The sequence below is a fragment of the Vigna angularis genome, chromosome 8, assembly GCF_016808095.1.
Source record: "Vigna angularis cultivar LongXiaoDou No.4 chromosome 8, ASM1680809v1, whole genome shotgun sequence".
NCBI classification, from domain to species: Eukaryota; Viridiplantae; Streptophyta; class Magnoliopsida; order Fabales; family Fabaceae; genus Vigna; species Vigna angularis.
Window position 1 is genome coordinate 34,841,555 of NC_068977.1, and position 72,089 is coordinate 34,913,643.

Genomic DNA, 72,089 nt, shown 5'->3' on the forward strand with positions numbered 1-72,089 from the left:
GTTGGTGACGCTGTGGGGCCACGATGCAAACGACACCGGAACGATCCTTCGTGTGTCGTCGGTGAGCACAAACACTGTCCTTTCGGCAGTGATCCCGCCGCACCGCCGCCGCAACCGCCGCTGCCGCTGTCACTCTTTGGCGATGTGGAAACAGTGAGCTTGTTGCCCTGACCTTGAGATGCCATGGATGAAGATGATGATGATGGTGGTGATGAAAATGGGGTTTCTTTGCATACAATAAAAACACACCAAGGCAAAGATAGACCCTATTTATATACTTATTATAATGATGATGATGGTTTTGCATATCTATAAGATCTATCTATCTTTATAGATAAGAGAAAAACTAAAATAACAAGGAATCCTAAGATTAATGATGAAAAATAATAAATAAATAAACATTATATCGACAAGCAAATAATTAATGTTTTTTGGGATCGAAGTTAAGTCTTTTTACACGGCTTATCTTCTAGTTTTAAATTTATGTTTTAGTTTTGTTCTTAACTTTTTTTTTCACGTTTCGACATTATTTCTACAAGATACTCAAACTGCTCAACTTAATATTTATTTAGTCAATTTTAACAAATTTTAACAATAAATGTATAGTAGAAACGTAATTAGTTATTTAAATATCGAATTTGTATTTATAGATTATTGTAAATAGATTTCTGATGATCTATAATTTGGATTTAGGTTAACCAAATTACCCTTTATAGTTATTTTGGCTTGATTAGTTTATTTAATTTTTAAAGGGTTTTCTACGACCACAATATTTATTTATAAGGGGACAAAACGTCGAATAATTAATTCTAATCCAATCCACACGAAATATACGGCAATATGAATTGCATGAATTACAATATTCGTGAAATACAAATTATTTATTAATGAAATGTTGTATGTGTACCCTATGTGTTAGTGATTTTGTGTGAAGGATATTCATTTTGTATTTGTTATTTAAATGTTTATCTCTAAACCAAAACCTTATCTCCTTTGAATATATTTCCATGATTCGAGCTAGTTGATGTTTGATCTCATTTTGTTGATATTGACGGAAAATAATATATAATATCGAGTTTCAAAACTTCTCGTGTAATTTAAAATTGATTATGATATGCATTAGTAGCTCTCGTTTTTATTATTAAATTGAATTATGGATTTATAACTAAAAAATAGAAAAAAAAATAGAGGATTAATAGAGGGATAAAGTAATAATTATTGTGTTGGGGACCCAATTCCACCATAAGGAATAAAATGGAGGGAACATGAGAATGAATGAGAGAGAGGATAAGCACGTGGGAAGTTCGTGCTTTCATATGGCAGGTTGCACACGTGGCACTTTTTTAGTCAAATTAAAATAGTAATAGGAATATTGAGAATAACCACTTGTTTCTTAGCCGCAGTAGCAAAATATAACCCTTAAAATAAAAGAGAAAATAATTTGGCGGACCTATACATACGTGAGTGTATATAAGTTTATTTTTTGTTTTAAATTATTACGTATTTGAAATTTGTTTATTTTATTTTTTAAATTTCATATGTTTCATTGACTTATGTGTAATTAAGAGTGTATAAATATACTTCTTAAATTATTTTCACTGACTTAGGATTTTAGATTCGTTACTTGTAATTACAAAATTGTCAATTAAACGACATAATATTGGTATATGGACTTTTTATTAATAAATTGTTTTCATTACACAGATATCATTTACATTTAACCTCTATTTTATTTTATTTCTAAAATTATTTTGATAGATTTAATTAATTTTTGTTTGACAAAAGATTCACCAAAAAAACATATAATCATCATAAATTTAACTTATATTATAGATTGATACAACTTCTAAATCAAAATCTTAATATAATAAATTTATAGATTTCTTTCTCATTCAACTTTCGTATATGTATCTGTAACCTAAACTTGCGTTTAAATTCTCAAACAATATTTTCTTCAAAAATAAATCTCTTTTACATTGATATATCTTTTTCAAACATGACATTTTTATACTATTTTTTATCATGGCAACCAGATCTGAAACTTCATCAGAAAGACTTTCAATATAAATAATTTTCACATCTAAAATTTGTTGAGAAAATCTCACTGTATATATACTTTGAAATTTTCTTAAAATTAAGTTTATTGTTCATTAATAATTGAAACACTAAAAATAAAATATCAATTATCTTAAAAATAAAATCTGTTTAATCATAAAATAATATTATACCTAGATAAACATAAAATCATAACTACCTACTCTTATTTTATCTATATCAAATCAAACTAAATATTATTAAACCCAAAACTAATAAAATAATATTTAAACAAAATTATTAATAAAATCTTAAAATTTAAATTTATTTCAACAAAATTTTCCATCTATTTGATTGAACTGATCACCAAAATAAATAACTGTCATCAATATCACGAATAAATTTATAAATAAGACACAAAACTAATAAAATTTAATTTTAACTCAGTAAAAATTAATAGTATTTCTAACTAAAAGTAGAATCTTCTCCGTATCTTATTCTATTAAAATCCATGGTGTTGAATGTAGAAGGCGCAAGAAGTTGAGAAAGTGGGTTGGTTAATGAATAATAGAAAAGATATATATTATTGGTCCTATGGAATAATTTGATCCAATAATTGTCCCTGATGGTAGAGATTTTCTTGTGGGCACTTGTCACTTTATGAGCATTTTTGTCTTCCAAATCATGGTTCATTGGCCAAGTCTTGTTCCAATGTATATGGGTCTTTTAAGGGACAAAGAAAATAAATATATAATTGATTCTTATATGATGTGAAAGGACTAATTTCATGCTCCAATATGTTGAAAAACACACACACACACACACATATATATATATATATATATATATATATATATATATATATATATATATATATATATATATATATATATATATATATATATATATATATATATTTTATTAAATCACTTTTAATATCTGTATATCAGCTTTCCGACGTTTAAGCCCCAATTTAATCTTATTATATCGCGTAAACTTTATTCTGATAATTAATTAACGCAAACAAAATATCGTTATTAGGATTTTCTAAATATATTTCAAACGTTATTTTAAGAAAGCTACCTTTTTAAAAAGAAAAAACAAAAAATGAGAATATCAAACTTTTATTTTTTTATTCTTAGTAATTCAACCATTTAAAAAATACTTGTGTGTGTGTATATTTTCATCCCAAAACTTCAACTTATTGTTTCTATAACATCTTTATTTTTTCTAATAGTTTAAAACCATATTGTTTAAGAAAACCATATTATTTTTTAACATGCGTCAAAAAAATATAACTGAATAAAAACTTTTCAAAATGGGATTCATTGAAATAGTTAAAATATAGCGTCTAACGGTCGTATTATTTCACTTATAGAAAAGTAAAACTTTTAACCAAAATAGTTAAATATTCTTAGAGAAAATTAATTAACATTTAATATGATTAAATCAAAATATTCAACATAATGCGTTCATCCTTATTATTAAAGGAATGAAAGGAAAACAAGAGCGGGGAGAAGTACGGGGAAGAGACGAAGGAGTCTGGAACACAAGAGAAATAAGAAAGACTGCAAGAGGTATGTCATAAACTTTATGAAATAGTTTGAATGTGTTCAATGGTTAGTATTATGTAATGTGTTGTTAATATGTTGATGTTATTATTGGCTGTGATATTACATCTCTGTCATCACCTCGAGAATCTCCACACCTGCATAAACCACGAGAATCGCGTCTCTGAACCAGCAACCCAGCACTAACGTCGCTAATCACCAAGCTCACCGTCGCCGGCGCGCTGTTGTAAGTCGCGTGATCACTGCTACCCTCTCACACTTTAATCGGACGTCGCCGCCGCTCCAGATCCGCGTTCGTCCTCCAGCCGCCGAAGCCTCCGCGCCTCTCGGAGGAGGGACCATGGTTGCCCTTCTCTTTCTGTTTGAAGAAGAGAAGCCATTCTCTCGCCGTGGAAGAAGAAACCGAAAACAGAGAAGAGGCTCACTGCTCCCTCTGTTTCTGCTGAAGAATGAAAAACCCTAACGAAGGGTTTGGGCTTTGGCCCATTTTGGTTTCTGAAACTCTAAAAGGAGTTTGGGCTTTGGCCCTTTGTTTCTTTTTCGAAAAAAATAAAAATCTAAAAAGAGATAAGTGAGTTACTCCCTACACCACTGTCACGAACTACTCCTTGCATTTTCCATTCCTCTTTTGCCTTTTATAATATTTAATTTCTTATGGTTAAAACATCTTAACTTTCACCAACATCCACCCCTTCATTCATATTTCATTAATAATCCCTATGCATCTCCACACCCCACCACTTTCCCAGAAATCAGATTTCTCTTACCCCACCACTTTTCCGGAAATCAGATTTCTCTTGTTTTCCTTCTCCCTCTAACTGTTTTATTGTGATTATTGTTTGTTGTGAGTGTGGTGGTGTAATGTGGTGTGCTTGGTTGGAGGTGGCAAAGCTTAGTGGTGGTGCAAGAAGGTGGTCCAGTGGTGGCAGAGTTTGGTCTTGGTGGTGGTGTTTGAAGGTGGTCCATGGTGGTGGCACGCACCAGGAGCTAGCTTCACAGGTGTGAATACATAATTCATGTCTTGAAACTGATATGGATATCCGTTCCAGGGCTTTTTAATTATTTTCTTATTTTGAATGTTTTATTTTACTTATTTATTATATATAAATGTTAATTATATATAGTTTTAGTTTATAATGTTTGTATATTACTTAAATGTTATTAATTATAGTTAATTTATTAGTTTAATAATTTAATTATTATGTAGATATTTATTAATGTTTTTCTGTTTTCTATGTTTAATTATTTAATAATTATATAGATAAATTTGAATGTGTAATTATATAGTTTAATTATATGAATTATATAGTTTAATTTAATAAATTTTTGTACATTAGTTTAATTAAGTATGAATTATGTTAATGAGAGTGATTATTATTTATGGTTTAAAATGGATGAATATCTTCATGATATAAAATCTTAAATTAATTCTGATTTTATATCAGATTTATCTTCTTTCATCAAAGAAGTTGGACAGAGAGATTTGACCAATAATTTTACTACAAATGAAATCTTTGTATCTTGTGGCCACTTAATTGAATGGGTAAGAGGGAAGACTTATGATCTAATATTTGTCGTCTTAACAGTAAGATATGACATAGTTACTGGTGTACGAGGAAGAAAAACGTTTGTCATACTTGGATGTGAAAGACGTAGGAAATATCGAAAATACAAAGCCGATGCGATGGCTAGTGTATACGACACTCGTAAATGTGAGTGTTCATTTAGGTTAAAGGGTAAACCATGTTCAGATGGTAGTTGAAGGTGATGTGTGGACATCACAACCATGAGTTGATTGAAACTTTATTTGGTCACCCTTATGTTGGCAAGTTAAATATGAGTGAGCAATCATTACTCGTTGATATGGCAACGAGTAAAGTTACACCTGCAAATATTTTATTAACCATCAAAGAAAATGATGATCAAATTGTCACAACGATTAAACAAATCTACAGCGCAAGGAAAGCGTATAAATGATTATTGAAAGGGTCCAAAACTGAACTACAACAGCTTATGATGTTGTTGGACCGGGATAAGTACATTCACTGGAGCATGTGTGCTGACGATTCATAGGTTGTTAGTGACCTCTTTTAGACACATCTTGATGCGATGAAATTGTTAAACACATTTAATATTATATTCTTGATTGATTCGACATATAAAACAAACAAATATAGACTTCCGTTGCTTGAGATTGTCGGCATGACGTCTACAGCGTTAACCTTCTTCGTCACGTTTTCTTTCTTGTCTAGTGAAAGGCAAAGTAATTTCACTTGGGCTTTAGAAAGACTGAAATGTTTATTTTTGACATCTGAGGGTGATCCTAAATTCATTGTGAGTGACTGAGAGTTGACTTTGATGAATGTCTTTGCAAATGTATTCCCTGAGTCATATAAGATGTTATGTCGGTTCCACATCCTGAAAAATGATAAACCTAAATGCAAAATGTTATTGTATTCTACTGAGGCTTGGGATGTGTTGATGGAGGCATGGAAAAACGTGATGGATTGTGTTGACCAGAGTTTGTTTGCTGATTATGTGAATGATCTTCAATACGCCTCCAATTCATACCCTCTGTTATTTGAATATGTGAATCAGAGTTGGATTATTCTATTTTTAGTATGTACTGCATGGAATAATCCAAGTCTGATTCACATATTCAAAGAACAGAGGCCATGAACTGGAGGCGTATTGAAGACCATTCACATAGTAAGCAAACAAGCTCTGATCAGTACAATCCATCTTGTTTTTCCATGCCTTTATCAACACATCCCAAGCTTCAGTAGAATCAACTAACATTTTACATTTAGCTTTAACATTTTTAAGGATGTGGCACTGACATAACATCTGATATGACTCAGGGAATACATTTGCCATGGCGTTCATCAAAGCCAAGTTTCGGTCACTCACAATAACTTTAGGACCATCTTCAGATGTCAAAAATAAACCTTTCAGCCTTTTCAAAGCTCAAGTGAAATTACTTTGCCTTTCACTAGACAAGAAAACAAATGCAACTGTGAAGGTTAACCCCGTAGGCGTCATGCCAACAATCTCAAGCAACAGAAGTCTATATTTGTTTGTTTTATATGTCGAATCCATCAAGAATACAATATTAAAAGCGTTTAATGATTTCACCGCATCAGGATGTGTCTAAAAGAGGTCACTAACAACCTCTGAATCGTTGGTATACCTGCTCCAATGAAGGTACTTATCCCGGTCCAACAAAATCATAAGTTGTTGTAGTTCAGTTCTGGACCCTCTCAATGATTGTTTATACGCTTGCCTTGCGTTGTAGATTTGTTTAATCGTTGTGACATTTCGATCATTATTTTCTTTGAGGGTTAATAAAATATTTACAGGGGTAACTTTACTCTTTGTCATATCAACGAGTAATAACTGCTCACTCATATTTAACCTGCCAGCATAAAAGTGACTAACTAAAGTTTCAGCCAACTCATGGTTTTGATGTCCACACATCACCTTCAACACCCATCCGTCCCCATCTGAACATGGTTTACCCTTTAACCTAAACGGACACTCATATTTACTAGTACCGTGTACACTAGCCACCGCATCCAAGTATGACGAACGTTTTTTTTTTCGTACACCAGTAACTAGGTCAGATCTTACTATTACCACGACAAATCCTAATCATAAGTCTTCCCTCTTACCCATTCAATTAAGTTATATCGAGATACAAAGATTTCATTTATGATAAAATTATTTGTCAAATCTTCCTCTCTAACTTTTTTGATGAAAGAAAATAAATCTGATATAAAGGTACTACTTTTTAGTAGTGTCGCAAGATTTTTTTACATCTAATTGAATCCAAACTCCAAATTCTTATTTTATGATTTTTTTCGTAATTTTCCAGAATAAATTAGGGTGATGTTTTGATTTTCAAACCATTTATTATTTTTTTTACGATTCGCCAGTGATTCTTGCTACTCTTAAGATTCAATTTCCTCAATTCTAAAAAGTACTTAAAATTCTAGGCTTTTAAAAATTCAAATCGATTGATATTTTTCAATTTCTCTGTCCTTGCTATTTCTTTTGTTATTTTGACGCTGGTTTTCTTTGTGGCGTTGATTGATCGGATGCAGGATCACATGGCTCTCATAATGATGCGAACCATCAACCAAACTTGTTGTCTTATATAATAACTAAATGATTAATTTGAGGTGAGGTATAGTATATTTATTTTAATTATAATTATTTTTTATTTAATCCAAATTATTCTTAAAGTTACATCTCAAAAACAATTGGAATTTTTCTTTGTTTCTGAGAATAAACTATTTTTTTTACTGAAATAAATTTCTATGGCTGATGAATGTTGGACTAACGTGTGTGTATATATATATATATACATATATATATATATATACACACATATATATACATATATATACACATATATATACATATATATACACACATATATATATACACATATATATATATATACACGTATATATATATATACATATATATATATATATATATATATATATATATATATATATATATCTATATATATCTATATATATATACATATATAGAGAGAGAGAAATGCAAAATAAGTAGAGAGAACGTGTCCCCTTGATTACCTGACAGCAAATTCGTGCCACGTCTAACTTTATATATCTTCCTTTTCATTCATTCATAAGCCAAACGCGCCGCAACTGTGAGGTTTAATCTATTTCAGGTAATATAATCCTCTACACTATTTTTTTTGTTCTCTCTTATGATTTCATTTCACTGCTATGTTTTCTTTTCTTATCAGAATTATTATTAAAATTTAAAACCTAGCAAAATAGTATGATCGTGTATGTATATGTGTGTTAATATGTCTCAATTGCAACTTTACATGATTTTTCTTCCCGTAAGGTGTTTGTGAAAATGCTGCAATGAGGGAAATGGTTGGATTGGGTTTTATATTACTATTGTGGCTTGTTGAATACTGTATGAGTACTGTACGACCCTGTTTTGCACTTACGTGATGCCATAGGAATGGTGGATCTGTGTTGGAAGAGTGATTTGGAATTTTTTTATTAAGGTGGCGTACCTTTGGGGTGCGCTAGGGTTTTGGTCTAGTCCAGGGGAAAGAAAGGAATCTGCAAAGCATGTTTCCATATATGTGGAAATTGTTTGAGAGGTTCCTATATATGCTCCTTGATAATAAAGCAGGCCATGAGTAAGTGAAGGGAATGTTTAAGAGGCAAAATGTTTAGCTATGACCTTCTGTTCTTGAAATTCATAAGAATGAACATTGCAGATGTTCATGAATAGGTGTCTGGGAACATTGTTGATCTGTGTTACCCCTTTGACCAATGAAATCCAAGAAATATGATTAATACTTTTTTTTTGGATATAAATTGTGCTGAAATGTTATGAATAACGAGATAATATTCTTCCCTTATATTAGGGGTGGGATAGTCTGCCATAATTTCAGTCTTGAATGTCTGTGTCGCACTAACATTAATAATTCCTGTTTGCTCTATTTTCAGTGTTTTTTCTTTTCCTTCTGGTACAAGTTTCTTGTCTCTTATCATCTGCCTAAATCATTAGCAAGCAACAATGGCCAGTTCTTTCCCTCGCTCACTGACCAGTATAGCCAACACTGCTCTTCACCACACCAGATCCGAGCAGCTGAATGGCATAGTTTCCAACTCAGTGACACGGCTCCTCTGCACATCTTCAACTCAGCTGCAACAAGAAAACCCTGTCAAGAAACAAGCACAATCACCTCAAGAATCACTCCATGATGAGATCAAACAAATCCATGAGCAGGAAGAAGATAACGAAGATGGTGACAGTATCAACAAAGAAACTGGTGAGATCGGTGGACCCAAAGGACCTGAGCCTACTAGGTATGGTGATTGGGAACGCAATGGTCGCTGCTCTGATTTTTAAGTTTTTACTTTGCTTGTATATCTTAGATAATGGTTGAGCTTGGATCACTTTATGCACACCCACCTCAAACTAAAATCATGTCACATTGAAGGAAAGAGATGGTGCCTTTCACTTTGAGGCGCGTCCAATTCCTATAAGGTCAAATAATCCTAAACATGCATATAATTTAATTTCAATAATATTATACGATTTTTCTATTTTGAGTTCTGATTTTATGCAAGTGATGATTATGTAATTGTGTTGCCTTTGATTTATTACTCTCATGCCGTTGTAATTGTGTGCATTGGAATAATTTACTTGTTGCGGACATAATTCTCAACAACGGATTGATGATTTGTGCTGGTTTTAGCAGATGCGGATTAATGCTGCTTGTGCATTCTTTTGTTGGGTACTCAACTGTATGAAACATAGGAAAGGGGAAGAGGATTTCTGAAAACTTGCAAATTATAACTTTAAAGAATGTAGCTTTATTCATACAGTGATGGTGTTTTAGGTTTTTTTTCTTCTTTTTATGGTTTGAGATGAATTTTGTTACATATGAATGTCTGCAATTTAAAACGGGACAATAAAGAAGTTTGATTTTTAAGAATAAAAAAAATTAATTACAATTAAATTATTTTTGAAGTTTTAAAAATAAAAAACAGATAAAATGCTACAAAGAATATATATTTTACAAAATGAACAAAATTTAAACATAATTTGAAATAGTGTGTGACGTATTTAAAATTAAATCAGAAAGAAACTACTCTTGGAAGATGGAATTGCGAATAAGAAAAGACTTGGATTGCTTTTGCATGTCGTCATTTGTTTGTTTTTTTGTCTTCAATGAACCCTAAATTGGAATCGTAGCTGGACGGACCAGGCCCCAAAAAACTTAAATGAAAAGAACAAGAGTGATACTCCCTCCACCACTCCATCTTCTCCCTACACTTCCCCAATTTTTTTTAAATTCTAAATTTATTCTTTTTATTTTTTACTTTTACTAATTTTACTTTTTATTTTTTAAAACCCTAATCTCAATCCCCTCTCACTTTTCCTTTTACTTTCAGCAGCAAGCTCTCATTCCTACTGTCACTTTCTCTCTTTCTCTTAATTTCCACTTCGGTTAACACAAAATTTGACAGAAAGAAGAAGATAAATTGAACTAACTATTTTTTCTTTTATTCACTTTTTATTTTGTACTCAACAAACATACTTCTTTTTCATTGCACCATTGTAAGCACGAATATAATTTTAAGCATAGATTTTCAAGTTTAATTATTTAAAGACAAGGAAGTGGGGAAATTTTTTTTAGCATACTATATTATAGAATCATGATACTTCATCATTAATCATAAGTTATAAATGTTTTAAATTTGTACCATACAAAATTTGTTTTTTCTGTCAAATTTTTTGTTAACGGAAATAAAAATTAAGAGAAAGAGAGAAAGTGACCATGGGAAGTGGGGATTTAGTGCTGAGAGTGAAAGAGAAAGTGAAAATGAGAAAGAATTGAGATTTGGATTTTAAAAAATAAAAGATAAATTGATAAAAATAAAAAAGATAAATTTAGAATTTTAAAAATTTGGGGAGGTGAAGAAGAAGACAAGGATGACGGAGGGAGCATCACTCAAAGAAAAAGCACATTCTTTTAATGTAATTTCTCCAAAATTCACGTGCACAATCTCGCAATCCCAAAACCTATAAGTAAATAAAATGGGAAAATCAAGAAGCTGTTACCAGGAACAGCAGCACCTTTCCATAAAAACCAAGCAAAAGAAAATACACTAAACATGGAAAAAATAACGATTTGTATATTATTTTCATATACAATATAATAATATTAAACATCCTAATTAACCAATCAATATTTTTACAATTTATTACATAAATAACCGTATAGCTAATGTTAATCACTGTGACATTATTTCTCTGCCCTTGTAATCATTATGCATTTCCCTAACTAAAAGAATGTTCATAAATGAAAAATATATCCCAACACAAATTTTCTTACAATATTTTAGCACAATATATAAAATTATATTTAACAAATAAATAATGAACCAATAAAAAAATAATACGTGTAAATATAAAAATATTGTTTAAAAAATGTGTCTTAATTTTTTTTTCTTCGTAAATATTTATAATAGGTAAAGTTTGCACGATAATGATGAATGGTACGTTATTAGAGTTTTGCATCTTCGTGTGTCTTTACAAAACTACATCCACGATAATTTAATTATATTTTATTATACTAAATATTAGGTTTAAACTCTCGGATCATTCTCGTATTTATAGGAAAATCTCAAGTGGGTCCTTATTTTTTGAACTGTCAAAATTTGGTTCATATACTTGTAAAATTGAGCCAATTTTGTCCTTTCCGTTAAGTTTTGACAGACGGCGTTAAACAGTGATGATGTGTGTATGCTGATTGCATTGTTTGATTATATGGAATTTTTATTTAAATTAAAGGATTATGACATGACAAAATTGAAATGGTTTATATTAAAATAATAGATTAGGGATTGAAAATCATTAACCACCGCGCATTCTTCATCCAGTCAGGCCATGGGCCTCCTCGGCGGCAATCACTCCTCGACTCTTCGTGTTCTTCATCGCGGGTTTATTATGATTATGGATTTATTGATGAGAAGCCAAGGATTTGCGAAACTGATATATCTCTTGAAATGATCCTTTTGCTCGATTTATTTTGTACTTTATTTTTTTAAGTAAAAATTGAAGATATATATGATTTGAGATTCTCTTCAAATAACCATCATATGGATACATCAGGGAGGACGTAACTAACATGTATTTGGGGCATGGTTGTTTGTTCTTCTCTGCAGCTTAGCCTTTTGAAATTCTTTTTGTCATATAGTAGTTTTTAGAGCAAAAGAAAAAAAATCACTCCATAGGAAGATATGGAAAATCAATCTTTTATTTCATACTTTCTACAACTTCTACATCTATCCTTTGTCCTGAGTATTGTGCTCGAATAACTAGCAGTTAGAATCGTTCTTCAAACATCATGATTCTTGAATTTAAATCTAAAAAAAGAAAAAAAAACCTCTCCCAATGGAAGTCATAGACCAATCCTGCACTTTAGAGCAAATTGCTTTTAATTTGAGTCTCAAATCAACAAAGTTTGATGTCATTAGATGGAAGTTGAGACATTGAAGGACTCGTAGAAGCACCTTTAGACAATACTTGAATCATATAAATCATGGAAACAGAAGAATGAGCACAAAGAAATCTATTTGTTGTAAATGAATTGCGTTAAAGATAATGTTATCTACATAAATCTAGGACATTCAGAAGGTATTGTTGTTGGAGATATGTATGCATTAAGTATTATTTGAAATAAGTGTGTGAAATAACTTTTTTAACTTCTTGTTAATAAGATTATTCTAGCCTTTGGGGAATAAATTCTTTATTTAAAAAATAATGTTATTATATCATTAAAAAAATTATGTTTTGAACTACTTTAAGGCTGTGTTTACTTGGAAGTGATTCCCTGTTCACGCATAACAGCGAGTGATGATTACAAGAAAAACTCGTGTTCGCTTGGAAACAATTGCGCGGAAGGAATTAAAGTGAATTGCGGGATTCACCGCTTTTTGGTCACCCGCTGGTCAGACGCGATTTGGAGGGATTGCAATGCAAAAGTCAGATGTACCCTCTGTATTTTTATAACCAGTGATGAAATTTATTAATTGTATAACCAGAAATATGTATTGTTCAATCACGGAAGCATTGAACTATATATATTTCAATAGTGCATATATTTCAATAGTACCTAGCATTGTATAACCAGTGATGATGAAATTTATTAAATTAATATATATAAATCAATTAGTAAATAAAGTAATTTTTTTAAATTTAGTATAATTTATATTTTTAACATTTTCATAATAAAAAATGGACATTGCAAAGCATTTTGGCATCGTCCAGTGAAATCTATAAGGCATTTTTCCAGAACATGTTTTATATAATATTGATAGCATGTGTTAGATCACTATTTGTATTAATATTATATTAAAAAAAATTAATTTCAATCAAGTATAATTTAATTATATGTTTTAAATTATTTTTAATAATTATTCCAAATTTTTAACTTTTAATAAACATTTTTACAATTAAATATAACATTAACAAATATAATTTTATATTACTTTAATACCTAGGGACATTTTGGTAATCTTTAATTTCTACCAATTAAATTAATTTTTTAAAATCGTCCCATCAATCAAATCCTACACTAATTCTCACAAATTTCAACTCAAAATTCACTTTCAATTACCTTCAAATCCACTCAAATAAACACACAAAAATCACCCTCAAATTCCCTCAAATCCACTCAATCACTCTCCCCCAATCACTCTCCCCCAATTACCTCCAACTAAACACACCCTAAAAGTCACCACTAAACACATATTACTATTTTTAGTCACAGATCTGTAACGTCATTGCTTTTCTTCTAACTATTAATACAAGCTCATAAATGAGCACGTGAATTCTTTTGTTGACAATCAATTAGCTGTTTTCCATTTTGAGAGAAATTGTTTGACTAACTAATGTAAAAAATCAAACAATACTTGGAAGATAAAAAGTAATACTGAGTTAGATGATAAATAAATTCTTGATGGCAATCAGATTCCTCCAACTACAAGTGTAATAAATTTTCTCGAGTTAACGAATTCGGCGTTAGTTCGGGGAGGTTTCTACTATTTTCAAATTTCAAAATGTTGTCTCGATCCTTCTAACAGATCCGAGCCCAAAATTGTTTTCAAGATTACTGAGCACAATCATGGTGTTTCTTCGTGGATGAATTTAAATTCTTATTTTCTTTCAAAAGCAGGGAGAATAGGGAGCATAGAGCTATACAAGTGTGTGACTAATTTATCTCTTTGCTAGATATTACTGTAGATGTTTTACAGATTCAGACTCTGAAAGAACCCACTTGATTGAATACAATCTGAAAGTCAATTTGCTCTTGATCACGGTGTTTATTAGTTGATCACTTTGGGATCAATTTCATTCTTCATAGAACATGTAGAACGAGATGAGAGGTCTGCCAACTTTCAGGCTTTGACCCTGTATCCACCGGAGCTTTACAGTGTCTGATGTATATTGCCAATTAATCATATACCAGAAATTGTTTTCTGAAAAGCATATATAGAAGCCGAAGCTAGAAATCTTGCCTATGCCAAAGATACATATGCGCGGTGTTGGAACTGATTGCCCACTTGAGACATAGCTTTTCACAAAATTGCATATCTCTCTCATCCTCAATGGCCCCATAGTAATGACAAAAATAACAGGACCGAATAAGTTAATTTCTCAAGTAATAGGCAAATATACCATAATAGATCAACCTTATATCCTTAAGTTTAACATTACAAGCACTCATTTGTTAATCCTTGGCTTATCATCAATAAATGCAGAATCATATTAAATCCAATCATGACAACGAAGAACACGAAGAGTCTAAGAGTGATTGTCGGCGAAGCTTCGATCGGAACCGCCAGCAAGGCCTATGACCTAACTGGATGAAGAACGAGCGGTAGTTAATAGTCTATCTTTAATTTTCTTTTCAATTCACTCACCCTTTTCAATTCCTAATATATTATTTTAATATAAATCATTTCAATTTTGCCATATGTGATAATTCTTTAATTTAAATAAAAATTCTAAATAATCAAACAATAAACAATTAACATGAGCATGTTATCACTATTTAACTTCGTCTCTCAAAACAAACTTAACATAAAAAAAACTTAACATGATCAACTCAATTTTACATAGCTCAATTTTACAAATTTTGACCACGAGAACCCACCTAAGATTTCCCTAAGGTTTAAACCTAAATATTATTATGATTTTATTATTAAAATAAACTGTAAAGTAAATATATATATATATATATATATATATATATATATATATATATATATATATATATATATATATATATATATATATATATATATATGGTATCAAAACACACAAAAGAAGACAAGAAAAAGATGACAAAAAGAGAACACAAAATTTATCATAACATGTCTTTATGTTTTCGTAATAGTATCATGTGAGAACTAACTGAATCAACAGACATATGGTTCTAGAAAAAAATGTCACATGATTCCCACTCCATAGCTTGATCAAGTTCTAAGTGATATACAATGAGTTCTGTCAGAAGTTTCTCATCGACTTGAAAACTCTGTTATGTCTGAAGACTGAATAGATAACAGTTCTGGTTGGAACAATACCACATGATAATCACCACGAAGGAGAAGTAGAAGGGGTATCCCAGGAAGAAGAAGAAGGTCCATTGATGCTTTGAGTATCACTGCCTGAAGTACCTAAGGAGGTGGCATCTCTAAGAGAAACAGAAGACCCTTCTGCGGGGAGTTTCTTCATAGGGGTGAGAGGAGGTGTAAGTGAAGGTGGTGAACGAGAACAGCCACAAGCACCACCACCGTTACGATCGTCATCTTCCCCGGAAGAGCCACTTCTTTCTAAACGAGAGGGCGAAGTGTTCGGTGTCTCAAACGGGGTGTTCACTCTACTTGCTTTGACCTCTAACTCGTTCTCGTAAATGGGGTTGGAAATGTACACAAGGTGCTCCACTCCACCGCCACAAGGCTTCTCATCGGCGCCGGGTTGAAGAGACTGAGGTGGAGGAGCTCTTGCCAAGAATGATGCCAGTGGAGATGGTGAAGAGATAGAAACAAGGCCAATGCCACGCGGGGTTGGGTTTTGTTCATCTTTGCATGGGAAAAGGAAGCTTCTGGGGGCTTGGAGAACCCCTTGTGAGTAAGCACTGGCGAAGGGAGGAGGAGGAGGAGGAGGAGGAGAGTGTGGTGTGAGTAAAGGTGGAGCCTTTGATGTTGTTGTGGTGGCTGGAGTGGCGGAGATGGGGATGGTGGTGTTGGAGTTGTTTTTTTTTCTGAGCTGGCGGCGGTGGAGTAAGAGGGAACAGTAGAGTTCCGCCAGAAGCACTAGAATGAGACCTAGAACAATGGCAAGGGTTACCACCATAACCAAGGTTGCTGCCATGATGAATTTGGATGTGGCCTTCATCTTGTTTTGGAGTTTGGTACTGTAAGGTTTTGTGTTTAGCATTGTCTTTTTCTGTTGTTGTTGTGGAAGATATATGTGGCGGGAAAAAGAGGAAGAGAAAGAGAGAGGATGAAGAAAGGCGTTTGTGGCGGGAAATGGTACTTTTTGTGTAGCAGAGGTTTTGGCAATGGAGTGCTGCTGAAGGGAATCTTGAAAATGGGTGACAATTATTGGGAAGAGCAAAGTTAATTTGTTAAAGGAAAACGTTTCTTCAACAACAGATTTTTGACAACAATTTGACAACAACACGTGTTTCACTGTCATTGGTTGTTTTTATTAAATTTTGTTTAAAGATTCATTTTGTTTTGGAGGGCATTTTTGGAATAATTTTCAGAAACTTTTTGGCGCTTTTCAGAAACCCTGCGAAAGTCTCTTTCCTTCTTTTCGAAACTCTCTTTCCCCCTTTTCGAAACTCTCTCTCCCCCTTTTCGAAACTTTCTCTCCCCCTTCACCGAAAGATCCTTCAAAACTCTATCTCCGTCATTGAAGTTCCTTCCTTTGAAACTCTCTCCGTCATTGAAGTGGTGTCTCTGTCCACCGTTGTTCGTCCGTCGCTTGGGTCCACCAGTGTCTTTGGAGGAAGTCGTCTCTCTCTCTCTCTCTACGCCATTGAAGTGCTTTCTGTGCGCCATTTCTCCAAAGCTCTCGTTTTTCCGCTGGCACCGTTGTTCCTTCGTCGCTTAGGTGCATTGTTCCTTCCTCTTTGGTTAGCGAGTGGTTTTGTTGGCATCATTTCTCCAAAGGTATTGTTTTTTCGTATAAACAACCTATAAACAATGGTGCAGAACGTCACTTCTCAACCTATAAACAACCTTCGTGGGTCTCCCATCCACATAGGACTCACCAAACTCGAAATTGCTTGTTATGGACACCTTAAACCATGGCCAACAGGGGGATCAATCCATAAAAACTTGAAAACACAGTCGTCAGGATTGTTGGGGAGTGCTTCAGCCATGTCTGGGTACCACTCCTTAACTTTTGGTACAAAAGGGGATTTTTCCACTGGTAATCGATTACAGGGTCCTTGTAATCGATTACAAGTGCATCATTCCTTTGTCAATGGTGCAGAACCTTACCTCTCAACCTATAAACACCCTTCGTGGGTCTTCCATCTACATAGGACTCACCAAAGTTGAAATTGCTTGTTGTGAACGCCTTAAACCATCACCAACAGGGGGGGATCAATCCACAAAACCTTGAAAACACAGTCGTCAGGACTGTTGGGGAGTGCTTCGGCCATGTCTCGGTAGCACTCCTCAAGTTTTGGTACAAAAGGGGATTTTTCCACTAGTAATCGATTACCAGCTCCCTGTAATCGATTACAACAACATCAGTCCTGTGTCAATGATGACGAATAAACAATGATCATGCACCTCACCTCAGTTGGAGAAAACCACCTAAATGGACATTTTTTTTGAAGAAATCAATGACTTAACCTCTGTTACGTGCCTGACCACGTAACTAGCCTCTCACGGTGAAACAAACGTACTTAACTGAGTAGAACTCTTTATTGCTGTAACTTTGGTAATCGCAAAACACAACCAATGACTGGGAGCAGGGTCTCCTTCAGTCACACGAGAGCATAACCTCTCTTACAGTACTCCTAATAATCAAAAACATACCCTAAGCTCTAGGTGCCTCCTTTATTAATACTAATCATTCCTTCCCGAAAAGGTAGGGAATAATAGTAATTGCCTATTTATTATCATTATCTGGAAAGAATCATTCTATCCTTATTTACTATATTTATTGTAATACTCTGCTGACGTTCCTTGAGTCCCGCCTGTCCTTCCGCTTGCCACTTCGACGTTCGTTGTCGTCTCCCTTTGTTCAAGACGCTCGTCCTTATTTAGGACGCTCGTCCTCGCTCAGGACGCTCGTCCTCACTTAGGACGCTCGTCCTCGCCCCTCGTTGCCTCCACTTGCTCAGGACGTTCGTCCATGCACTGCTCGTTCATGACGCTCGTCCTTTCTCTTCGTTGCCCCGTTTGCTCCGAACGTACGTCCTTTCATCTCTGCTCGCCCGGGGCGCTCGTCCTCACTACTTGTTGCCCCGCTCGCTCGGCCTCCCCTCGCTGAGGACGCTCGTCCTCGCCCCTCGTCATCTCCAGTTCGGCACGCTCGTCCGCTACCGTGCGGTTACCTCCTTGCTCTGGACGTTCGTCCTCTCCCCTCTCCCTCCTATATCTTCTTCTCTCGTACACTCGCCAGGCCCTAACAACCTCATTATTGGTGCAGGGAGCACACCCAATAACATTTAACTCACTCACCCATCTCAAAAAATGAAAAATTCAACAAAAATAGAGAATGGGGTGTAGTGTTCATCTAGCTAGGGAGTACAGTTGAATTTTCTGTACAAAATACCCATTTTCTTTTGGTAATCGATTACAGGGGTCTTGTAATCGATTAGCAGAGGAAAAAGGGTAATTTGTACAGAAACTTCAACTGTACTCCCGAGCTAGATGAACATTGCTCCCCAACTCTACTTTTCTGACCTTTGCTACTTGTTTTGTTCTTAAATTTCTCCACCGAACTCCAAATGACTTGATTCTTGTTTTGTTGGAATCTAGACTCAAAGATATTTCCAACAAAACAAGAATCAACTCATTTGGAGTTCGGTGGAGAAAGTTTTGAGGAAAACAACCAGCAAAAGTCAGAGGTGGTAGAAATATATAAAACGTTAACTTTAAGGAATTAACTGCACCTACTCAGGTGTCCAAAAATTATAAATTAGTAGTCATTGGAAAGATATTTGAGTCTAATTTCTAATAAAAAAAGAATCACATCATTTGGAGGTCTGTGGAAAAAGTTATGATTAAAATAGTCAGCAAAGGTCAAAGTTGACAGCATGGGTTATGCACCTCACCTCAATTGGATAAAACCACCTAAATGGACATTTTTATTTTGAAGAAATCAATGACCTAACCTCATTATTGGTGCAGAGAGCTCACCGAATAACATTGGACTCACTCACCCATCTCAAAAAAGGAAAAATTCAACAAAAATAGAGAATGGGGAGCAGTGTTCATCTAGCTGGGGAGTACAGTTGAAGTTTCTGTACAAATTACCCTTTTTCCTCTGGTAATCGATTACACGGGTCTTGTAATCGATTACCCGAGGAAAAAGGGTAATTTGTACAAAAACGTCAACTGTACTCCCCATCTAGATGAACATTGCTCCCCAACTCTGTTTTTCTGACCTTTGCTACTTGTTTTGTTCTTAACTTTCTCCACCAAACTCCAAAAGACTTGATACTTGTTTTGTTGGAATCTAGACTCAAAGAGCTTTCCAACAAAACAAGAATCAACTCATTTGGAGTTCGATGGAGAAAGTTATGAGCAAAACAACCAGCAAAGGTCAGAGGTGGTAGAAATATATAAAATGTTAACTTTAAGGAATTAACTGCACCTACTCAGGTGTCCAAAAATTATAAATTAGTAGTCATTGGAAAGATGTTTGAGTCTACTTTCTAATAAAAAAAGAATCACATCATTTGGAGGTCTGTGGAAAAAGTTATGATTAAAATAGTCAGCAAAGACAAAGTTGACAGCATGGGTTATGCACCTCACCTCAATTGGAGAAAACCACCTATAGGTGTTTGAACCAAGGTAGTTCAAGTTCATGACAATTTTTGCACAACTCGTAGAGGAAGAAGTTATTAACTTCCGCAATCAATTTGATCGACAACCATCTTCTTAGATTACATTTCATTGTATATTGTTATGTATCTTTTCATTTCAAAACTTGTTGTTTCATGAAATGTCATTACGTTTTTTTATTAATGTATCTGCTTTTTAGTATTGGTATAATTTTTCATTACTCAATACCCTTCATTATTTCGTTTATATTTGTTTAATATTGAAGTATTCCAAGTTGAAGTGTTCCATTAATGATCCATCCATAAAACTTTCAAAAGACAGTCATAACGAATCCAAAATATTCTTGGGGAGTGGTTAAGCCACGTCTGGGTAGCACTCTTCAACTTTCGGTACAAAAGGAGATTTTTCTACTGGTAAACGATTACCAGCTCCCTGTAATCGATTACAGCAACATCAATCTTGTGATAACCCAAAAGCAACTTAAGTGACAACCCAAAAGCAAGACACACCAAAAAAATGACGAACAGATGCAAGACCAAAATCCACTCCCCAAAATACGAATACCGAGACACGAAAAAGTTCATACCTTGTTCGAAGAACCATTGTCACCGGACGAACCCATTGCACAAAAAAGGTAACAACTTCCACCAAATCGACACCGAACGAGACAAGGGTAATCTCTAACTCAAAGAAAGAAACTCAATGTCCACAGAGACACCGAACGAGACAAATCCACACCGAACGAGACAAGCATAATCTACAACTCAAATAAACAAACCCAATGTCCACAAAGATTCAAAGGAAAACAATGGTGACAGGGAAGCAGGAGAGAGATGTTCAAAACAAAATGAAACCCTAAAAATGGAGGAAGGAGAACACTGCTATGAAGAGAGAAGTTGAAATGAAATTAAAATCCCCAAAATGGAGAGAGAAGACAGTGATAAGGAGAGAAGATAGAGTTCGAAAACGAAGAGGGCAGTTTCGGAATCCAAACTTCAACCCATTTCAAATCAGATTTTAAATTAAAAAAAAGCATTCAAATTCGACCAATTAAAACTTGATACGTGGCGTTGTCAAATTTTTGTCAAATTGGCGTTGTTGGAATATCGCGATCCTTTGTTAAAATACAAAATTAATTTGTTAATAATTTTATTTCTATAAAAGTTGTCATGTCATAAAGCATATTTCTTTTTTATCTGTGAAGTGAGTAATCGCAGTTAGGCCTTACAACCTCTGACAATGTCAGATTGATCTTTGTAGTGTTACTGTCAACTTTTCACCTTGAGATGAGAAGCTTACGTTGGGATATGTTTACCTTATTTCGCATTATAATGACGTAAAACCCGCACAAATCATTGAGAATAGTTTCAATTGGGCCGGTAAGATGAAATCCTTCCTCAAACAGGGCCTGGGCCCGTTAAGTTGTAGCGTTGGGTATTGCTTCCTGAACCTCATAATCAGTAACTGCACCCCCTACAATACTATGAAAAGACTCACATACGCTCTTCACCTTTGCATCACATCACAGCACCACTCTCTTCTCTATTATCTTAAATAAAATCCTCTTAAATTCACTCTAGTTTTTACTTATTTTCATTTATTCTACTTTTCTGATTTCTGTTTCTAGTTAACCTGGTTAATCTTGTTTTGATGTACGTCGTTGTAAAACACCCTTAAATATAAGAGAAATAACTCTACTACCACACTTCCACCACATTGACCATTTCACTTTTCTTTTTCCATAAATAAATATAACCACTGCAACAAAAGTAATACCGTAATAGTGATATTCTTTCAACGAAATTCATATAACAATATATATATGTATATATGGTAAAGTAAACTTTGACACAAAACCACATATCTCAACTTTTACTCCACTCAACAAAATAGGAATACCATTTTCTGCTGTTACAAACACAATAAGTTAACAAAGTCGAACGAACTTTGTGCATAACCATCATTAGAAAAACTTATGACAACACAGAAATTGTCAGCAACAAAGGAACGGCCATGGCTGATCAATAATATGGCTCTCGCGCGGTCAACACTTGAAAATTAAAACACCACAGTAGGTGCAGTCTTCAACATTACCCATGGTACGTGAGATTGATGCACGATGTTCATAATCACTGCAATCATGGTAGGCGAGTACTTACTCATCATGATTCTATCATTTATGTTCCTCTCAAGGCTGCAATCCTAGCAGCTAAATCATCACAGTCAGGTAAGTTGGGATGTACATGGCGAGCTTCGTTCGATCTCTCAGGCTGAAACGAAGCAGCACGAGCAAATACCTTTTTAACTTCAACAGCTTCTGTTTGATCACGGGGAAGTGAAACTGATCTTGGTGGACGAGTAACCATCTCTGGTGTCTCATCAGGTCCCTCCCTGCTTCCATCCTTTTCTATTTGATGTGCATGGCGACTTCGAGACTTTCTTCTAGCTTTTTCAGGCACATTGATGGATGGCTTTTTGCTGTAATGAATCAGTAATCTATCTATTATCCTTTCCTCTTCATCATTTTTGTGCCGCTCATCATCAAACAGAATTTGCAGGCCACGTTTTTCTTCATCTCTTCTCCTGCTCCTATGTTTTCTCACAACTTCGGCATCTTCACTACTGGCGTCATCGTAAATGGATGATCTTGATTTTGAGTGCTTCCGTCTCGAAGATTTTTGTTTTAGAACAACGACTTCTGTAGCATCTTCCTGAACAAAGCGTTCTTTTTCATGACCATGTTTACTCGGTCTTGCAGCAGCATGTCTAATCGCCTGCAAATCCCGTTCAGAATCATCCAAGCCTGATTGGATCCTGTGCATTGTAGGAGCAGCATCAAACTTTTCATGTACCAATGGGTAAGCAGGGATGCCATTACTGTCAATATTAGATGGAACTGAATTGGTTCCATGCGTTCGGTTCTTCACTTTTGAATTAGGTTTTACATATGGAGGTGGGATGGCAAAGGGCTTTACCCTAGGAGTGTCATCATTTTGAGTTTTTCTCTCAGAGTTATCAACAACAGGTGGGCCACCATCATTAACAGCAAATGGCTCATTTGTATTGTTCTTGGAACGAGATCCTGCATGACCAGGAGATTTCCTAGCAGTGACAGCGTCCTGATTTTCTTTTACACGTCTAGCACTCCCCCAACCATGCTGATTGGAACCACCTTCAAATTGTTCCTCTCTTGGATAAGCAGGTGGGATGGCATTATTGAAGGGGGGCTTTACCTGAGGAGTTTCATCCTTTTGGCCTTTTCTCTCCGAGTTATCAACATCAAGTATGCCACCATTCTTTGAAATAAATCGTGCATGAACAGGAGATTTCCTAGCAGTCTTAGTGTCCTGCCTTTCTTTTACTTGCCTAGCATTCCCCCAACCATCATGCAGATTGGAACCACCTTCAATTTGTTTCTCTTTTGTATCCTTGGAAGAACTTCCAATTGGTTTTAGCATACTACCCTCCTTCCAATACCCTCCTGTATCACGGGTCTTAGAAGTAAGCTCTTCTCTTCCAGGTAATGGACTGCCATGGTTATCCCTTTTCAAATTGACTTCATCATAACTGCTTAGTGGCTTGAATCCATTTTCAGCATTCGGGAGTTTGGATTTAGAACGAAGATAATCTTCATCTCCTTTTGAGAGAGCTTCCTTTCCATTCTGAAATTTGTGCCTGTCATGAGGATGGTCATGACTTCTTTCAAACTTGACTCCTTTCAGGGTAGCATCGTTACCTTGTAACGGTATGCCGCGATCACTGTTGTGGTTAGACTTAAAATTACTGCGGTCCTGCATTAGCACATATAAAAATAAATCAGTGGAATGTAACTACTATTAAATTTCACATATTCTCAAAAATGACTCCCAACTGCAAAATTAAATACGTGGTGGAAAGTAATTTTACAAGACAATGGCAAAATCAATCCATTTGAGAGCAATGGATGAGGACAGCACCTGTACAGAAACAGAGTATTTTGACATCCTCTGTTCAAAAGCTTTGGAATCCCATTTTATTGAGAACTCTGAAGTAATATCCTGCATCAATTGAACCTTTTTCTCCAACGTAGCAGACTTCGAATTCAAATTTGTAGCAAACTGATAATCGGCAATTTAATGCATTAGTTCAAGAGTAAGTCATAAATATGTAACATTCTCAAGAAATAAAAAAAAGGTGTGATGAAGTAACCTCTTGATTGACGTAACATTCTAAGGAACTTTCATATCTATCCTGAAATATTTGTCTAAGTTCCCGTAACTCTGGTAGATCAGAAAATCTTGCTGCTGCAAACATCAGAGATGATATGGCCTCCCTGAGCTCCTCCGGGCATCCACTGCAAAAGACATGAGGAAATGTATGAAATGGTTGCGTGAACATAAGAATATTTAGACACTACAAGTGTCCAAACAAGCATAACAATGTAAAAAAGAAAAGTTCAACAACAGGAACAGAAACCATTTGAGAACAATATTCTCAGTATTCCCACTCTTTAATAAAATATATTTTGGCCAATAATCTATAATAAAAACCACTCTTTAATATTTTCTGAGTAATAAATAGTAACATTGAATGGGAAACCACAGGACATCAAACTAAAAAAAGAAAATGTTAATAGACATTCAATTCTCATGGGTTCACATTGAGAAAATAAGGTAAAAGACCACAATTTAAGAAATACATGGTCTTGACTGATTATTTCTTTCAAGTAATCACCAAATAGAAATCAATATAACAGACACATCAAGCCTAGCATGTTGTCTTTATAACCTACTAGCATGGTTCAAAAGGAAAAAAAAGTCACATTAATATCTAACACATCAGTCATTATAATAGATCCATACCTCACTTTTTGCAGCACTGAGAGATGCTTCAACACAAATTCACAAGATTGTTCAATAAAATCATAACAAGATGATAAAGTCAACTCAACAAAGAGTCCTTCAGCCTGTATAAACACCCCACAAGTAGGATAGAACATAAAGAATAATTATTATGTTGCAATGACAATAATCATGGGTACATGCAAAACACTTTGTAAATCCTGAATTCCCTTTAAATTAAACAATAAGATAGTAGGTATGATTCATCATTCGCATTCCTTTAAAAAAACACACACACACAATTGAAAAACAGTTCTAGCAAGTCATCTCAATCAAGTTATATTCTAACAATGTCTCAATGTGCTGCAAAACATTATCAGAATCCATTAAGCACCTTAGGAGGTTAGATTCCAACAACTCCCCTCCCCACTCAAAGTACAAACTTCTTTTGAGAAATCTGTATGTAACTTTTTTATACACTAATAGTAGCTTAATTATCAACTCCTATATATTATATTTGATTCTTCATTCTTGATTATTGAGATTGAGCATTTATCTAATATCTCAATACATCCTCTTTTTCTCAATACATAACGAGGTTTTCAGCATATCATGTATCTTATAATTTTTATCATTTTTATTTCCTTCCAAATATTTTTGCTTAAGTTTACCTAATTATCTCAATACACCACTTTTCTCCATATATCTCGCGGCTATCTGAATATCATGTACCTTGTACTTTTATCATTTGTATTTTCCTCCCAAATATTACTTGCCTAAATTTAGTCAATCCTTATCCCGTTGTTCATACCAAAACTTTCTACACTAATTAATCTATATTTCATACATTTGAATTGGACACACGTTAAATTAGTAATTGATCATACAATTTATTCCTCATTTTGTAATTAATTCCAATAAAATAAAATAAAGCTTTTAAGCATTGATGGATTCAAACTCAAATATTTGGCAGTGGTGATATTTCTCTACATAAACAAATAAATGTATTCTATGTAATTTAACTGTAAATATGCTAGTATGTGTTAAATGATTTTATTCTTTTAATTTTGGTATTTGTTTTCTGGATCCACCCCTATCCTTTTATACTGTTCACAGAATCTGCAACCCGTTTAGACACAGAGATTCAGCAACAGTACAATGAATGATATATTGATTCCAGTGTTACGATGCAACGAACCAAATGAAAACGTAATTACCCTTCCATAAGCATTGACATCCAAACCATTCGCCAGCAGATCAGCGATGTCCTTCGTCAGAAACTTCTCCGTCGCCTTCCTCTTCCGCCTTATCACATCGATCCGATTCTTCGTCAATTTGATCAAGGATTTGCTAAACCAACGAATAAAACAACACAAAACAAAACACGAAGATCACAAACACATTCTCAAGCCGAATCAGTTAATAACTATCAACAAGTAACTAAAGAGAGAAAATCGCAGCGTCGAACCATTTCGGGGAGAATCCTCGACCGAGCAGGCCGTCCAACATGCTTAAAGATCGAACTCGGTGACTGGACTCAACGAGCGATTCAACTCCGTAATTCGGAATGCGAGATTCCGCACTGACGAAACCGCGTTCACGTTTTCGCCGCCGAGAGCAATAGCACAGAGCTGTAGTGGAAAGAGGTTGAAGAAGTGGGAAGGAAGAAGAAAAAGTGCTAGAGAAGATGGACAAAAAAGGCCAATTTTAAGACTTGTTAAGTACGATAATGACCTTTACTTTTGGTATTAGTTTTTAACAAACATTAAAAACTCACTCTTTTTATTAATGTCCTTTACCTTATATTGCCAATATTTTTTTACTAATTAAGAAAATTCAGGAGACGGAGAGATTTTTATATATTTATTATCATCTCCGTGGTATTTTTTTTATAATTGTAATTTTTTCATGATATTTTTAATAAAAAATACTTTACAAGTAATTTAAAATTATTGTAATCCATTGATATTTTTAATGATTTTCTTGATGTTACATCAATTATAAAAAAAATACATACCAAGTTTCTTGTAGTGATACATTTTTTAAAACATCATATTTTTTTTATTAATAATGCTTTAAATAAACTTTTTTCGACAAAATTGTTTTTAGAGGAGAATTTATGTTTTTATTTGAAGAAAAAATTGATATAAAAATATGAAGAAATTCGATCTGCGAGTATGTTTTTCCACTTTTTATCTGCGGGAAGTATTTTTCAGAAAGTTAATTAATTGGTTTTAAGCCAACTTTTTTACTAACTAATTACCAAAATCCAAACCATTGTTTTAATAAAAATCATTTATTCAAATTAATTCGTAAATTTTGTACACGTTATTAGGATTTTTTTTAATTATTAGTCTTCAAAGAAAACGTGAAAAGGAAAAAAACTTATTATAAATAAATTTATTAGCTATTTTAAAGGTCATGATAACAATGATTTCCCATCAAACTCTTTTGTTAACGGATGATGTTAAAGTTGCCACAGCAGATAACAAAAAAAAATGATGAAGCGTGATAATGATGTTGACCGTTGATTTGTTGACTTGTGAGTGTTGAGGCGTGACGAACGGAGAGGATGTAAAGTGATGGGAATCGATGAGAATCTTTACGCTGAGCTGGATCGCATTAACGGCTAACGGGGTTTCTTATTCGGTTGGACCAAACGCAATATAGGTTCATTCAGTGTTTAAGTGGATGTGGTAGGTTCTAACCACCGTTATAACGTTGACGGTTTTAACATCAAAAGGACGTATTGTACAAGGAGATGGTCTTAACGAAATCAACCGAGTTTAATTCTATTATTCTTATGAATTATAAATTGGGTAAATTCAATTTATTCATTAATTAAGCTATTAAATTTTTTATTTTTTTTATTTTAATTCGTTATGCAAATAAACATTCATGTTTAATTAAGAAAATTAACTTCTTTAGTAAATTAAAAAGACACAATAAATAGTAGCAAAATCCCAAGAGATAACAAGTATCAAATAATAAATAATTATCTGTGAATAAATAATAAGCATTTAAATCAAGTATTCTCATCTTTATTATCTATTCAATAGTAAATAATCAACATTTAAATCAAAATTCATGTAAAGTTATTTAATTACCGTGATACACGTAAATAAAGATATGAATAACATAATTTGAACTTTAAAAAATTAAATTGTTTATCCTTTTTTAACTAACCGATGTGTGAATTTAATTGTTTCTTTTTTTAGTTTAGTTGAACTTCGACGTGGGCCACATGCGATCAACTATTACTAAGTAATTATAAAATGCTAAAAGCTTATTTTGGTTTTTGTAAAAAAATTAATTATATTTTTAATTTTTATTTAGTTCAATCTATCTTTTTAGATTTTAAAATTATTCAATTTGGTTATTTTTTTAGATAGTAGTTAAATTTTTGTTAAAATTTATACATCAAATTATCTTATCTAAAAAAACTTAAATATTCAAATTAGATGTATAAATTGATGGAGTAATTTGATGAAAATAATATTTTTAAATTTAATTAAATAAAAATAAAAAATCTAATATATTTGTTTATAGAAGTTATAGGATCAAAATAAGATTTATAAAAAGAAGCAAGAAGTGTTGGTAAAAGTAAAGAACAAATAAATTAAAGAATGAAATATTTGAACAGGCCACATGCAATGCATTATGATTCGAATATTAATCGAATGGATCAATGTCACTGTTTCTTTCGTAACATTAAAAAAATGAATATATTTTTTAATCTAACATTCAACAAACAATAAATTTAACTAAAATATATATTTTATTTCTTAATTCTGATAAAATAGACGTAATTTAATATCACAAAATTAATTTATAACATAAAATTTACATCTATTTATATATATATATATATATATATATATATATATATATATATATATATATATATATATATATATTAATAATTAATTTTACGTATCAATGCAATCTAAGTGTGTGCTTAAAAACATGAAACATGTTTCATGTGAAAAATAGAAATAATTGAAAAATATATCTATTTTGCATATAAATCACAAATTCCAATTCCACCTTGTTAACACGATATTGAAAGAAGAAATTACAATAATTAAACTTTCAAGTCGCCAAAACCTGAAACACACATTATTAAGTAAAGATAAACAAATTAAAGGAAAAAGTTTATAAAGTAATATAAATTTAAAAACAAAAACATAACATTGAAATAATGGCATAAAAATGAACATTTGGTAATTTATCAACAGTCTGAAATTTTCCTGACACCGCAAATATTGTTAAACTATGTTAACAAAACCTTTTTCATCAATATAAAGTAGACCACAGAATATAGAGACCTATTTCTAATAAAAAAATCATGATTATTAAGAATGTTTCGGGTATAAGGTTGAAGTCTCATACTCAAAATATTCAAGATTGTGTTGAGGACCGCACGAGCTCGTTGAAGATCGGACGGACTCCCTAGTCATCCTGGTATTCCAAGTTAAGTTGTTCGCTCTCCCTTTTCCTTCTTCAAATTAGGCGAGCAAGCACCTGTCAAAGACATTCTGACGCTCAAGTTAGTAATGTAACTAAGGGATTGACACAACAAGTAATGCATGTATATTGTGCATCCTAATTGTAAAGTCATACCTGAACCTTTATTTATACAAGTTGGTGATGGGCCTTTACTTTTCGCTGGCCTAATGACGGTCCAATCACACCTTAATATGCATTAGGAGCTTAATGAGTTATTATCGTTTATAACCTAATCATGCGATTGGACGGGATGGTCAGTCTGAACGATCGACTCAGTGGTCAACCACTCAATCTGGTGGTCGGTCAAATGGTTGATCGACTTGGATGATCAGCCTGGTGATCGATCACTTGATCTGGTAGTCAGTCAGCTGAGTGATCGACCTGGTGATTGGTCTGGGTGATCGTTCTGAATTGTCGTCCCTCGTCTGCTACTGTCCAGGAGACCGTAGGGTATTATATGTAAATTAGAAAATGACTCTAGTGCATTGAAATATAATAATACACCACATTGAGTATAATTAAATATAACACCACATTGAGTATAATTAAATATAAGTACAATGTACCAACATTAGCTAGTTAACGAGGTTCCCTTTAAAACTATCTATAATCAGATAACAAATATATCCATTTAGAAAACATTCCCTGAACCAGGCTCCGCGATCTGACATCAACCCAGAATATTTATAGCTTAAGTAATATTTAAAAAAATATATAATTAAATATGCTTTTAGTTCAAAATTAAAATTAGTTTTTTTTTAATTTAATCTTTTTAATTATGATTAATTTTATTTGATATTTCAAAAGTATTTTATCATAATATTTAACTTGTTTATCTTATTGAATACATTTTTTCTTTAATAACAGTTAAAAGATAAGTTCAAAATTTTAAATAAATTTTAAAAAATTTAGTTAAAAAAACTAAATATAAAGATGATAAACTAAATTAGTCAAAAACTTTAAAAAAATGATTAATTCTAATTTTCATTAAAAATTAATAGGTCAAAAATATATTTAATTCAGGAAAATGGAATAAGTTAATAAATGTTTTTAATTGTTATGAAATAAAATAATATATATATATATATATAATATAAAAATTAAAAATATACAATTTATTTTCTTAAAATAAAAAGAAAAAATATTTTCATAGCAGGTAATTGAACTAGAATGCAATTCTGGAATTAAAATTCAAGAGACATTTATTTGTACTTTTTTATAGTTTAATAATTAAAATTTGTCGTTTTATTACTAAAAAGTGAAAATGAGAACAAAAGTAATACATAAGTATCATTACATTAATGGAGTACGCTTTCTGGAATAAAACAGGTGCACTTTAACTTTCCACTCCATTTCTAATTGCAATCCCATAATAGAATAAAGAGATTAAAATGTATTCTTTCCACAGTACTACGCCACTTTCAATGTATCTGTATCATGATCGCTACAAAGGAAAAACCATTTAAAAAAAAAAAACAAGAGAGAATACTTTGTGTCAGGACCCGTAAATTCCATACGAGGGTAAGCCAGGTATAGGCGTAAGGGATTTAAAATTCAGAAATGGAAAATAGGTGTGGACAGTCAAGTAGATGATCGGTTTTTTACGGTAATATATAAATTAAATTTTCAGATTTTCGTGTTACTTTCCTGCATGCATCTTCTTCTCCACAAGCTCTGAGTTTCAGTTTTCTCCTCCTTTTCTCTAAATTTCTTCTCCTTCTCTCTATAAATTTTTACCTTTTCCTTCTCCCGATCATCATTCAGGCAACACCTAAGTATTCTTGGTGTCAAGCTCTCTCTTTTAAGCCGATCAAGTTACTGTTTTGGAGTTGTTGTTGGAGGTTATAGAAGTTATTGGCAGTGTAGGCAATACTGTGGAAGCATATAAGTTTTCTGGGTTTCGAGGTAAGGGAGCCAGTAATTTAATTATGTTTTTTTGTGCTTGTGTTTGGAATCTCTGTTTGAACGGTTGCATGTATGAACAATTGTATGTTTGATTGAACTGTATGAAATATTCTGTATTTGAGCGAAACCTGTGAGGTGGTTGATAGGTTCTGCAAGTTTTGTAGAAAATCAAGCGATCGGTATAGAACGATCGGTCTGGTCATGTATTAGGTTTAAACAGTATTTAGCTTCGTAGTGATAATATAATTAAGTGTGGTTAGTTAATATCGACGTTCGGTTTTAAAGGTATTCGTTTTGATCTCGGCAGTCTTAGGGTAGGTATTTATCTTTTAATAATAGTCATAATATGTTAGCGCTCGTCCTTGGTAGTATTCGGTTTGTATTGGTGATCGGTCTCTTAAGAGTTTTACTTTGAGGATCCTTAGTTAATGACCGATCTGTCTTGTATTGATATTTAGGTGAATATAGCAGTCGGTCTAGACATAACAATTGAATGTAAACAACGTTCGGTCTGAGATAACTTTTAATTGTTATTAATCGTTCAGATACATACTGACTCAGTAGTGTTCGGTCTTGTACTAAGCGCTCGATCTCAGTAGTGCTCGGTCTTGTACTGAGCGCTCGATCTCAGTAGTGCTCGGTCTTGTACTAAGCGCTTGGCCTCAGTGGTGTTCGGTCTATTACTAAGCGCTCGGCCTCAGTGGTGCTCGGTTTTGTACTAGCACTCGGTCTGTATTGGTGTTAGGTCTAAATTCTAAGTGTTAGTCCTAAGTTGATAGTGTTGAGCCATAGCCAATAGTGATCGGTCTAAGGCAATAGTATTTGGTTGTTTTAGTGTTTGACCCTAAAATCGTGTTCGGCTCATGCTTGAGTCTTGTTCTTTAAATGACCGCTCGGTCATGATCTTATGGGTAGTGATTTTTCGTCCGATCTTATTCTTTAAGATTTGTGGATCATTCTGTTCGGTCGTTCTCAAGAGTGGTGTTGTTTTACTGTTCGTTTGGAATTATATAAATGAAGAAGTATGATGGCATTATACTATTATGTGAATTGTATTATATGGATATGAACGAGTGTTCCAAGGAGAAATATCTCAGAAATGGTATTGGAATTGTAAAGTATGAATGTGGTTATTGCTAAGCTGGCGTTTATCCTGATATTTTGTGATTACTCATTCTCACGTAGAGAGGAGTAACTCATGTGTGAGAATGACAGGAGGTCCTAGTCCATAAGTGTAACTTGGGCGAGGTATAACGGACTAACCCCGATGGCAGCTGTTGAGGGCATCCCAGCTACTACACCATCTGGGTGCTAAAACGTCGTAGCTACACAATTTATACAGTCCGGACAATCAGAGTAAAAGTGGTCGGTCATTGTATATATGTGTTCGGTCATTATTGAGAATGTATATTTGGTGGTTGCATGATTTATATGATTGACTTTTACTTACTCTTGTATGTGTTTGAATTATATGTTGTATCGAATTAATTAAATTACTCTAGCTTACCCTACTTTCCTGTCTTGTCTTATGTTTTCCGTTTGGTCGTTTTCTCTATTGCAATGATCATCCTGTGGATGTGAGCAGAAGGTGATGATTGTTCGGTGGAGCAGGCTCTGGAAGATGTTAAACTTGCAGTCTAGTAAGACCGATCGGTCAGCAACTTTAGTGTTTACATTTTTGTAAACCGTTCGATTTATAATATTGATTGTATAACCGATCAGTTTGTTCGTATGTTTTGTATCTTCTTTCTTAAAGTTTTAACTTTATAGTTATTTTAGATAATTGTATTGTTAAAATACTTTAACAGCTCAGGGATAAGTTATCCACTATATTATTAATTGTATTATAATAGCTCTATAGTTTATACTATATTTCGGGAGGTTACACTTTGAAAAAAAGTTATTCAAGAATTTTTTTTTTTGGAAACGAATTCTGTGTGTTCTAAATTTTTTTTTGTAAATAAATCATTTCCCAAGATACTATATAACTTATGAAAAAATATTTTTTGAAAGTTTGTTCTAAAATAACTTGTTTCACAGAATATATAACTTGCGTTTCAGAATTTCATTCCAAAAATCTTACTTTAGAGATTTCGTTATGGGAATCATAGAAATTCAAGAAACCTTGTTTGGACAAATTTCTAAAATATATAATTTTGAAATCACTTTTACAAATGATTATATAAAAATTATAGAGAGTGTTCCCAGAAATTAAGGGGTGCAAGAAGAAAAAGGCCCTTAACCTTTATTGGGCAGAGAGTTGGGCCCAAATTACACAAGCCCAATTATCCAAGAACATGCGGAATCTTCCTAGGCTGGTACTTCCTGCACCTTTTTCTATTTCCTTCACCCCCTAATTTATAAAACATCAGTTTTATGCTTGAGTCAATAGTAAAGTGAACTTTAAGTTTTACTTCCCAATCTGAAAAATATAAAAAATAAGAAAGTGTATGGATTTTTATTACATTTTTTTATGAAGAGTGATTTTGGGAGTAAAACTTTTATGGAGTTGTGGGAAGAAAAAGAGGGAGGTGCAAGAAGAAACATCCTTCATCCTACTTTTCCTAACTTTTTTTCTTGTACCTCTATATTTGTTTTTCATTTTACTCCTTTTTTTTATGTAGATTACACAATCTAACGATTAAAAAGTTTATAGACAGAAGAATTTGGAAGTAAAAAATAATTTATATATTATACAATTTAAAAGATATTTTTCTCTAAAATATTATTTTTAGATTATTTAATTCAGAAGACAAAAACTACCTTAAATTGTACTGTTAAAAAATTATTTAACCTCTGAATTACACAGCTCAAAAATTATTTTTGACTTTTAAATTGTATAATTTGATATTTTTTAATTAAAAAATAACAGTTTTCAGATAATATAATTTTAATATAATTTTTAATTTTTCGATTAAAAAATTAAAGGTTTAATTATTCGGCAGATCCCAATTTTAGATGGAAATCTCAAATTAGTCTTTTCGTCTCAATTGGATTCTTATTTTTGTGAAAATCATCAATTATACCCTTTTCGTTAAATTGAACCTAACGACGTTAATGTATGCTTGACGTGGCACGATGTACTATATTTTTAATTGCGTGGCTAAATGATATGAATTTGGATTATTTTAAAATTAAAAAAATTGAGAAAAATTTGGGATCCTTCTTTTACAACATCATCATCTTCAGCAATTTCATCTCCAAATCCTTACTTGTCTGCTCCATCATATCCTCATCATAATCATCATCCCTTCACCTATTATCCTTATTCCAATATCTTGAATCTCGACCATGTCCTCTAGAGGCATGCCTAAAGTTAAGGACTTTGTTCTTCTATATCCGAGGTACATTTGTAAGAAAATCAGAATCACTATTTAAATCAACACCATCATCACTATTATTACTTATTTATGCAACACCGATTGACCGTCTTTAAAAACCAAAACAAACTAAGCTAAATAAATAACAAGAACAAAATAAACTCTAATGCTGAAGCAACAACAAACATTTGATTATAATAGATGAAACCAAAAACTCAACCTATCATTTCTCTAAATAATCGAGCCCCAGTCAACCAACTGAACAGCCTAAAGTAAACATTGAGCAAGAAAAACTACAGATTCAAAAACCCTCTCCTATTCAAAAACCAAACAAGAAATCGCACTCAAGTTCATGCAAAACACATAATGTTCACTTGCACGGGTGCTCAAGAACACCAAAATCAACAAAGGCATTATGATAAAAAGAAAGAAAGAAAGAAAAGATTCATAAAAAAACAGATTGGTGTCGATCACGGGGACCGCAGGTGCTTATGAGCGACGCCACCCCAAATCCCGATAGATCGTGCGTACAAATCGTGGACTCTACTCTCACTCCAAGCCTCTCCATTCCCGATTGCCTCCGCTATGCCATACCATAACAATGATGCACACACACCGTTTCTGATTCTCTCTCTACCCAACACCACTTACCTGTGTGCTCCTTTTTCTCTAAGAGTCAAACTTCCACACTTTGGTGCGATGAGATGCTGTAGATTTCATGTGGGTACAACATTAAGAGGAGTGTGAAGCAAGCGATGGAAAACGAAGCTTGATTTTCTTGGTGCTTTGGAAAAACAAAAATAGGCGATGAAGGTTGGGCGAAGATGATGATGGTGATTTGGTTTCACAGCGGTGATTTTTGCACGAGTTGTGTTTCTGTGTTGTGCTTGTAGGTGGTGGCTAATGGTGGCATGGTGGACTGAGAGAGGAGATTTTGTGGCAGCAGCACGTGGTGTTGAGAAGGTTGACGGTTGCGACGTGGATGGTTGGTGAGACAATGACGTCGGCTAGGGTCAGTGGTGGCACAAGGAAGGGAAAATAAATTAGGGTTCTGGAAGTGGAAACGAGAATTCCTCTAATTTTTTAATTCAAAGATTAAAAATTACACGTCACAATAATCTAATTACCATATATACCATGCCACGTTATTTAAAATATTACCGTCTGTTACGTAATGACCTTTTAAATGGCGGTTGTCCAATTTAACAACATTTGTTTTAAATTTTTAAAAATTAAGAACCAATTAAAAAATAATAAATAAGAAAAATATTTAAGATTTTAACAAAAGAGATATACGAAAACATTAAACCAAAATTAAAAAATAAATTCAGAAATAAAATAATAGGAAAAAAATTATGAGCTAAAGGACAAAAGCTGTGGGGGTGCAGCCCGCAAGTATATTATGAGCTACATGTACACAAACAGTGGGGCCGTAGTCTCGACAACGTGAAGTCCATTAACTCCTCCGCCCTTTGTCACCTCCACTGTCTTTGACCGCCCCAGAATTCACACACGAGCGTGTAAAATGGCCATACTAAAGCGCGTGGTTGGATATTCAAATTTTCAGGTGGGGCTAACCAAGAATTGCAAAACCGCGGTACAGTGGTACACTTCTTTTTTTCGGAAAAATTAATTGGACTCTCGCACGCGCTCCTCCTCCTCTTCACTGTTGCGGCGTGATGACACGCGCTTCAACTCCGTTTGATAGAGAAAGAGCGCTTCTCCTTTCGAAGTTTCAAACTCTCCTTTCACTTTCTCTCCTCTCAGTACTGTTTGTTTCCCGATATTTTTTCAAAAGGGAAAAGAAAGAGAGAGCAATGGTATCAAGCGTTTGAAGTCGTTTATCTTCGTTTATAGATTAACGAGTCTCTGGTTCCATTTCTCGTATCTCGTGTGCATACTCGTGCTAGAACGAGATATCGATTGCGAAATTTAGAGTGAGTGAGTGTGATTGCGAGAGCGATGCCGCGATCCAATTCCGCCGCACACCACCACCGTCAGAGCTCCGACAACTTCATCCTCGACGCTCATAGAAGCTGGTTACAGTCTTCGACTTTCGCGCAGGTGAGGTTTTCTCTTTCTCGATCATATGATTCCTTTTAAGAAAATTAATTGCTGTGAGAGCTAATTCCTCGGTCTGTGTTCGGAACAAATCGTTTTGTGCAGGAGTTCGGAACTCGATCTTCGAGCTTGAGGAAAATAGACGATGATCGTGTTTTGAGCAGCGGCTTGCTTGATCTGCATTCCTTAGATACCGAGCTTTTACCTGAGGTTTAGTGTTTGTGTTTTGATTGGCTTATTTCGTGTGCTGAAAGAGCTTATAGGTACATGTATGTTTTAAGAAACTTCTCCAAAGTATTTCTAGAGGAAAATAAAGCTAAAATGAACTCATACACAAGCTAACATGTAGAAATTTTGTGGTCTAGTTCCTTTTATAAAGAAACTAACTTGTGCATAAGACGAATCTTATTTTTTTTTCTCTCTTTTAAAAGTCTCTATCGATGAGTTCTTCCAAACAAGCTTGTAATCAAATAGACTTCTTAGCTAAAAAGTTGTGAAGACTAAGTAGAAAGCCTAATATGTTTTAGTTTCATTCGGTTTGAAACGAGCTGAGTTGCTCGAGCGAACATCATGACGTTAGTGTTTATTTGTTGCTAAATTATTTCATTTTGCATGACGACTTGTGTGAACATGCAAGTGACTGGAAATTTATTTGATTCTTAATAGACTTATGGTGATCACAATGGATACTTCACTAATCACACTGTTCGGGGACAGAATTTTGATGACTATGAGTCAATCCTCTCTGGTAACAAACATGTACAAAGGTCTCGGGGATTGCCTGAGAACAATTTTCTGAAAAGTGTCCCAACAGAAAAGGAGAGAGCAAACAATGTTGCCAAGATTAAAGTAGCGGTATGCTTCTTGCCACGTCTTTCGGTTTAGTGCTGAATATGACCTTTTCTTTTATCGATGAGTTAAGGGCTTTAGTTCATTCAACAATTGCGTTTTAGCTAAATGTGCCGAGGTCTGTTGCAGGTCCGGAAGAGACCCCTTAATAAGAAGGAAATAGCAAAGAGAGAAGAAGACATTATTTCTATAGATTCAAATTTTCTCACAGTGCATGAAAGAAAACTCAAGGTTGTCATATTTCATGATGTAAACTCTAGATTGAATCTGTTCTGTTCTGAAACATATTATCAAGTTCAATACAAAGTACTCTAAGCTGCCTTTGCAGCAGTTGGCATGCGTATATTGACATAGAAAGTACTTTTCACAAGCAATTCAGGAGTCAACCAAACTACTGAACATCATGATATAATACTCTGATGCTTTTATGTCTGATACTTCGACATCAAAATTCTACATATGTAATGTCTCGTTCTTTTTACATTCTATTGAAGACTTTTTAGAACATAAATTGCATTTCAATGTTAGGCATGCCTAGTAGAATTTGATAAGTACAAACTTCCTCAAAATATATTGCCAATGATCCTGCCAAATTATTATGAATATTTTGTTCATTTTTTTTGTTGCATCCAAATCCAAAGTAAAGGTATGGGAAAAATGTATTAAAAAATCAAAATAGATTGACTTAGATGGGACAACCTTTCACATCAATGCTTTAAATTTCAATATCAATAATTTCAAAAGTTCTGGTATGTGTCTAAACATTTCAAATAGCATTGGACCTTACAATTACTGTCAAAGAGACAATTACTCGGATCAATAATTTTGTAATTTGTGTTGATAGATTGATATTACAATTTTTCAATCGAAATACTCACTCATAATTGACTTGGATGTTTGGGTATTGTGCCTTTTTCTGTGTTTCCACTTCACCTGTGTCTGTAGGTGGACTTAACAGAATATGTTGAGAAACATGAATTTGTCTTTGATGCTGTGCTGAACGAAGATGTTTCAAATAATGAAGTGAGTATTTGATTTGTTGTGGCTCTTGTGACCATGTTGACTGATTAGTCAATGGTTTCACTATATTCTTTACCGTTTCCTTTTGCTATAGGTATATGCCGAGACTGTGGAGCCAATTGTTCCGCTCATTTTCCAGCGAATAAAAGCAACTTGCTTTGCATACGGTCAAACTGGTAGGGTTTTGTTTATTTCTAATAGAGGAATGTGTCATTGTGCACTAACAATCTAATTATAAAAATTAAAAATACCTCTCTACATTTTGAAATTCAGTATTTTTAGGGAAGGGATGCACTTCCTTCAGTAGTAAATCTTCGATACTTCACTTGTATATGATATGAATTAAACAAATCTGAGTTGAATAGCATAATATTATCTTGATGATGTTACAAACCACATTTTTTATTATGTATTCAATAGTCATAGGCATGTCGTTTCTGAACTCTATAAACTCCATATACCTATTTCTTAGTTGTACCACACCTATTTCCTTAATTTACTTAATTGTTGCCCATATCTTTGTTGAATTAGAATATGCTCCGGATCTCTTGTTTTTGGAGATGAATTTGAATAGGTGTTGGTGTTCTGCTATATATTGTGAATAAGTTTAGCTTATCAGATTATGCATAAAGCAGTTTGGTAAACGCAAGCATTTAATTAGTCTTGATTTTCTCCTATTTCTCCACTACCTGAACATTTTAGCTGATTTGAAATTACTTTATTATATAGGCAGTGGGAAGACATATACTATGCAACCATTGCCTCTCAAAGCTTCACAAGATATTTTAAGATTAATGCACCACACCTACTGGAATCAAGGTTTCCAATTGTTTGTTAGTTTCTTTGAAATATATGGGGGAAAACTTTTTGATCTCCTCAATGATCGAAAGTAAGTCATCATCATGTGAAGTGTAATAAGTATCTAATTTGGGGGTTATTTGCTTGATTAGCTTGTGATTTTGCAGAAAACTTTTCATTAGGGAGGATGGGAAACAACAGGTTTGCATTGTTGGCTTGCAAGAATATAGAGTATCTAAAGTAGAGACAATCAAGGAATTTATTGAGAAAGGAAATGCCACAAGAAGTACTGGCACAACTGGAGCAAATGAGGAATCCTCTCGATCACATGCTATACTTCAGCTTTGCATTAAGAGATCAGCTGATGGGACTGAATCAAAGCCTGCTCGACTTGTGGGCAAACTATCTTTTATAGATCTGGCTGGAAGTGAACGAGGTGCAGATACTACAGATAATGACAAGCAGACTAGGTGGGAATTTTTTTTTATTAATCTTCAATCATATTTTGTTAGCTGAATGCCGATGAAAAAAAAATCATATTTTGTTAGCTGAATGCTGGTATTTCATTTGAGTAACTGGAAGACTTACCAAACAGTTAATGTGTCTATTTCCAGAAGTAATTACGTTAGATTATCTATTTGGTTTAACTAACTATTTTTTTTTTTTTTTTTTTTTATCTTTTATTCCAGGATTGAAGGGGCAGAAATAAATAAAAGCTTACTTGCTCTGAAAGAATGCATTAGAGCTTTGGACAATGACCAAGGGCATATCCCTTTCAGAGGAAGTAAATTGACGGAAGTTCTGCGAGATTCCTTTGTTGGTAATTCGCGCACTGTAATGATATCATGCATTTCACCTAGCTCAGGTTCATGCGAGCATACTCTTAACACGTTAAGATATGCTGACAGGTATGTAGTTTGAAATTTTCTCATAGAGAATGATTGATCTGATATGATTAAATATTCTAATTGGCAATTACATTGTAGAGTGAAGAGCCTGTCAAAAGGAAACAACTCTAGAAGGGATCCTCTTTCTTCCTCAAACCTTAGAGAGTCCACTGTGTTGCCTGGGTCTTCAATTTTAGCTCATGATGATACCTTGGAGGATGAAATAACGTATGTCTCCACTGACAGGAATCGATTTGGTTGGCCCAAACATCCAGAAAGAGAACTCTCTCCTCCAAATAATGTGGACCGTGTTCCAAGTGGTAGAATGGGGGGAAATTTGGCGTCATCTGGGTATTCTAATCCACCAAACGGTCCAAGAGGTGGTCAAAATGACAGAACTGCAAATGAATATGATTACATAGGACCCATATATGAACAAGACAGAACAAGAAAAACGATTAAGAGGGTGGATAACAACCACTTATCTGCTTTTGAAGACAAGAAGAGGATAGAGTCTCGTGTTAATGTTGATGCATCAAATTTTCAGACTACTTATTCTGATCCGGATGATAATTTAAATGCCCTCCTGAAGGTATATTCTTTTGCTAAACTGGCTAACATAATTTAGACCATTAAAGTACTGAATGGTACCTATCTTGTTTGGTAAACAGGAAGAGGAAGATCTAGTAACAGCTCATCGTAGACAGGTGGAGGAAACCATAGACATTGTTAAAGAGGTTTGTATAAATCTCACACCTTTAGTGATTTGCTCAACGTGGTTATACTTTTTAATATTTGTGAATTTATGTAGGAGATGAATTTACTTGTTGAAGCTGACCAACCAGGAAATCAATTGGATGATTATATTTCCAAATTGAATACCATTTTATCACAAAAGGCTACAGGAATCCTTCAATTGCAGACACAGTTGGCTCAATTTCAGAGACGTTTAAACGAGTATAATGTTTTCGTATCTTCTGGTAATTGATGGTGCTGCTGTGGAAATGATTGGTGTGTTGTGGATGAGGAATTCTTCGTGCTCTTAGATTTCGCTTCTATGATTTCATTGCCGTGGTTTGTTTCTCATTTGTTAAAGTGTTGATGTTGACAAGATTATTGTGGATTATGGGGTGCCGAAATAGGAATCAAATATTTGTTCTACACTTGTTTTTGACGGGTCACTGTTGTGACCTGAACTATATATACAAATAGAAATGTATGCCCACATTCTATTTTTACAATGTAAAGTCAAACTACCCTGTTGGGGATTGCTTGTATTTTGCGACTGAAAATCTTCATATATAGATAATATATTTATATATATATATTATCTATATATATATGTATATGTATTTATGTATATATATGTATGTATTTATGTATATGTATGTATGTATACACACGTTCATACTGCTTATTTGCTTCGATTGTGGCATGCTTGTCGTGTCTTGTTCTATATTATTGGTTCAGAGTGTACCCTCTTCTTCCCATTCACGATGATGTGAAACTTGGGCAGGTGCTGTGGAGTGATTCGGGTTAATGAGTAAAGGATAAAGAATGAAGAGTCACAGCAATCCCGTTGAAATGGCTTGATCGTTGTTTCCTTTTGCTGCAGTAGATGTCAAGGTGTGCTTGTCAGAAATTCATTCTTATATGAATTATTATCAGCAGTACAAAATCCCCTCTAGTCATAATCTGTGGGTTGTTTCTTTGTTGCTTTCTTAAAATATTTCCAAGCACACGCTGATAAATCATTTAGTTTGGTACCCTTGTAACTGTGATAATTTCATACGTAACTTGCAAAGTTCCAATTGAATTCCTCATTGTCGATCCCACACATGTCCCCCTCTTGATCACCATTTTCGTGCCTGTCTTTCAAATCACAACGTAGACACAGGTGGTTTGACATGTCAATGTGTCAAAATAATTCATTCATTTTCTCACCATAGGTCCATAGCCCAATAGGGATCTTCTCACTCTCCATGTCCAACATGTTTTCGTCTGTTGCACCTAAACCTTTGGTGATGTGTCATTCTTTGATACTATCATGATACCTAAACATTTAAGCGGCGATATCAATTCTGGTCGACCTTTTATCATTGGAGTCTTCGCCACGTGTTCTATGCAGAAGACACACTGATCCAAAGGTACTCTTGCATTTTCTGCCCTATGAATTTTATTCTGTCATGCCCTATGTTATCAACACCATAACATATTCCTTGATCAATTTAATGTTTTACTAAGTTTTATGTAGAGTTTTATAATAGTCTCGTCAAATATCTAAGGCCTACATTTTATTTTACTATGTTCAGCGTATAATTTCACTACAATAAAACTACGTTTGAAAAATAAAGATAATGTATGGTTAGTATTTTTCCCATCGAGAATGTTATCTTTGTCTGCTACCCTTATCTTGATGAGGACCTTGCTGTAGTTTTGGTGGACAACAGGCATGACATGCTGATTCTAAACCCTACAACGTATTGGACTCTTGCTAATTGCCAAGTGTCTACCGTGCTTTTCAAGCTTCGCCACAAAAGTGAAAACTTTCTCAGATTCTGGTGAATGAATTTCCAAACAGTGCCAATGCCGAAAAGAAAAGCAAAAGGCGTTTGCTTCTTCATCCTTATCAATTTTATGAAACGCCCTTTTTTTCTGCATCCGAAGACTTGAACAGCGGAATTTTCATATCAGTAAAATGCTTTATCTAAGGATAGTGTTTCTTTTGGTTAGAATTCTTAATATAATATATAAATTTATCAAAATATTAAATTTAATAAAAATCAAATTTCATTGAATGTAAGTTTACGTAAATTCACCGAAATATAAATTTTTTATACTGAATATTCAATTAGTTATCAATGCTATAATATAATTAAATATTTTGTTTGCAAAGACTACATGTTTCTCAACATAACCTTAAGTAGGGTACTGAAAACACCCCATCAATAAACAAATAACAAAAACATGGTTAAAACTTTTTTTTTGTAGATATACTTTTCCCAAACCAATGAATTTGGTTCAGATTGAAAATCAAAAGCCCAATCAAACAAAAACTAAATCACGTATTGTATTGAATAGTTAGCAATTAATAAACATACGTGGATTATCTTCTAATTTTTTTTGGAATTTGATTATATTATACAAATAATATATATAATTATTAAAGTATAATAGTAAATTTATTGTTGTAGTTCCTAACTCTAAAATTGCAAAAAATTATTTATGAACATTAAATAACGTTAAAATTATAAATATGAAAATAATAATATCAGAAATTTTTCAACATTTCTTTTCATTTAACAATTTTATTCAATATTTTTGTAATACAAAAATGTATTACAAAACCTTAATTATAAAATTCTTACTTTAAATTTTATATTAAATTAAAATCAAATCAAACTAAATCGTATTTTATTTTTATGATAAATGAATCAAGTCAATTTCAGAATTCAAATTCATAAAGCCATTATATGATTTTTAATAAAAACCTTTTTTTCTTCTGTTCCCAAACCGCTTCTTAACAATACCCTTAACTTGATGTATGATAAAAAAAAATGAATGGAAAAACTGACCAGCCATATTTTTTACAAAAAATTAAGTTCTGTTTTTAAGTTTTTCATTTACTCGATTTTGAACGTTCCACTTTACTGTATCCTCTTATATCTTTTAAAAAAATAAATAAATTTACAATCTCTTATATTTTTCTTCTAACTTTTATCAGTAAATTATTTTCAAAATTTTTAGAGGATGTTAATTTAAACAATCATTTAGTGCAATTGGTGACAACTGATATATCTTGTAAGCTCAAAATTCTGTCAGCAAAAACTAAAAATTGGACATTTATAAGTTCACATTTTAAGTCGGTAGGAAAGGTTAACTACTCATGAAATCCAAACCTAAGCACACAAAATGTTGAGTGGAATCATTTGACTGTAGAGATATGAGAATCTATGGTGACGGTTGACAGCCACCGCTTGAAATTTGATTGGTCAATGGGCCTCCACGTGTCTGGCAGCTTTCACCTGATGTCCTGTCCTCATTCTGAATGACAGCACCTTTAAAACAAACTTAGACAAAAATGGTGCAAGTCAAGGACGAACTTGTGAGATTGTTATTTGTCAAAACTTTCTTCATCTCTTTTTGTTACTTGTAAAATGGGTAACATCACCCTCACAGAAATACACAGAATGAAGCTGCACTTTTTCAATTTTCCTTTTGCCTTAGCCAATATTCACCTTCATTTTTTATTCAAAAACCAACCACTTCTTCTGTTTAACTTCAATAAAGTTGTTTTTGAATCATATGATTCATTCTCTCTTAAGAAGAGAAAGAACATGAAAAATAAATTCAGATCCTTAGAAATTTTCTTTTCATGTATCCACATGCATCCCATTCTCACCTCACCAAATCATAAGAAAAGAAAGCTAATTTTAACTTACCATGTTTATATATATATATATATATATATATATATATATATATATATATATATATATATATATATATATATTCTTAACTTTCATAAAAATTAAAATTTAGTTTTTTTTTTAACCAAGTTTTGTTGAGTTTATTTAAAGTTTCAAATTTGTTTTTAAATTAATATTAAAAAATATATTAAATAATATAAATAACTTAAATACTATTATAAAACTTTTAAAATATTAAATAAATTTAATAGACTTTAATTAAAATGACTAAATTAGGTCAAAATTTGAAGATAAATTAATTTAAACTTTTATTATATTAAGAGTGGACTTTAAATTTAATTCTATCTTACATAATCGATTTAAAAAACGGAATTTAAATATATTTATATATTATAAATTAATCTTATTATTCTAATTAATATAAGACTTCTAACATATGTCAATGTCAAGATATACATATAGCAAAATACTAAACATTAATACACAATTTAATAGCAAGCCAGAACAATATGTCCCACCATGTAAATTTTATTAAAATAAACTTTAGCAATGACTCTTGTATCATTTTAAATTTATATATATATATATATATATTTATATATATATATATATATATATATATATATATATATTTACATGCATGCTTGTATTAAAAGTACAATATTTATATTTGTACTGGTAGATAGAACAAATGCTTCAATTAATGCAGCTAAGAAAATTGTGGTGTAAAGTTGCCCTCTGATTCAAACCATCTGAAAGAACATACTTGAAGTGATGTAGTACTGGATTGTTCTTAAATATATAAATATTCTGCAGTTAATTGTACTATAACTAAGTCGGTTTAAGATGGCTAATTAATTACATTATTACTCTTTGGTTTTCTAATGATTAGACATTTCAGATTTTGTAAACGGTTCTAAATCTTTTTGATGTTACCTTAACGTGCCCATCATCCACTTTCTCTCAAAACCTCCTTAAAATTTGTTTTCATTATTGTCGAAGACCATTTTTGGATTAACTACTAAGATTTTGAGAAAAAAAAAGATTTAAAAGAGGTGAATTTAAGTCACCATTGCCCTCGATTTTTCCATTACTATGCAAATCTTGAATCTAGTAATACCAGTCAAAGACTCTATTAATAATATTTTATTTGGTTTTAATAATCTCAAGAATTAATGTTATTGGTTGCCTCAATAATCCACGTGATGGAAATCTTGTTGTTCTAGAGTTGTTTATCAAACATGGACCCTAAGAAAACGTTCAGCTCATTTTACTACTAATAATAATAATAATATAAACCGACCAATCAGTTGCTTAATCTGCTTCATTACTCTCAAATCATTTTTTGATCACTTAACAACTAATTAACTAATCAGAGAAGTGGAATCTGCTTCACAGTTTTATGCTATTTGGTTTTCTTGAGAGAGAAGACAAATTGAAGGGCTCATCACTCTTGCCCAACTTCGTATGTAAGCTTACCTAAACTTTGATTATGGCCACAATATTTTAATCACTAAAATCAATGTCACAAATTATCAAGTTTAGCATTTTACTCTATTAAAGCACATGTTACTATTGATTTTACCAACCAATCAAGAATATAGTTAGAGATAAAAAATAATATCAGTGTATATTATAAAGGAAATATTCAAAATATAAAAGTTGAAAATATAAAGGTTTGATTGATGATTTCTTATTTTTTTAGGTGTAGAAAGATTTGTATAAGAAATATTTTCTAGTTTTAATAAATTTTAAAAATATTAGTAAGAATTATATTTAATCTTAACTCTATTTTATAAAATTGATTTTATTTCTAATTTACATGAAAATTATTCATGGTTCTAATTAATATAATAAGGTGATGTTTATATATATATATATATATATATATATATATATATATATATATATATTACATGATTGTCACTTAATCAAAGAATGATATTCTTTTAACTTTTGAAAGTATTTGATTGTATTGTGTATGTCGAGAACATCTCGGCACATGCCTAAGATGTCCTTAAACCTTATGGTTTGAAAACATGACCGACTATGCCAAGGAAAAGATATATGAGAGCATCTCAGCCACCTACACTCAGGAGTAACCAGTCATTAGGTTTGACAATAAACCATAATGGTATTACGTATTACATGTCGATTACCTAGATTTATTGTATGGACAACCTATTTAAGGTAATAATTAAAGCACGATTAAGTAAATGGAATAACCAAAGACCAATAAAGGTAATTAATCACATGGGTTAGGTCCATCTAGGTAAAAAATCCGTAAACATAGTATAAATAGTACAAAATACAAGGTAAATTAATTATATTAATTCCCTTATGATGTACTTGGTTGACTTAATCGTTAAAATGTCTTTTATAAGCACATTCTCCTGTCCAGCTAGGAGAGGACGAGTACTCTTAAGGAAGGCGAATACCCCTAAAGTTGAAGACTTTTAGAGCATTTCAAGTGTCTTTTTATTTGTAATACACAATTTCTTAGGACAATTATTAACAAATTAACAAAATAAAATAAATCACTAAATAAAAAATTAATAATTGATTTGTGAACTAAATTCTAAATTAATCTCTACCATTAGCTATCAAAGTTTTGATTAACAAAATAATTAAAGTATAAATTTGTCACTAATTAATTAGCGACACATTAGAGATATTGAACTATATTTAAATAGTTCGAAAGTTTGGAAAGGAAAAACTTAAATGAGGTATGAACATTTTTAATGTGAAACCAAATATACAATTATTTATTTTAACTTAGCTATCATGAATAATTATCAATATTTTTTAATAATTTGTGATACAACATTTTCATTGATAGATACCTTAGGTGGAGATGGTTAACAAAAGTGTAGTGATTAAATCCCAACCTTACATTTCCCATGTTTGTATTGATTAGGTTTCAATTGTGAAGGGTGCAAACAAAGATGAAATAATGAATTAGATCAAATAAAGGGAACACCTTGTTTATCCATGTACATAAAAGTCATAGCTAAGTAGGGCCAAAAGTAAATACTAATTTGGGAAGTGCCCTTAAGCTAAGGGCAATATAAATAACATTAATAAAAGAAAATAGATCAAAAGATTTAAATGCAAGCACGTCAAATTCAAGATAAAGTCATTGACCAGTCATGTTACTTATTTTTGGCATTTTATTAACACTCTATAGGTTGTACTATTCGCATTCAACAAAATCATCTTTAATTATTGTACCAAGTAAAAAGATAATTTAAAAATAATAAAATCAAATACTACTAATTCTTTTAATTAATATAATTTGGTTTTTTAACTTATATTTTAGAGTCGAAGAAATACAAAGTAACCCTTTCTATATATGTCTTCTTCTATATTATATTAAATAAACAAACTATAGTTTTAAAAATATGACCTTCATTTAATTATAAATTTTGTTTAAATTAAACACTTTGATATTAAGATTTAAGAAAGGTTGTTTAGAAAAACATAAAATGTTACTAACTCTATAACCGTCTTGATTAGTGTAAATTATTTCTTTTAAGAATATCAGCCAAAATTCTAGAATTATAATGTACTAATTAAAAAGTAGAAAAAAATTGATAATCTCAATTAGTAAGACTTTCCACTTTTCTTTTTACTTACACATTAAATATTGGAAAGGAATGTATAGATTCTCACATAACAATACTATAAATAATTATTTTTTGAAAATATAAGAAAATTTTTGTGCATCTACAAATTTATAGGTAGGAACAGAAGAAAGAGTGTTCATATAATAAAAAGCCTCAATCTCCCCTCTTTTCAAAAATATCCTATACTCTATTGTATTATTTAAAGTCAACTTCTCTAATGACTTTTATCATTTCAAATTAACTTTTTCTGAGGGTTTTGTTTTAGGAAAAATATCGGAAAGATTTGAATTAATGAGTTGTGAGCAAAATCATATAAAATAACAAAACCTCACTTTTAATAAAAGAAAATTTAAGATAATATACTTATATGTTTTTCTACTTATTTATTAATATTTTCATTTAATGTAAAACTTTAAATTCACGTTGAGTTCTTAACAATTTCCTTTCAAGTATCAATTTCTACACAGTGAAACATCTTTCTCTCAACACGCATATCTTATAGTGATGATCATTTATTCATATTATAAATTATTTTGGTATTATTATGAAGTTTTATTTTAGGAGAATACACTAAACATATATTCAATACTATGAATTGTAAATACATTATTCTATTTATATATTATTTATTCTATTCATTTTTATTTAATATAAAAATTTAAACTCCTCTTAAATTTCCAACATATTCACTAATCACTAACTAATGGTTATTCTCCACGAAAATTAAGATAACACTAACTTGTATGCTCTCTTGGAAATCACTCAGATATAACCATGAATCATCTTTAGGCACAAATCAAACTTTTCAAAACTTTAAATTAACCTAATTATCCAATGGCATGCACTTTTGTTGTCTCTGTAGCTTCATCCAAGATTATTGCGAAATCACGATTTTTCATTGGATTGCAGAATCCAATCTGAGAAATTAAAAGTTGAACTAAAGACAGCTACCTCCATATTATACTCAGTAATGAAGCAGACCTATTTACTTAAGACCTAAAAAAATGTTTGCTTTCTTTAACCTAAAAATATTATTTTTATATCGAAAGAATGACTGGTGGTCATGTAGCCAAGTATTATTTTCAGGTTTTCTTGGAGGTTATGTCTCTACAACAACATTTAATATTATTCACGTCAAACACTTTGGAACGTGAAGTGGGTAAGATAGATTAATATATTCAAAAGAATGAACTCTCAACAATCAAATTTTGCAACCATTTCTTGTTTGGGCAAGTAATGGTCACAGCTTGCCTAAATGAGAGCAGCAATCATGCACATTATATCAAACATAAAATATGAGAGATGATCACTACCATTATAGATATGTGGGGTAAGTAGATTCATATTTAATAATATCATTTGGTTATCATGCAAACAATACCACCTCATATCATTAATATTGTTGTTGTTGCGACTAAAATAAAATCAAAATTTTATCGAAAGTTTTATACTGATTAAAGATAAAATTCATTTAGAGTATATAAGAGAGTATGTTGAAAGTTTCACTTCGATGAGAAGTAAGACTAATTTAGAGTATATAAGTGGATACAAACCTCATTTTACAAACCAATTTTATAAGATTGAGTTAAACTTAAAATTCACTTTAAACATATTTTTTTATTTATTATCGGACCAGAATTGAATCATCCATTAATATCTAATTTCACAATATAAATATATATATATATATATATATATATATATATATATATATATATATATATATATATATATATATATATATATATATATATAAACCATATTAAATCTGATTCTTAACAAATTCGAAAACCAAATTCCTAATAAAGAAACATTGATCTTCATTCTTTGCCAACTTTGCATTTTCTTTCTTTGGGCAACTAGAGAAGTTTTCATGAAAAAATAAATAGTATGAGAATGATGGCTATATACAAATATGTTCCCCAATGGTGAAGCAGCACTTGAAAAGTGGGAAAGGGTTATAATAATATAGAAATGAGCCAATTAGAAAGAGACAACGAATATGGACTTTGTGGTCCATCGCACGACTGAATGAGTAAAGAGTATTAATGAATCCTGAAAAAATGACTGTACCAATTAAATATTTTATTTAAAGTTTCTACGTAAATGATTTTTTTTCAAATTTATATATATATCAAAAATTAATTACTCCTAAAAAAATTATATAAAATTTCTTGAAATTTTGTAATAACTTGTTTGCAGAAATATTTGAAGTTAATTATCCTTTTCGTCATGTGTACAACTTCAATCCTAACTCTTTTTATTGTGTTGGGTGAAATTCAAATAAAATAAAATAAAAAATTATATCTGTTCTATCTTATCCTATCCTATGACACGCTCTGTCGCCGCGAGTGGGTTCAGCTTTCTAAAGCATCACTGTACCTTTTTCGGCACACTGGTCACTCTCACTTCGTGTAAATGTTAACTCATAACTCAAATCATTTTTAACATCTTCTCTTTTAAAACCATTTTTGCTAATTAAATTTTGGTAAATGATGCAAACCTCTCTGAAACTAATATCTTATTTGTTTAATTGTTCATAATTTTGTAATTTATATTTAACTAATGGCAAAATTTTGTTGCTAGGTCCAATTCTTCTCACTTATATTCAGACCTGGAAATTATGAGATTTCTCATTTACGTAAAAACTTTGAGGAAAATTGTTAATATAATGTTATTATTTTCAATAAAGACAAATCATGCTTAAAAAATTATGAGTGTGGTCAACTCCATCTATTTAAATTTAAATTTAAATTTGGTCTGATTTTAGTTTGTCAAAAAACAGATTGGATTAGATTGGTTGGATTAGATTGGTTCGTCAATTGAAAATAGATTGATATTTACAATTTAATTTGTTCAACTTTGGTTGAATTGTTGGTTTTTCTTTTAGGATAATGATACTTTAATAACAATTTTTTGACAACATTTTAATATCATTTACGTGTCATTCTGATCCAAAATTACTTTACAATCAATAATAATAATTATAAACATCAACATGAACCAATAATAAAATAACATGTAGATAATATTAAAATGTTGTTAAAAAAATATTATCAAACTATCATTATTTTCTTTTTAAGTCATTAATACCTGACTCTCAGACGAGTTGTCAAAGTTGAAGCGAAGTATATGGACACGTTCCAATTTTTTTAAGAGACTGATGAAGTCCCTTTTTCATCCCTAATAAAAGTCATATAAAATATATAAGATTCAGATAATTAAATCATATGTTAACACATTTTTTTACTCGTTTACTATGTTGTTTTCACTGTAACTGAATCTATTTTTTCTTTAACGTACAATGCACATGTAATATATAGATAAAATAACAGAATAATTATGATTTTAGTTTTAATAATATTACATGATCGACTTAACGGAGTACATTAACTCGATGCCCAAATACATAATAATTGTGTCCGAAGACAATATATAAACCTTTTGTTTAAATAATATATAAACGTATTTAACAAAAATTAAATATATTAAAAAGATAAAAGCCAAGAAATTATTATTATCGCATTATTATCATTATTTCATTATTTTTTAACAATTTCATTTATATCTTCTAATATTTATAATTTATTTAAATTTTATACCGTTTAATATATATTGTTATTTTTTTATTTTTAAATATATTTTATAAGAGTTTTACACTAATTTAGAAAACTAAAATTATAATAACTTTAAATATATACTTTTATTTATTAAACAAAAACTATGAAAGGTATATAAACAAATATTATATATATATATATATATATATATATATATATATATATATATATATATATATATATATATATATATATATCATTATACATTAATCAATTAAAAATGGTAAATCTAAGTAAATATTTTCAATTTAAACTAATTTAATAAATGTTAATTAACATACAATGTTTTAGTCCGTTATTAACGTTTAACTAGTCTTTAAACTCTTTTTACTATAATCATCATTAACTTTCAAACAAAACTTTTGTGAATAGAAAGGGAACTGGTATATCACCATTATTTTGAAGTCAACCTTAAGGCAGCATTGTTAATTTTTCTAACTACATCATTTCAAAGTATTTTTGCGCTAATTTGGTTAATTATAGAAAGTGTGAATGCTTCAAAAGTTTTTTTTTTCTCAAAAAAATAAGTTTAATTTCCAAGAACGAATTAAACTTTGTAGACACAAAATTCATTGTCAAACGTAATAATCCGCATTTTTTTTACATTATTTGCTATTTAAATTCATTTTATGTTAAAAATAAAATATTAAACATTAGCGCTGTATTATTTTAAAGGATTGTGCACGAAAGTTGACTTGTGCGTGTTCAACCTATTTGTTTACAGAGATGACACGAATTGTAAACGTGAAAATGTAATTTACCTTATCCTTTTACATGTTCCTAGGAATTTAAGAACTTCTTATATTGTATTTTTTTCAACTTTTTTTTACAATCAGTTTCATGCAGTGATTAATAAAAATAAAAATATTATAACTTTAATATTATTCTTCCAATAATATATTTTCTCAATTTAAAATAAAAACCTAAATTTCATTTTAAGTACTTCCCAAATACACTTCTTCTAATCCAAACACTCCGTAAGCGACAAAGCCAGCCCAAAAGAGTTGCCTCACTCACATCTTTCGACCAAAAACATGCTGTCGTTTACTCGCCCTTGTCCTCACCCGAGGGCGGGGACCACCGCCAACCGCCACAGCATTGCGTTCCAGAACCCCACGCGCCATCAGGGAGCGTGGTCCCTGTAGGAAAATATCTCCATCAGAAGCGTGACGTGTACCAAGCAAAGGTCCCACCACGATCGCGGAGCAAAATCGTAAGCCCTCTGGATGATCGCCACGTGGCCCTCTGTATTTCTGTGCACTCGTCCCCTTTATATACGCGGTGCTCCCTCATCCAAAGAAAAGACCTCATCCCCACACCTCTCTCACACTTTCTCTCTCTTTCACTCACTCTCACTCTCTGTCACGGACAGAGAAAAACTCAGACACCCACGTTCACACTTCCAACACACCATCCCTCCTTGTTTCTTCTTCATCTTCTTCTTCTTGTTCTGTTCCTTATTCTTTTTTTCCTTCGTGGAATGATGGAACACAACATCATCAGCAACACCAACAACGTGATCGCACCGTTTGTCATAAAAACCTACAACATGGTTAACGATCCCGCCACCGATAATCTCATCACGTGGGGCCCAGCCAACAACAGTTTCATCGTCCTCGACCCTCTCGACTTCTCTCACTCACTCCTCCCTGCTTTCTTCAAGCACAACAACTTCTCCAGCTTCGTTCGCCAACTCAACACCTACGTTAGTATCACTCACCTCACTTTCTATCTCAATCTAATTAAATTCTTACCTCCTTTTTTTTCTCTGTTCTTTGCTTATCACACCACTTCCATCTCCATCATTTATGCTTGCCTACAATGTCAACTTTTCACAAAAACACACAGTTACTCAAATTTCAATTTTGATTTGCCATTGTACAAATTTTGGAGCTATTTCTAAAGTATTAATTTTAGAACAAATCAGTATTTAAGTTTTGAATATACAGCTTAGGTTTTAATAATCGAATTTATATGAGTTAAGGACAGTATTAATTATCCATGTTAACAAAGTTAGATTAGATGAGTTTTGTCCATTTTCGATGGAACTCCATTTCATAAAGTTAGATTTTTCTTTCTGGGCAGCTCTTATGTTTTCTAAATTCGGGTAATTTTAATATGTTTTATTTTATGTTTGGTAGGGTTTCAGAAAGGTGGATCCGGATCGGTGGGAATTCGCGAACGAGTGGTTCCTGCGCGGGCAGAAGCATTTGTTGAGGAACATCGTGCGGCGGAAGCATGGCGGAGGTAGGAGCAGTAATTTGCATTTGCATACCCTGAAGCTGGAAGAGTTGGACGACGGGGTCATGGTGATGGAGATAGCGAAGCTGAAGGAGGAGCAGAAGGCGTTGGAGGAAGAGCTTCAAGGAATGAACAAGAGGTTAGAGACAACGGAAAAACGACCGCAGCAAATGATGGCGTTTCTGTCAAAGGTTGTCGAGGACCCGCAGGTTCTCTCTCGGATTCTCCGAGAAAGAGAAAGAAAACACCTCAGCGAGAAAAAGCGACGCCAAATTCCTCCGCCTTCGACGGCGGTGACCTCCTCCTCCTCCTCATCCGGCATCAAGACGGAGTTCGAAGAGGACGAGGGTAACAACATCATGTCTTCATCGCCGGAGACAGGTTTGGAAATCGATAATAATAATAATATTTTATATTCGTCGGCGACGGCGGGGTATTGGGGGGAACAGGGATGTTATGGGTATAATTGCGGCGGAGTAACGACGCCGTTAACGGTGGTGACACCGGCGGCGCCGGCGATGGGAGGAGGGTATTTGGGGCGTGGGAGTTATTTTGGGGAAATGGCGGCGGAGGGGAGTGCTCTGCCGCCTTATCCGTTTTCGTTGTTGGAAGGTGGGTTTTAGATTTAGTTTTTTTAGATTATGACCTGAATGAATTATCACTGCCACAAGATTTTATCTTGGATTCTGTCTTTTGTTTTGAAAGTTCTATCCTTCTGCGTCGATTCTGTGTAAAGAAAAGGGAAAAAGAAAAAGGAGAAAAAGATTTATTTTTGTTAGATATTTATTCTTGTCTTCAATTTTGTTTTTAATCTCTTCATAAATTTCGTTTGGCGTGGACCATTTAATACGTAGTTACTTATGTTACCTCGGTCCCTGCAAAATCTAATTCAAATATTCAGATATTGAAAAGAAAAATATTAAAATTGAGTTTTACAAATGAAAATAATATAATAAAAACGAATATTTCATTTTAAGATGGAAAACAAAGGAATAACATAGCAGTAAGAATCTCCCTGCTTATCCAATTCAAACCGGTCTCGTAGATAATTCATAACTTTTTAGAAGGTCAAATTTCATTCCAACTAGTTATTGAATTTGAAAAAAGGACCACTTGAAATATTAATTAACCATGACGATATATGTTTGTTGTTTTGTTTAATTTGTGAGAAAGTTTTGTAGTTATTAATAGAATTTATTTTTAATTGTTGAATTTGAACACGATATATTAATTTTTTTACTTTTGTATATGATTTATTTGCTTATATGTTATTACTTCTGATATTTTGAATCAAATTTTTATCTTCATTGTACAAATTTAAATGTATCATCATATGTTTTGATAATATTTCCTTATATATATAATAATTATATTTTCAAAAACAAAATAACATTTTATTGAAAGTGATTCACTCCGTTATTAATTATTGATAAAATTAATAAATATTTTATATTAATAACTAATTTGGAAAAAAATTGTATAGTTACTGTCACATTTCATATTAATTCAATGACTTTTCAAAACAAGAGTGATCTTATAAACCGACTTAAGCATGAGTGTTGGACATGTAAGCTAATTAAGTCTTTAAATAGAGAAACTTAAATTTACAATTATCCTATTTAACCAGATTATGTTTCTTTCATGTGTTGAAACACAAGAAAAGGACAAAAAATTTATGGGTGTTGTGCTTTTTCTATTGAAATTTATTTAGGTAGTTTTATTAAATTGTAGTTTAAAAGACAAAAGAAAGTGAGTGAGAGGAAGTATTAGAACCACATAAAATTGAATCTGAATAATAAAAAATTAAAAATATTGAGTTCAAAACAATTTGAATACCTTTTAAGTTGAAAAACTTGTTCAAATGTTTTCCGAAAAAATAATAACGTCATGTTTTCAATTTTTAAATGTAGAAAATATTTTTAAGAAACAACCATCAAGCACATGCACTTTGAATACTCTTTTTTCGTCACACATGTAAGAAAAATATGCAGCGTTCGAGTTGCGTGCTTAAAAACATTTGCCGTCAAATTAAAAATACGAAATTACAAGCAAGAAGAAATGAAAAGCAATACTACATTTAGGTTATGTTTATTTGTATAAAAAACAAATTGTGTTCACAATAACGTAAATCTATGCTTATTTATATACTTGTATATAAAAGAGTATACATCTTTTATTTCTTCTTTTAATATAATTATTAACTAATTTAAAAATATATATAATTATTTTGTGAACTGTAGGGAGGGACGACACACATACATCTCCACAATAGTAAAATATTGTCTACATTGAATCAAACCCTCACGGATTTGCTTTTGATATCATTCCAAAAAAACTTTTATCAAGGGATAAATCTTATTTGTTTATAAACTCGTGTTCATCTCTTGTTTTATCCAATGTGAGACTTTGATTGAATCCTAACATGAACTTAGTTAAAATTCTTCCTTGTTCAAGCTCCAAATCATTTGGGTGTACCTGTCAAAGATATTCTAATGCTCAAGTCAGTAATTAATTTGATCGGAGATTATAATAAATTTTTTAATTTACAATAAATCAATCACTTACCTTCTTATATTTGACCTCTAATTATAGGTTTTGAGATGAGCTTGTTATTAGTGGAATCCAAATTACGATCCATTTCTCACTAAGTGATTCTTACTAGTAAATCTTGATTATGAGCGATGTTTAGAGGTTTTTATTGTTGGGACTGTATGGCCTCTCGGTCTCCCATCTCCATGACCATGCAGTCAGTTAATAAACAACGTTCAATAACAATCTTAATTGGATGGCACCTAATGGTGCCTCTGAACCAACCGTCTCTTCACGTGGTCTTATCCAATCGGCTACTCTATATACTCGTATGACCATGCAGTTCAAACTGACTTCTTAAAAATAATTATTTTCAAATATTTTATATAAAACTTTCACAAATTTTTATATTATAATTGTAGTTTTTAAGTTAACATTCTATTATTTATTAATTTGCATATATTATTAACTTATAATATACAAATATTAAAAAAATTGAACACATTAGTTAATAATAATTAGCATTTGAAATATTAATTATAAAATAATAAAACAAGGTATGTATTGAATAATATGAGAAGCTCATTACTAATGTGGTATTATGATCTCTAAATATATATTTTATAAAAATAAACTAACAAAATTGTATGGCGATCAAATACAATAAACTTTGGAGAACCTTTTAATTTTGAAAAAGTTGTTAATAAAAAAGCTTTTCGGTCACTATTTTATTATTGTATTTAACTTTCAATGTAATACAACATTCATTATCCTTTTTTTTTTCTCATTCAAATATTTTGTCTTCTATTCTTATTTCATCATTTTCCTTTTGCTTTATTAATAAAATTTTCGATTGAAAAAATTATACTATCATAATAAATTTTATGTATTATACTTGTATTTAATATATTCATAGTATAATTAGAATGACTCAACGTATATTAACATTTTTTTGTTGTTTTTATTAAACCCAGACAACATTAATGATTGTTAATTAAATGCCGCATCGTTAATGAATAATTTTATTCTGTAATTTTCCATTAAGTGAGTTTCCCTGTATTCAATTCAATCTCATTAAATTCAAAGTGACTTAAAATATAAAGTTTAAATTATACAAAATAAAAAGATAACAATCTAATTGAAAATATTTTTAACTTTTAAAAGTAAAAAATAAAAATCTAAAAGGAAAATATAATGTAGTTTGTAATAAAATATTTTAATACATAGGCGACCTATATGCAAACTTGTATTGTCAACTTTATAAATGTTGATGGACTTGTGCGTGTAGAAGTCCAGTTTAAAATCAATTTTAAAGTTATTTGCTCAGTGAAAAATAAATACATATTAAAACGTATTATCAAGTTAAATTTTAAATAATTATATTGTTAGCAATTTTGATTATATATATATATATATATATATATATATATATATATATATATATAATTATTAAATATATTAGGATAATTGTATTTAATTAGCTAATTATAAAATGATATAATTAACTAAATGTGAATAGATACATATATGTCATTAAAGAATAATTATAAAGAGATCCTAAACAATATTGTCATTTGTTGAGGGGTCAAACTGAAATATTGAAAATTTAAGAATAATGACATATCAAGGTTATATAAAGAAGTTACAGTGCTATATGAGAACATCTTCATTTCATTCATATTTTTTTCTTCTCATCCTATAAGAGTGAAAATCAAAAGCAACCTAAAGTGCTTTAGAGAAGGAAGATCATAAACCAAAGTTGATTCATTAATTGTTCCGAATGGCAAATCTTTCAGGTACCTTGTCTGTTCTAGAAAGAATTGGGAATTGTTTTACTTTTGTAAGGGTTTATTGCTATTTAGTTATTGATATATGTTTTATTACTTTACCAATTTGTATTAGATCATATTAGTTTATGATTAATTGGTATGAACTCTAATATGAATCTCCCACTTTTCTGAAAAATTATGTGAAATTTAAGGGTTTTAATTAATTATGACTACATCTCAAATTTTGTTTTATTCATTGAATTAATGAATGATTTTGAATGGTTTTTTTGATTAAAAACAAGAGAAAACCCCAATCTAAAACTTTAATTGTGGAACCCTAATGTTTTTTTAAATCCTAAAGTGGAAATTAAAATAAAAAACCCTAAATGGGTAAAACATCCCAATTTGTTTTCCTTTTTGTTTGCATAATGAGTTTTGTTTTTTGAGTCGCTCTCTCTTGCAATTAGATTTAAGATTTTTTATTTTTTCTTTTAGTTGATTCTTCTCCAATATCGTCTTTAGTGAGTTTTCTGAGTTTTCTCTAATTCTCACACCTCCAAAAGCAAAATCAGCAAAACTCCCAAAGAGAAACGAGATTGAGAAAAAATCAATTGAAAAAAAAAACCCTAAATCTGATTGTGGGAGAGAAGCTCGAGAAACAAAACTTAGATTATACAGACAAAAAGACCAAACTGAGATGTGAGGAAAACAGATTGGGGATTTTTCCTTAATTTAATTTCTGATTCAAATTTCCACTTTAAGATTCTTAAAAAATAATATTAGGGTTTCAGATTAAGGTTTTTTTATTTTTAATAAAAAATTCATTCAAAAAAAATTCATTAATTCATTCAACAGAACACGGTTTAAGATGTAACCCATAATTATTTAAAATCTCAAATTTCATAAACAGAATTTTTCATAAATTTTAAGTTGAAATTGATGTTAAATTTTTTATGTAAGTTTATTTAAGGTAATATTGAATCATCCCAGAAAATTATTCTTGAGGGATTTATCACATATTAAAATTATATGTTAGAAATAATATCAACTATTTTAGGAGTTTGGTTCATATTTCATCATAATACATGAATCTTAAACTGTAGCAATTGTGGGACTTTCTAGAATCATAAGGTATTGAATCTAAAAATTGACATTCAGTTTTTAAAAGTATATAATAAAATGTTTGAAATTATTCATGAATAACACAAAAGGGTTACAACAGGCCAGAAAATAATTGTCTTAAAAGATATTCATTTATGGTTTTTTCATTACGATAAAAAAATTATCTACATTGTTTAAACTGCAACACATCTTCTTCTTTTTTCTTTTTTTTATCTCAAAAGAAAAATATTAATTTCAAAACTCTTAAAAGTTACAATGTACTTAAAAGGTATAAAAGTAAATAATGAATTAAACAGTTTCTCATAAATGAACCATTTATGGATATCCCAAAAGATTAAGGTCATAAATGAAGAAAGTGAAACAATGAATTATTTGTTATTTTTAGAAAGGAATGTGACAGCTTTTGTTTTGCAGAACCAAACTGCAGGTTCTACTTCTGACTTATTCTCTATTCTTTGGCTTTTGAAGGAAGGACACAAAAACATGATTTTCTAAATTACTTTAAATATTTACTGAATATTTAAGAATAGCAAGATAACATTTAAAAATTAATGGTAAAATTACGTTGTTGTAAATGTAAAACTTTAAATAAAATATAGTTTGGTACTTAAAAGAGAATTGTCATATATGTGCGGTCAGACTAATCATTACATAAAAGAGAATTATCAATACTAACCTCTTATCTGAAGAACAACACATTCTCGATTAGGATTCACCCAATACAGAAACAATTCAAGTGGAAGTACATCCCTAAATAATAACATAAATTTAAATTAAAATGTTGGAAATCTCACGTTCACTAAAAATAAGACCAATTTATAATATATAAGTGAGGTGTACACTTCACATTATAAGCATGTGAGGTTGAATTAGGCTTAAAGTCCACTTCAAATATGGTATCAGAGCCCGTTGGCGACCGGTATCGGACCACCCATTAATTTCTACTGTCATGCATGAGATGTCTATACCTCGGCGTGAAGGAGTTGTGTTGGAAGTCCCACATCGACTAAAGATAAGACCAAATTTATAATATATAAGTGAGGTGCAAACCTCATCTTACAAACCAGTTTTATGGAGTTGAATTACGCTTAAAGTCCACTTCTAATATAAAGTATAAAATAAATTTATCATGATTCGGTACTTTAAGGTCTACATCCATCAATAGTTAACAAAGGTAATATATTCAATACGCAATTTTTCTAACAATATGTATAAACTTTCTTACAATTTTTTTTTAGACAAAATTACAAACTCATGCAATTTTTAAAAACAAATCTGCAAACTCTTCTCATACAAATTTTGTGGGAATAAAATTATAAATCCCTGTTATGCGATTTTTTTTTTCCATAAGTATGCAAATCCTTCGTATATTTTTCTTTTAAAATATTATAAAATTTTCAATGATACACAACAGTCCAGATTCTTATGCATTTAAGAGACCTATTAAACTTTGGTTAGAACTCTAAAAATAATTCTTTGCTTTGTTAAAAAAATTTATATTACTCTCTGTCGAAGTTGGATGAACACTTACTAAAATAAAGCAAATTGTTTACATTAAATTTGATTAGTGTGTAAATGAACATGTTGTATAGTATGATTGTTCGGCCAGTTCAAAAATCGAACGGTTCACCAACCTATAATCCTATTTGAAAAATCGAACGGTCAGATTAAAAACAAAGTTAACATTAACGATATTTATATTAATTCTAAACTAAACCATTATCATTTGGACTGTAATTAAGTCAACACTAATAAGAAATCAATTTCAAAATCTATAAATACAAGTTTATGGTATTCAAGTTGTTGATTACATTGATTGCACATTTATAACTAACATTGTCGGACATTCATTGACTTTACAGTAGTGCAACAAAGCGATATGACAGTGGTCATTTTTGAGTTATGAGAGCGGTTCCAAAATTGAGGTATATTCAGGCGAGGTAAAAAAGTCAGACTTTTTGTCTCGGTTGAAAAATCGAAGCAAAAAATGTTTTGATTTTGTCCCGATACAAAAAATCTGGAGCAGTAAACAAAAAAAATGAGTCTTTTATCTCGGTTGGATCCAGAACCAAAATAATAGACCATTTTCTGTCTCGGTTGAATCTAGAACCGGGAAATAAACTATTTTCTTCTTTGATTGGATTCATAACCGAAACAATAGACAATTTTCTGTCTCGATTTTTATCACAACAGCAGTCAAAAAGTCTAACTTTTTTTTTAAATAATAGTTCTGTTTCCTTTTTCTTCTTCGTATTTTCAATTATTGTTTCCAAAGATGTACGTCAATCACTTCTCAATTCTTTCATTTCCTTCCAACCATTTCAATTATGAAATCTCATTCAACGTCATTTTGTTCCAACTCTAATGCGTCATCATCACAACAATTCATATATTTCTTATACTATCCTATAAAATAAGTAAATTCTAATTTCTTTTATAACAAAAATACTCATGCTTAATTAAAAGATAAAAGTTTAAGACACAATTTCTAATAAAATTTTAATATTAAATTGTAAAGTGTATATTTTAAAACTATTTTTGTTATCTCTCGCTAAATTATATAAAATTAAGATTCCATCCAATTCAAGTTAGTTTTAAAACTGATTAAATATACAGCTCTAAAACCGATAAATTACATAATTCAATTATTTTGTCTTTAATTTTTTGTTTAAATATAATTTAATACGAGTGCCATGAGTGGAAACTCCAAAAAAAGTTGGCAGTTGTATGAGTATATATAGTTGTGATAAAGATGCCTTTCATTTCTGACGCCACGTGATTGTGTTCGACGTTTTCTGTCTCTTCATTGTCATTTCACTTATATATTTTTGGTTTAATGTCTTTAATAAGTTCCTATTTTCGTCCAGAATTTGAAATAGGTTTATGTTATTTTTGAAGTTTTAATTAAATCTTTATTTTTGTTAATTTGATACAAATAAATCATTTTCGTCAATTTCATAAAACGGTGTTAATGAGTGTGTGACGTGGCCTGTGTGAATGCAATTTTTTAAAATTCAGAATTAAAGAATGAAGTAAATATAATATAATTTATGCTGAAATTAATTAAAGAGAGGGCAAATATGGAAAATGGTAATGTTGTTTTTGCTGAAACATGCATCATCTCTGCAAGTGGGAAATCAAAATCAAATTGGGGGATTTTTCTATTCTAGGGCTCGTGTCGTCTCAGAGTTGGGAAAGAGTGGATGCGCGAGTGGGATAGGAATCAGAAAGACGTTGTTGTTCAAGTGGATGCGCGAGTGTTGGTGGGTGAATTACCGGTGCATGTGCGTGTGGAAAAGGTTGAAGCACGAGGTGAGCTGTGGGACCTTGTGTCGTTGGAAGCGCGATGCTGAAGCAGGTGTTGAGTGGAGTGGAGGTTAATCTGAACGAAGGTAAGTTTTTGTGGTTTATGTCTTGCTTTTTATAGTTGGGAAAGTATAATATTCGATTGTGGTCCCCTATGGTTTGGTCCGCGTTCTTGATTGCGTTTTGGTGGTCCCTCATGTATGTTTAAAGTTATATGAGTCTTTGTGAGTGCGTTTTGTTATTGTTTTAATATATTATTTTTTGTCGTCATATTGTGTTGTGCGTGTAGATATATTGATACTGTGTTGTGCGTATAATGGGCGACGTTTTTGACTGTGTTTTCCACCATAGGGGGAAGTTCATTACTGATGGTACCTTGAAGTATGAAGGAGAGACAACAACTTTGTCCTTTGACCCTGATGTCTGGAGTTATTTTGTGGTTGTTAGTGTAGTGAAAAGTTTTGGATATGATAACTTTAAAGAATTATGGTATTGTGTAGGAGGGGGTTCAGTGTTGGAAAATAGGTTGGAAGAATTGAGGGATGACACTGGTGCCATGCATATGGCTAACTTAGGTAGGTTTAATGGTGAGGTTCATTTATACGTTATACATGTTGTTTCGGAGCCTTAAGTGATAAATATGGTTGAATATGTTACTAATGATCAAGGACAAGTTCATGATGATGGTGAAGTACAAGAAGACCGTGAAGAAGATGGTGACAATGTTCATGTAGATGATGAAGTTGATGGTGAAGTTGATGGTGACTTAGAAGAGGTGCAACAGGGTGAAGAACATGGTGATGCTGTTGAAGTAGAGGTTGAAGGTCATGGTGACGTAGAAGATTTCCATGAGGTTGAAGAAGATGTTAATTGTGTTGAAGGAGTTGTGGAGGACCAAGTTCATGTTTGTAGTTGGAGTACATCTACTGATGAATGTAATGAACATGAAAATAATGAGTGCTTAGAGGGACTTGTGGATGTGAGTGTTCAATGTGATGTAGATGGTGATATAGATGTTAATGTGGAAGTGGAAGTAGAAGTAGAAAGTCTTAAAGAGAGTGATGATGTGAGTGTTGAAAGTGATGATCATGATGAGAGAGGTTTGTCAAATGAGGAGTGGAAATTTGAGGAATTACTTACTGCAACAGATACTGATGATGAGGTTAATGACATTGAAGGTTATGGGAGGTTTAGTACTTTTTGTATGCCAAAAAGTATGGTGGACTTTACATGGGAAGTAGGGACTTCACATTGATGGGTCCTTTAAAGAACAATATAAGAGGATATATGATTATGCACATGAGTTGTTGGGAAGAAATCCTGGATCTACAGTTAAAGTGGTTGTTGAGAATAATGATGATAAGTTAATTTTCAAGAGATTTTACTGTTGTTTGAAGGCATGCAAAGACAGTTTTCTTTGTTGTAGGCCAATAATTGGACTAGATGGGGCCTTTTTGAAAGGGAAGTATGGTGGTGAGTTGTTAACGGCTGTTGGGAGAGATGGAAATGATCAAATGTTGCCCATTGTATATGCGGTGGTAGAAGGGGAAAACAAAGATTCATGGTCGTGGTTTTTGAATCTTTTGATTGATGATCTTGGTGGTCAAGAAGTATGTTCATCAATAAATTTTGTGTCAGACCAACAAAAGGTAACAGTCATATTTAATTTGGTTCTTTCTTACATTAATTCATTACTTATATATCATATTTAATCATATTTAATGTTGCCCACAGGTCTACTACCAGCAATACAAGAGCTACTCCCTGGTGTTGATCAGAGGTTCTGTGTCAGACACTTATATTCAAACTTTAGGAAGAAATTTCCTGGTAAAAATCTAAAATAACTGATGTGGAGGGCAGCTACTGCCACTCATCCACAAAATTGGAAGAGGGAAATGAGAAACATTAAAGATGTCAATGAAGACGCATTCAAGCATTTGATGGCCATCCCTCCAAGGTTTATTTTTGAACTTTTTTATTACAACTATAACTCACTGCTGCATATATAGGCACTATAATTGTCTATATTTTATGGTGTAGATACTAGTCAAGGTCCAGATTCAGTCCAAGACGAAAATGTGACACATTGGTGAACAATATGAGTGAGGGATTTAACAGTGTATTGGTTCATACCCGGACTAAACCAATCGTAAGAATGCTGGAAGAAATCAGGGTGTACATCATGCAAAGATGGGCAACAAACAGGACTAAGATACAGTCCTTTGCAGGAGCATTTTGTCCAAAAATCCAGAACAGATTTGAAAAGGAATCCCAATCAACCAAGAACTGGATTCCTAGGTAAACTTTCTTCTCTATTTCTGAATTGTATTCTACTTTTTTAAGTTGTATGTAAACTTTGTTCATCTTTCTTAAAATTTGTTCACAGCTGGTCAGGAAATAAATTGTTTGAAGTGAGACACATCTCCCACATTGGAGACAAATATGTTGTAAACATAGACGACTTGTCATGCTCCTGCAAGAGATGGAGCATCACGGGAATCCCATGTTGCCACTCCTTAGCCGCAATGAAGTTTCTGAATATTGATGGAAAACAATTCATTCCAAGTTGCTTTATGAAGTCCACCTATGAAGAAACATATGCATCAATCGTATTCCCCATCAACGGCAACAACATGTGGGATCTACAACCATATCCGGATGTTATGCCTCCTTACAAAAAAGTTATGCCTGGAAGACCTAAAAGGAAAAGAAGAATGAAATAGTGGGAGATCAAAAAAGATGATTCTCGAATGAGCAAGGCTGGTTTGCGCAAGAGATGCGGCCTATGTAGGGAGCTTGAGCATAACAGGAGTCGTTGCCCCAAAGCTACCCAACAACCTACTCCTTCATCACAACCTCTAATTCCATCATCCCAATTATCTGAAGTGTGTAATGACCAAGTAGCTGCACCGTAGAAGCTTTTGGATGTACTGTTTTAATGTACTCTTTTAATGTAATACTACACTTATGCAATACTACACTAAAATGTACTGTTTTAATGTACTGTGTTGGATGTACTAAATCTTGTTTTCCGTGTCCATTTCAATTTTAAGTTCACCTAGTTCATGTTTTCCAGCTTGGTTCAGTATTATTACATATTTCTGAGTTGTTTGCATTGTTGTTTAGCATTTTGATTGAGGCTCTTTGTTTTTGTCTGCATAATGGGCTGTTTGGAGGTGATATTCTGAATTCTGCTATTATTGTTAACTTTCTCCACACATACAACTATATTTTCATCATATAAACCTGTTTAAGTTTGCTGCTGTCAGAGTTTTGTATTGGATTCATGTGCTGAATTTTGAATTACAGTTTTATAAGTTTGCTCAGAGACTGATACAATACAAATCTTATTCTAAGTGTTTTCTCATCAAATATGATGTTTTTTTTCATGAATAATTTACACATTAAAGAGTTCTTTATACACTGAGGTCAAATACTAAGATGATAGAAAAATAGGACGATTGTATCTATGGTTAAAGGGAGATGAAGGAGATACTTAACTCTGTAGTTCTTCATCAATTGGGAAAAACGTAGATGCAAGTCTTTCAAAAATTATTACAAAAATTTTAACATACCAATAATTTTAAAATATACTGATATACACTTATTACAAAAACAACAGAATGTGCATCCAATCTTTGTATACTTTTGATGTTCTTCAGCAATAGAGTTTTTGTTAACTTTTTAGTATTATTTCTCAATTGTGCTTTCAAATGCTTTCAAAATACACTGAAATTTTAAAACATGTTAGAATACTTTTAATATACCAAAGCTCAACAGAAAAACAACACCAGAAAAACAACACCAGAAAAAACAGCACCAGAAAAACAGAACCAGATAAACAGAACCAGAAAAACTGCACCACAAAAACAGTAGAATTTGCAGGACATGCACCAGAAATATTTTAGGATTGAGGAAGTTTCAGAGTGGTAACAAGAGTTTTTTATTTTTGTTTCAGAGTTGATCATGCAGCAAAAATTAAGAGCAGCCTAGAAGCAGATAAGTACTATGCTGCTACTGTTTCTACTCTGAATGATGTTCTTGCCAAGCTTGGCTAATGTGATTAGTTTCTTGCGTTTTCTTGTAATTTAAATATTTGCATTGTTTCCAGCCTGCAAAATATGATTTTCTTCATTTTGAATCACTAAGGTTTCCTCATTGCAACAATTAATTTTCCTCTGTCTTTGAGCTTCCAATAACAGATGAAGTGTAAAATTACAATAAGAAGAAAAAGGTAAATACAACATCATTTCATTCATTTTTGCTAGTACAATACATTGTCAATCCCGTTTTCATCACAAACTAAGTTTAACATCACCTACTGCATCCTATCACAACGAAAATGCACAATACATTATGGATTTGTCATCCATATTGAAATTACAATAATATTAACCACACAAATACAACAAACCGCCCCTATCAACAACTTCATCCATTTTTCCACAACCTTAACAGAATTTTTCAAATCAATCACCATATTCGCTACCCCACCCATTTCTTCTGGCTTTGACAAACACTCATGTTTTCCTTCCCACTTCAGATTCGTATAGCCTCTTTCATTACCATAATCACAGCACCATTTGAAGAAATTGCAACCACCGTTTTCATGCCCGTTCTGTAAAAAAAAATTAAAACCCAATGAATACGATTTTGAAGTAAAACAAACAACAACTCATCCACGTTTCGGTTACCTTATACTTAGGGCACCCCCAAAATTGTTTCCCTATGTTCTTAGCCGTTCCAACTGTTCTGACCACTGTTTTCTCTCCACACAGACAAAGGGGTGACACACCACGAAAAACGACCTTGGGCTCTCCATTCCGCCAGCCATTGGAAGTCGAAGAACAAGTTGAATGTGAATTCTGCATTTGATTCTCCATTGCGCATCCACTCGAACAACAACGTCTTTCCCAACTCTGAGACGACACGAGCCCTAGAATAGAAAAATCCCCCAATTTGATTTTGATTTCCCACTTGCAGAGATGATGCATGTTTCAGCAAAAACAACATTACCATTTTCCATATTTGCCCTCTCTTTAATTAATTTCAGCATAAATTATACTATATTTACTTCATTCTTTAATTCTGAATTTTAAAAAATTGCATTCACACAAGCCACGTCACACACTCATTAATGCCGTTTTATGAAATTGACGGAAAGGATTTATTTGCATCAAATTAACAAAAATAAGAATCTAATTAAGACTTCAAAAATAACAGGGATCTGTTCAAATTCTTGACGAAAATAGGGACCTATTGAGACATTAAACCTTTATTTTTTAAAGACTATTATCTAGGATATAATCATAGGAAAAAAAATATAAAATGTATTTCTTGATTGTAAATAAACTAATTATTATTTATCTAACTAACTAATAAATTAATTTTACTAATATAAGATGATAGAAATAAACACAGACTATACATTTTACTAATTACTAATTTATAATTCAATTCAACAACGAAGTTTAATTGATTCCTTTTCTAATTATTATTTATCTAACTTTTCTATTTATTATTGTCTATTTCTAATTTTATTTTATTGTAAGCGAAATATTTATTCCTTTTCTTAAGTTTACGCTTCCAACATCTCAGCATTATTCCTTATTAACTGGTGTATCGTATGTATGGTTTTCATACCAGTAGACGATTGATGTGAAAAATAATAAAAATTGACGGTTGTAGTTTTAAGTAACATTAAGTATAATATTTAATTAAGTTATATTTATTAATTGATAGACCGTGATTACAATCTTATTAATCATAAGTTCATCTCAACCTCTATAAAGACAGATCAAAGATAAGAAGGTAGGAGATTCTATTTATTGCGAACTTAGAATTTTATTGTGACCTTCAATTTGTTAGATTACTGACTTGAGTGTCAAAATGTCCTTGACTAGTACCCGCTCGTATGGTTTGGAATTCAAACATTGAGAAAGCATAAGAAAGTTAACTAAGAGTGTTTTGTAACATCCTGCACCCGAAAAATAAGATGACTTATTGGAAGATTATATATATATATATATATATATATATATATATATATATATATATATATATATATAAGTTTAACAAAAAAATATTTATTTTTAAAAAAATTTAAAATGATAATTACATAACAATATCAATGTTTTTAACTTTTTAAATTTAACTTTCTAAAACTTAAAGTAACCGAGATAACATTGTAATTATTATTTTTTTCACAAGAAAAAATTTACTTTGATACAATTTTACACTTATTTAACAAATGTTTGTTATTTTTTTACTAAGAAAAACAATATCAAATTAGTGTAGGTGTGTCAATAGTATTGATCTTTTACAAACAAAATCAATGTTTCAATTTTAAGTGGACTAAGATAATATTGTTAAGATTAATTATTATGTCCAAAATATTACCTAATTGGAAATTCACAACATGTTATAATTTTGTTATTATTAAAGAATACAAGAGTATTAAAGGTTAGGAAGTGAGTGGATGATGAAAGTCATAGGATTGTAAGAAATATGTCCCACAACATATATGCCCACATTGCCTTTGTCCCCTTTGCCACAAAAAAATTCTCAAGCCTCATGTCTTAACCTACTTTTCTCTTTGGCTACCTTCGTATCTACTTCACTTGAAATCAATATCTCATGCACAACAAATTTTAAACATCTAAACAAATCATACCTCTCTACACTAACCAATACTAAATGTTATTCTCATTCATAGGGAAACACCTAACTTTGCAACACTAACCCCAATACACATAAAATAATAATATTTTTTTAAGAGAATATAATCCCATATACAAAAAGTCAAAATATATTTGTAGGCACACCTAATAGATTGTCAACACAACACTAACGATCAAACATAGATTAAAAATTCAAATGATATCATTAAAAATCAATTATTTTTCATTCAAAATATTGTTTATATGGGAGTTTGTGTTTTATTATAATTTTATTTTATATTTTTTTGTAAATGATGTGAAACTATTGAATGTAATAAAAATAATATATTTTTTTAAAACCTTCTTGCAATTATTATTAGAAAAAAAAATGGGTTGAAATATCCCATTCTAACTGTTTTTTTTTTTAAATTCATCACATTATGATCGAAACATCATTTTCCATTTTTCTTTCCTGAATTCTCCACTTCTCTTAGAATAGTGACAGTTCATTAATCTTTGTCTTGGATCATAAAAATTTATAAATATGAGTAAATATCCATTTTCTAAATAAATATTTAAGTTAACACTTCAAATTCATTTTTTTTTCGTGTTCGAGCTATTATTTTCAGATTAAAACTAATTTAAGCTTAAAATAAATTTATAATTTAGAATGAACTTGAACAAGAAATTAAACACGTTAAAGGAATTATAAATTAAAGGAAAAAAGAGAAAAGGCACAGAGCTGGAAAATGAGGGGTGAGGGATGACGAGGGATGCACGCGAGACTTATATCATGTGGGACCCAATCAAGACCATCCAGCTAGTGGTAACAACACGCGTCAAGAGGAGAAGGCATCTTGTGGCGATTGTGGGACCCACATCCTTTCCAATAATGGAAGGTAACGGAGAAAAAGTGGAACTGGGTGGGACCCAGGTTTCACATAAGGGACAAATTCGACTGTCTTTTCGCTTTTTAAAAAGGGACCCCCACCACCTTTCCTCGTGGAACTCACGTGGGGTCACCGTGACTCGTGTCTCCTTCCTATTAGATCTTCAAATATTTATCAAACAATTATGATATTATTCATTGGATGAAAATTGTGATAACTCTAATAAAAAAAATTGCAATTAAATGTGAGAAAATATAAATATTTTAAATAAGGAACCCTAGGGCCTGATGGTGGGTTTTGCACTCACTCACTCAGTCACATGAAAAATGAACGGCGTTATGGTGCTACTCTGTCACACAGTATTGCGGTGGACGTTGAACCCATCACTTCCATTACTCCAGTGGCTCCACCACGTGTAACTTCTACAGCTCACCACCCACGTCAGTAAAACTATGAATAATAAATAAAATAATAAAAGAAAACAAATTATTACTACCACAATAAGTTAAGTTAGATAGTTTTTTTTTTCCTTTTTACAATTAATAGTAAGATAATTTGGTTTCTACAAATACTAAAACAATATGACCATTCGATCAGTCTAAGAATTAGTTAGTCAATCAACCTACAATCTCATAACGATTAAACTAAAAGTTGAATTAACTTTAATGATAATTATATTAATCCTAAGCTACAATATTATTGTTTGGACCATAAGTAAATTAATACTCAATAGTTGATTTCAAAATATATAAATTCAGATTTGTGGTATTTAGGTGATCGATTATATCGATTGAACATTTATTTTTAACATTGTTAAATATTTACTGAGTTTAGCATTGTAGTGTCTTCAGTAGGTAATACAATAACATCTACCGTATAGTAAAAAAAGAATTTTGACCTGGATTAAGATTTTAGAAAAGATATTGAAAAATTAACTTAAACTCAATCTCTTAAATCGAAACAAATACTTTTAAAAGTTTTGAAGGATGTTGAAGCATGGAATGAAACTTCTTCTTGGTGTGATGTAAACAGTGTTTCATTCTTCCAATCAGTTCAAACTTTATGACTGCTCCACTTATGAAAATGCAGTTATCTTCTGAAATTTTCAGCTCATGCTTAAACTAATAACCCAGTCACACTCAGAATATTTGATACTTTTGAATAAGAAACACATAAAAAAAGAAAGGATACGAATATGTTATCGTAGACCCCATTTGTAAGATATACGAGATGCACTTTTTCAAAACAATTGAAATAAATATTCCCATAGTAGGAGACGTGTGCTTGCACCACTGGATTACAACACTTTCACTCAACACAGAATCTGACACCTGTCCTGTGCCAAATTCTTAATTCATCAAAGTCTCTGTCTTGGGAGAAAAAAAAATTGGTGCCACCATAGATTCATGCCAAATATAGCTTCTTGTGTGTGGTGATTTGCGACCATATAATAATAATAATAAAAGAAATGCGACTGTAAATGACCCACGTTACTCGGAAAATAAAATAA

General features: G+C 31.9%; 5 protein-coding genes and 1 long non-coding RNA gene across 17 annotated transcripts; 3 read left to right on the forward strand and 3 right to left on the reverse strand.

Annotated features, from left to right (window-relative positions):
• The first annotated feature begins 3,517 nt into the window (after nt 1-3,517).
• On the forward strand, nt 3,518-9,715 carry LOC108345841 (uncharacterized). Of its 7 annotated transcripts, none has more exons than XM_017584649.2 (5): nt 3,533-3,611; nt 4,488-4,604; nt 7,709-7,786; nt 8,273-8,294; nt 9,174-9,715. In XM_017584649.2, exons 3-5 carry the CDS (start codon nt 7,773-7,775, stop codon nt 9,516-9,518), a joined length of 381 nt encoding a protein of 126 aa, XP_017440138.1. In that variant the 5' UTR covers nt 3,533-3,611; nt 4,488-4,604; nt 7,709-7,772; the 3' UTR covers nt 9,519-9,715. The 7 variants fall into 7 exon arrangements, 6 of the variants coding, with proteins under 6 accessions (XP_017440142.1, XP_017440138.1, XP_017440139.1 ...); XM_017584650.2 differs by having other exon boundaries at nt 3,551-3,611; nt 4,497-4,604; XR_008244984.1 differs by lacking the exon at nt 3,533-3,611 and having other exon boundaries at nt 3,618-4,604; nt 8,273-8,310; nt 9,113-9,715.
• A 5,852-nt stretch (nt 9,716-15,567) lies between these two features.
• On the reverse strand, nt 15,568-16,722 carry LOC108345288 (putative proline-rich receptor-like protein kinase PERK11). Its single transcript, XM_017583879.2, has one exon. The coding sequence runs from the start codon at nt 16,620-16,622 to the stop codon at nt 15,777-15,779; it is 846 nt and encodes a 281-aa protein (XP_017439368.1). The 5' UTR covers nt 16,623-16,722; the 3' UTR covers nt 15,568-15,776.
• Nucleotides 16,723-20,547: 3,825 nt separating this feature from the next.
• Nucleotides 20,548-21,327, reverse strand: LOC128193625 (uncharacterized). Its single transcript, XR_008244985.1, has 2 exons — nt 20,805-21,327; nt 20,548-20,650 (listed from the first exon to the last, which is right to left on the reverse strand). It is a non-coding gene; the product is annotated as an uncharacterized LOC128193625 (long non-coding RNA).
• Nucleotides 21,328-22,079: 752 nt separating this feature from the next.
• LOC108345556 (uncharacterized) lies at nt 22,080-26,745 on the reverse strand. Of its 2 annotated transcripts, XM_017584146.2 has the most exons (6): nt 26,507-26,745; nt 26,256-26,388; nt 25,060-25,163; nt 24,407-24,551; nt 24,175-24,315; nt 22,080-24,009 (listed from the first exon to the last, which is right to left on the reverse strand). In XM_017584146.2, the coding sequence occupies exons 1-6, from the start codon at nt 26,545-26,547 to the stop codon at nt 22,396-22,398; spliced, it is 2,178 nt and encodes a 725-aa protein (XP_017439635.1). In that variant the 5' UTR covers nt 26,548-26,745; the 3' UTR covers nt 22,080-22,395. The 2 variants fall into 2 exon arrangements, with proteins under 2 accessions (XP_017439635.1, XP_052723519.1); XM_052867559.1 differs by lacking the exon at nt 25,060-25,163 and having other exon boundaries at nt 26,507-26,522.
• Nucleotides 26,746-36,257: 9,512 nt separating this feature from the next.
• Nucleotides 36,258-43,094, forward strand: LOC108345557 (kinesin-like protein KIN-13B). 5 transcript variants are annotated; one of them, XR_008244987.1, is made up of 15 exons: nt 36,258-36,836; nt 36,939-37,043; nt 37,500-37,688; nt 37,812-37,913; nt 38,628-38,705; nt 38,797-38,878; nt 39,432-39,591; nt 39,668-39,970; nt 40,190-40,408; nt 40,487-40,979; nt 41,059-41,124; nt 41,199-41,344; nt 41,904-42,013; nt 42,337-42,534; nt 42,822-43,094. XR_008244987.1 is itself a non-coding variant. In XM_017584147.2 (13 exons), exons 1-13 carry the CDS (start codon nt 36,735-36,737, stop codon nt 41,915-41,917), a joined length of 2,082 nt encoding a protein of 693 aa, XP_017439636.2. In that variant the 5' UTR covers nt 36,258-36,734; the 3' UTR covers nt 41,918-42,203. The 5 variants fall into 5 exon arrangements, 2 of the variants coding, with proteins under 2 accessions (XP_017439636.2, XP_052723520.1); XR_008244986.1 differs by lacking the exon at nt 42,337-42,534 and having other exon boundaries at nt 41,199-41,367; nt 42,822-43,092; XR_008244988.1 differs by lacking the exon at nt 42,337-42,534 and having other exon boundaries at nt 42,822-43,092.
• A 10,274-nt stretch (nt 43,095-53,368) lies between these two features.
• Nucleotides 53,369-55,084, forward strand: LOC108344952 (heat stress transcription factor C-1). Its single transcript, XM_017583492.2, has 2 exons — nt 53,369-53,768; nt 54,205-55,084. Exons 1-2 carry the CDS (start codon nt 53,544-53,546, stop codon nt 54,925-54,927), a joined length of 948 nt encoding a protein of 315 aa, XP_017438981.1. The 5' UTR covers nt 53,369-53,543; the 3' UTR covers nt 54,928-55,084.
• The last annotated feature ends 17,005 nt before the right edge of the window (nt 55,085-72,089 follow it).

Excerpts from the sequence above, each read along its gene's own strand:
- LOC108345841 (XM_017584649.2), top strand. Across the intron at positions 8,295-9,173 it reads AAACGCGCCGCAACTGTGAG|CAAGCAACAATGGCCAGTTC; the intron begins GTTTAATCTATT and ends CTAAATCATTAG.
- LOC108345288 (XM_017583879.2), bottom strand. The coding sequence starts at position 16,622 with ATGCTAAACACAAAACCTTACAGTACCAAACTCCAAAACAAGATGAAG.
- LOC108345556 (XM_017584146.2), bottom strand. The coding sequence starts at position 26,547 with ATGTTGGACGGCCTGCTCGGTCGAGGATTCTCCCCGAAATG. Across the intron at positions 26,389-26,506 it reads CGAGGATTCTCCCCGAAATG|CAAATCCTTGATCAAATTGA; the intron begins GTTCGACGCTGC and ends TCGTTGGTTTAG. Across the intron at positions 24,010-24,174 it reads AATACTCTGTTTCTGTACAG|GACCGCAGTAATTTTAAGTC; the intron begins GTGCTGTCCTCA and ends GTGCTAATGCAG.
- LOC108345557 (XM_017584147.2), top strand. The coding sequence starts at position 36,735 with ATGCCGCGATCCAATTCCGCCGCACACCACCACCGTCAGAGCTCCGAC. Across the intron at positions 39,592-39,667 it reads GATCTCCTCAATGATCGAAA|AAAACTTTTCATTAGGGAGG; the intron begins GTAAGTCATCAT and ends GTGATTTTGCAG. Across the intron at positions 41,125-41,198 it reads CCATAGACATTGTTAAAGAG|GAGATGAATTTACTTGTTGA; the intron begins GTTTGTATAAAT and ends GAATTTATGTAG.
- LOC108344952 (XM_017583492.2), top strand. The coding sequence starts at position 53,544 with ATGATGGAACACAACATCATCAGCAACACCAACAACGTGATCGCACCG. Across the intron at positions 53,769-54,204 it reads TTCGCCAACTCAACACCTAC|GGTTTCAGAAAGGTGGATCC; the intron begins GTTAGTATCACT and ends TATGTTTGGTAG.